This window comes from Glycine max, chromosome 4 (assembly GCF_000004515.6).
Source record: "Glycine max cultivar Williams 82 chromosome 4, Glycine_max_v4.0, whole genome shotgun sequence".
Classification (NCBI taxonomy): Eukaryota; Viridiplantae; Streptophyta; class Magnoliopsida; order Fabales; family Fabaceae; genus Glycine; species Glycine max.
This window is the reverse complement of record NC_016091.4, coordinates 2,934,885-2,985,589: the sequence shown is the minus strand read 5'-3', so window position 1 is coordinate 2,985,589 and position 50,705 is coordinate 2,934,885. Positions and strand designations below refer to the sequence as shown.

Below are 50,705 nucleotides of genomic sequence, written 5' to 3'. Positions count from 1 at the left end.
TTTAAAAAAGAATCAAAATCAAAATTTGATAGAAATAGAAATCAAATTTGTAATTTTACTTAATTATTAATTAGTTCTCCTCAACATGATTGGTTACCACAATGAGACTGATAATCAGGCCTTCCATGATGATGATGCAATCAGCAAATTAAAATAGGTAAATGAAGATTTAACAACTCATTCAAAAACTTGCTTATAAAAAAATTAGATTTGAAATATAGTTTATGATTTGAGTAATCTTCAATAAAAAAAAATATTTGAGTAATCTAATTTTCATCCGATGATTTTATTCTCTTATTTATACCGAAAATAAATCCGTTTTGAAGAGCTTTATTTAATTATATTGTAAAATAATGTTCATTTTAATTATTTTTTTTACTATAAAGTTTGCCAACTCATCGTCACCGTTGTTTGAGTATTTCCTTCTAATTCCTTTTTCTCGGTTTAAAAAACTTAAATTTAAGATTAGACTTAAAGAATTTCAACTTAGTTTCAATCAAATTAATGTATTATTAATTAATTTATTATAATGGAAAGGATAATAGAAAATAAATTAACATAAATATTTTTTATTGAATTGAAAACTAGCTTGAAATATTCAATTCATATATATTGAAAATTTATATAGTTGAAAAAATATTCAATTTATAAAATTGAAATTCAAATATTGAAAAAAAAAAGTTACAGAATAAAATATTCAATCCACAGAATTTCAAAAACTACAAATTTTTTTCATTCTCACATATATTCTTTTAAATGTGTTGTGTATGCGGATAAAAAAATGTGTTGTTTATAATTGATCAAGATGTATTAGTATTTTTAAATGATAAACAATGTTTCAGACTCACATCACATTGTTTTATGAATATTTAATAAATTTTAGTCGATAATATAAAAATGTGTTTAAAAAATGTATCAAAACATACGTTCGTAATACTCTCAACCTTGATTCTTTTTCACAACTTTTTTTTAAAAAAATATATATATTATATTTCCTCTCGCTTTCTTTTTCTAAGCATTACGCACATGAGATGAGGACGCTTGAAGATTGATACGAGTTTGATAATCGTTGTCCGGCCTTATCCTCCCCCATTCCTAGTCCATTCGATTGGCAGCTTTCCATATGGAAGATTTTAAGCTTTAATAATTTATTGACTTAAAAGCCAAGATTATCAAACTCGGCCAAGTCTGGACCATTAAGCATAATAAGACTATGATAATTAATATATTGTGCAATAATAAAAAATAAGTTTTTAATATTGGTTATTAATAGAAGTTTAAACCAACAATGTTAAAAAGTATTAACGTTAATGTATAATGTAAATTTGCAGATATTAGTATAGTATAATGTATTTAAATTACAAACAAATTTAAAATAAAACAAAGTTAGATGTTGCATATGAGAAAATTAAGTTCTAGCTTCCAAATTTTATGATTGTATAAAAGTTCTCTATCCATAACCAATTTTTGTAAACTTTGTGATTATAAACAATCCTGCATTCCGTAATCCACTTCAAATTTAAATGAGTGAATTTTGCATCTTTCATAAATGAGTACATAGTACTCGACATATCCTGAAATTAACATTAAGTTTCTCTTAGATATGTATAGTACCATGTACTCTTTTGTATTGATTATATGTAAAAACAACAATAACTTGATGGTTTTAAAATTTGACAAACAAATGTGCTTTTGTACTTATTATATAGAGTGTTGAGTTATTCACCAAACTGTTGCAAGTCAATTTATACTCATTCGGCATACTTTAAAAGTGACTAAGTTATGAATTTTGTGATACAAGGAGTGTCATTTAAGATAAGCTTTTGGTTGAGAGCTATTTTTAAAGATAGTCAAGAAGAAAACACTTTATCCAAACTGGATCATAGTCACTTAATGATTTTCTGTGAGTCTGTAGAAATCTATAAGTTTTGTCTATCCAACTAGTATAGTTAGTTTCACCATATCTTGATTGTATGTAACAAAGTGCATGTTGTCCTTATAGTCTGATAGATGTCAAGTATGTTCTAGTTGATCCTTTCATCTTACAGCAAAGGTCCTACCCAATTCACCATAAGCCTACATTTAAAGTAAACTAATATAAGTAATATTAATGTGTTATATTATGTCATGTTTATTTGATAATAGTCTTGAAATTTTTAACTTGATCCTTAATATTAGTTGTTTTGAACATTTATTCTGATTTTTTGTTAATCTTCATCATTGTCTTAGTCATTTCATTTCAATTCTTTTGATTTTCATTCATCATTTCTAAACTCCATTTGCAATATAAAAGTTACTATTATTAAATTGTGAAGTATAAATAAACATATAAAAACTAACATCTCAATAAGCTTAGCATAAAATTGTCTGAAAAATTTGTTTGTACACTAATACTAGAACACTAATCTTTTCATTTTCTTTGGACCATTCATAAAGCTTCATGCCAATTAAAAGTAAATGACTAGTATAACTATTTGTAGCAAAAAGTAAAATACTATAATACTTATTTTATGGATTAATTCAAAGATGATGATAAAAGAAAATGAGTGTGTGAATTAGTAAAAAAATGCTCATTTTTTCTATTTTAAGAACCATAAATTTGCTTATAGCAGGGGTATCTTTTAAGTGCTATACCACATATGGAAGAAAATGAACAACCATAGAACATGATTAATTATCATCTAATTTATACATCTTAATTGATTGATACATGCTAATGCAACTAAATTGTAACCATTGGTACAACTAACTACCATAGCTACCAGAGCTTCATATGACCTCTTATGTATTAGATGCATTGCCACTTATGCAAATTTTATAAAACCACCATATATGCAGCATTACAAAAACAAAATTGTTCCGCTAAAGTTTTACTAAGAATTGTCATTAACCTCGTATCATGTACATGAAGTTGCTACCATATACATAACCCATAAGGTCACAACTATACACAAAAGAATGCACTACCGTAGCTTAAAAACACAAAGTATAATTTAACTTCCACATGCATAACTGCAAACCAAGCAAAAAAAAAACAAACAAACACTATCATAGCTTACGAACACAAGCTTCATTGGAGAATCACAAATTCATCTCATAAGGGTTTAATAGCATTTATCACCATTATCAATTTCAAATAGGATGATCAACCATTATGAATAATGAAATATGTAAATACACTTAATTAGAAGGTTCTTATATATAAAAGACTAAGGTAAACCAAAGTTGAATATTATAATATTGAAACAATGTTCATGACTGAAGCAATACCATCAAGGTCAACTAGCACATCTTCAGACACAAAGCAAAGGTGTTGCTCAGATAGTACGTTTTCAGGTACTAACCTGGGGAGGAAGTTGCGAGGGAACATGCCAAGAAACCAAATAGGGCTTCAAGTCATGAGGTATTGAGAAGACAAAATGATGACAACGTCGTAGGCTCGCAGCAGAACACGAGGGAACACCTTCGCAAGTGATGGCGGTGAGTCAGAGTCGTGAGGGAGAGGACCGTCGCAAGGGTGAGAGTAAGAGTGAAGTGCCACAGAGAGAGAGAGTGAGAGCGAGAAACACGAAAAAATATTACAAATAAGATAACATAACATTGAATTTTCTCAAAAATCGATGTTAACAAAATTACTTTATTTACGATTATGCCATCGCATTTTTGTTTACATCCATTTTCTATAAAATTGATGTTATTCTAACAATATTAAACGTATATTTTCTAGTAGTGGTGGTTGTATAATAATGGGTGATATTTTTTATTTATAAGTTTATATACTAGGGTTTTTTTTTGTTATATTAACTTACACTAGTTATTAGTATCAAGAAACTTACGCTATTTTTTTTTCAAACATCAATTCAATTGTGCAATTCCAATAAATTATTTCGGGGTTATTATCCATTTTACGTTAATGCTAGTGTCTTTTTTTAACTAAGTTTTTAGTTACTATTTTTTAAAATTCAATTTTTAATTCTCAAACAAAATTTTGATCCGTGTTTAACTTTTTCGAAATTCAATTTTTAACCTCTAAACAAAAATTTGATTGATCAAAATTTCACAATTTTTTTCATTAAAGTTTTAAGTATGTAAACTTTTTAAAAAAATTGATTTTTAGTCAATGAAATCTTAATTAATAAATAAAAATAATGAGTTCAAACTTTTGTTTAGGGACTAAAAATTAATATTTTAAAAAATTTAGGAATCTTGACCGACCAAACAAAATTTTAGAAACTACAAATTTTTGAAAAAAATTGAGAAATCTTTACTGGTCAAATTTTTTTTGGGACTAAAAGTTAAATTTTAAAAAAGTTTAACATTAAAAACTTAGTTAACTCTTTTTTTTTTATGTTAGCCTTTTCAATATAAATGAGCTTTAGGAAATGCATGCACTTCGGGTATTTATGCAAATTATTTTTATTAGTTTTTCGTGGGAGGATCTGGGCTATTTGATTGGTTAGCCTGGAAATAATAAAGAAAAAGGGTAGGGAAAAATGTAAAACGGTATTAACCAATTGTTATACATGTGCTTGTACTGTAATAACATGATATTTGTGTATTGAAGTCATTTTTGGCATTGCTCATCAATATGTGATTTGGAATGCATTTAGCTGTGTTCTTAGTCGAGAGATTCATTTCGCATAATTTGGCAAATTGTTTTAGCGTAATTTTTCACATTTTGAATACCGTTGTCCAGATTATAGATGCCTTATTAACACACTCTGATTGTGGATTTGTGGTGTTAGGAATGGATGACATATATCCCCGGCACTACTACAAAAGCAAATTTCTACGACAGCTATTCTAAGACGGTTCTGTAGAACCGCCTTAGAAAACAACGCGGTGGTATTTTTGTAATTAATGTCATTAAAATTGTTATTTACGTCGCGGGTTCTAAGACGGTCATAAGGAAACGTCTTAGAAACTCACATGATGGCAATTTTGTAAATAGGTTGAATGAATACAAGGACGGTCCTGGTCTATGACCGTCTTTGTTCATTGTGTAAAAATTTAAAAGGGACTAGGTCACGCGCACGCTGTCCACTTCCCTGAAAAGCTTGCTTCTCTTGCCCTCCCGTCGTGCCTCTGCATCCTTGTCGCCATCCGCCGTGCCGCTCGCCGTCTGCCATACCTCTATTGTCCCTCGTTGTCACCGTGGTCGGCTGCCTGGATTTTTTGGTGGTTCGAGTTCGCTTGGTTCATCTATCGTACATCTGGGTTTTTTGGTTAGTTTCGAAACGAACACGTTGCAAAGTCAAAGCATATTTTCGACTTCAGTCGAGTCTTGGCGGAATCACTTTTAGGTCCGATTCCTCATCCCAAACAATACAATAACCCAACCCAAGCGATTCGATTCAATAACACAACACGCACATTGGATTCCTCGTCCCAAACCCTAATCCCCAATTTCGATTCCAATTCCAACGAGATCCCAAGTAACACAGCAGAGCCCTAAATCCATGTTCAACTCCCCTGGCCTTTCTCTTGCACTTGTGAGATTCATTCATACCCTTTTTACCTTTTCCTTCTTATAAGTACTTTTTTTGGTTGGTTCTATTTACCTACTTTTCTTTTTCTTGTTTTGTTTTGGGAAAACGCAGCAAAGTGATATAGATGGAAAAAGGGATGTGAACAGATTAATGCCCGAGAATTTCGAGCAGAATGGTTTGAGAAGGAACCGGGAAGAGGTGCATGAAAGCAGATCTGGAAGTGACAACATGGATGGTGGTTCTGGTGATGATTTTGATGCTGCCGACAACCCACCAAGGAAAAAATGCTATCACCGACACACTCATAAGCTGATTCAAGAGCTTGAATTGTAGGATGATGTTTTCATTTAAGAAAAAAATCATCTTTTTAAAGCTTTACTTTTTTTTTTTTGCGTGTGGAATTTTATTTTATGACTTTCTTTTGGAGGGGTTTTTTGATTCTGTGTTTTTGTGTTTTCTGGTGTTTTTTTAGGCTCTCCAATATGCACAAACTGCAATTGTGATTGTAGCATCAAGGGTTTTAGGGTCTCACAACTGAAATTGTTGTTGCATTGGCTGCAATTGTTCACAGGGAGGGGTTGTGCACTTAGCTTGAACTAGTTGGGATTTTTTCAAAACAGAATTAGGCTAGTAATGTCATTGCATCATTTCCTTGTCAGTTATCCCCTGATTCATTAAGTAATTTGAGGTATTTTCTGGATTTTAAGTTTACTTATGGAGACTGTGTTTGGATAATGGCTCTGAATGAACATCCATCAGTGTTTGCTGGAAATATTATGCACTCAAGAGTATCACTTGCGAAATATTGCATCTGACTCTGAACTGTGAAAAATATAGGTTCCGGAAATGGAAGGCAAGACTAAAAGTCATATGACATCAGCAGCAACCTTTGTGGAAGGGGGTTCAAGAAGCTTGTGATGATGCTTGCAGCATATGCCTTGAAGATTTTTGCAAAAGTGATCCTGCCACTGTAATATGCAGCTTTTTCGCTTTCCTCTTTCCTTTTGACAGAATTATAGGCAGGGATGGCTTCATTTGAAAAACATTTGTTTACTCCTTTTCCTTGTATTTGTTTTCAGGTCACTAATTGCAAGCATGAGTTCCACCTGCAGTGCATTCTTGAATGGTAAGTTTTAATATTTTTTCATGTGTGTCTTTCACAAAACAAAGATATTTAGTGTTATTTTTACCTCTATGTTGTCATAGGGTAATATATTTTTGGTTCAATTGGTTCCTGTGTATTAAAATGGCTTCTAGCTTTCGGCATTCTCATGAAAAGTTAGAACTTGAAGTCTAATAAATGCATTGTTTTGGACAAGGTGATATACTAACCACCTACAAAATTGGTAGCAGCTCTAAATGAAAGCAAAATAGAAATAAGAACTTTTGAAATAGTTTGATGGATATGGTTCTATCCCTATTCATCTGTGTATGTGTTGTCTGGATTTTGTATATGGCTAGGGGCCATGTTCACTGTTGAAAATGTTGTTATTTCCATATATATTAATATATTGGAAGTTTCTGATCATGGCCGTTCACACTTCTTAGTATACTCAACTCAGCCTAGTGCACCACCATCAGCTGCAGGAGGGGGAAGTGAACCAGCTGCAATTGCTTTAGGAAGTCCATCTACCCCACTTACATTGGATGGAAATGAGCAATCATCACTACAGCAGATCCCCTATGTTCAAATTCGGAGTTCTTTTTTAACTTCTGCCTCTACCGTCGCAACAACAAATCTTCAAGGAATTCACTCTAATGATAGGTAGTTAGACTCTAATATTTTTTTTCTTGTTATCATTATTAGTGTGCATGTGAAGTTATATGTTGTATATTTACTTCCTTGTAGAAGTTTTGCCTCTCATTCTTTTCCTGCAAGCCAAGACAGAGCACATCCATCAGAACAATCACTTTCTGATTCTCTGCGCTCCACATTTAATGCAGTATCCATGAGGTATGATTTCTTGGAAACCTTGTGTATGTAAACTCTATGTTTTTGTTAAGTCAACTTATCTAATATTAAATTGTGTTGTGACAAAGATACAAAGAATCAATTTCGAAGGGCACAAGGGGATGGAAGGAGAGGCTAATAGACTCTTATCTCACAGTATTTTAATAATTTACATTTTTAAAAATATAAATATTAAATTATCATATTTTTCAAAGTAAATATTTATTATCATATAAGAAATAATTGATTTTTTTCTAAATAATTTGATATAAATTACGATTATGATTGTAACTACGTAAATGGCATGTGTACTGATTAGATTTCTCCCCTAATACAGTTACGGGTCAGATTTAATGTACTAATTAGGCAGCTATAATATTTTCAAGAGACATCCTTTCTAAAGCAGCCCACCACAAAAAAAAAACATGAATAATTAAGCATGTAACTTTTTGTGTGGTTCCTTTTAGTATTTAATTTTATGCATTCTGAACATGCATACACGTATGTTTAATTAATTAGTTTCTTTGTGCATATACATTGTATGCCACTATATTAAATAAGTTACAAAACTCACAATATTTTTGACAAATAAAAAAATAGATGCTAAATAACTGATATGATTATGTGATTTTCTTCTATTATTCACATTACGGCCTCTAATCTCCTTCGTATGTTACATCAGACTTGGTTGTGTTCTTCTTTCCAATTAACAAATTAAATTGAATTGATGTTTTTGATTGCTATGTTATCATTTAGTACTTGTGGTTTACGAAAATTAATATAAATTAGACCAACACGGTCTGATAATGTATTTTTTTTGAAGTAGTCAAGCATAACGTTTTATTATATGTTTAATTTTTTATTATTTATTACTTTTATTTTAAATACTTTATTTAAAATACAAGTTGAGTCTATAATGAATCAATGTTTGAATTCTTTTGAGAAAAATATCTATATTTAGTGTCTAACTGTGTCTCAAATAAAATTGCTTCTGAATAAGAATACTTGTAGAAAATTAAGAAAATAAATTAAAGATGTTATTTAATTATTTAACAGTGTAAACAAAATTTAAACAAATAATATATCAACGAATATTACAAAAGCTATTTTTTCATATCAGTATTTTAACTAATGCATTCAATAAGATAAGATTTGAATAAGACTTTACTTAAAAAATCAAGTTAATGACTTGTTGGTGCAGGAATTGGTATTTATTTTTATAAATTAAATTCATATCAGATAAATTTTTATAAATTCATTATAAATTAAATTGAAAATAATTAAATATTTTTAAATTTGAAAATTATATTTAAAATTTATGATAATTAAAATAGTTTAAATTTATAATAACTTATGATATTTAAAAATAGTCTTATATTGTAATTTAAATTTTAATATAATTTTATTTGCATATAATTTAATTAATAACACTTTTCCCTCTTGATTAGGTTAAACAAAAAAGAAAGTTCTTAACAAGTATCTAAGTCTCGTTTAATTAGCAAATCTTAAAGATTAAGTTTTTCATCCTAACGCGTTTTAATATAAAAATTATTGTTAGAATTAATTAAAATATGTATATTCTGCAAGTTCAAAATTATTTTTAATTTTCATCAAGTTTAAGAAAATGTTGTCAACATTTGTTTCTAACTTCAATGTTAATAGAGTCTCTTGCATTTTTTTAATTTTAAATTTTAGCATGATGAATATAACTTTTTTGCAATTAAAGAACAATAATTTATATTTGAACTACTATTGAAGCATCCATGCTTCCTTGGCTAAACAAGAAGCCCGTCTTTTCATTTTTTTGCTGCTCCTCCTATCTTTAACTGATCAGTATTATCATTTACTTGAGATTTGTGCCACTGGATGAACCCTCCGCTACTACACTAGTACTGTAAAAACTTTCAGGACCTTGATTATAGAGAAATCCCTTGAAAACACGTCCTCCCATGTTGACAGAGGTTTGATACGCACATTGTTCATCTTAAGCGTCCATTGCGCTCACTCTCACACACCGAAACACGACCGAAGTGCTCACTTTAGTTGTTAATTATTTTAGTTATGTTATCCTTAGAGAATCCATTTTCCTTGAAAGAAATGACTGACAAACAAAAAGAAAATTACTTATCAATTGTCAGCCTATGTTATAAATTATAAATATATTCTCAAATATCTTTGCTTCTACTCTGTTCATATAAAAAGGTTTAGATTTCTATACATTGGTCTAGAGTTATTTAATGGTGATAAGGTTACAAATATAGTTACATCTAAGGCTAAACGTATGTCATGGTACATTTCTTGGTCTCATTGTGCACTTCTATTTTCATATTTATTTTAATGATTCATGACAATGTATATGCCTTTAAAATATTAACCCGGATAGGTTGTAATTATCATAGGAATTTTTACTATTGGCCTATTTTTTATAATTTATTCTGTTGTAGAGCTTTGCAAAGCCCCCTTGTCCCCTTATATCCCCCTTCTATTGTTTGATTTAACTACTGTTAATTTCCTGTTCCAAATATTTTTTTACTGTCATATAGATGACTATGATATGTTTAAGTTAAGGATTTTGTTGTTGTTTTTGTGTAGATGGCTATGACATGTATACAATTCCATGCCAAGATGGCTCTTCAAACTTCCCGAGCATTGGAGTCAGTAAGAAGTTCACTCAAGCCAAGTCATGTTTTTCCTTCTGATGCATCCAAAGTGACCATTAAAATTGCCTACTTAAATGGGGATTAGTGATGCTTCTAGTTGTGATTATGTCTTTGAATTTGTTTGCATCATATTTATCTCTAACAATTTAACTAAATTTGTTCCTGGGTTAGATTGTAATGGATATATATACATATATATATTGATTTTTTTCACACTTGTAGTTAATTATTTTATTTATGTTGAAAATGATTTTGATAGTTTTGGTTCTCATCAATGTTGAAAATGATTAAAGGTACAATAGAGTAAAAAAAAAACCAAAAAAAATTACAAAACAAAAAAAAATAAACACCGCATACTACGACGGTTATCCAACAACCGTCGTAGAAAGTCATTTAATATAGACAAATACAAAGACGGTTACTTATTGTCCGGCGTAATAGGCTGAACTTTTTAAGACGGTTATACCAAAACCGTCGTAAAAAGGCATGTCACATTACACGCATATTAAGACGGCTAAGTCGATAACCATCGTAGATTGCAACGACATATTACAACGGTTATATGACAACCGTCGTGGAAAGTGACGTATATAACGACGGTTCTATAGACTGTCTTTATAACTTTTTTGCCTTTTATGACGCCTCATTTTACGACGGTTCAAAACCGTCATAAAATATACAATTTAACCGACTTAAAAAGTGAATTTTTCAGTAGTGGGGAAATACTCAAATTTAATGGTGGAGCTCTTTCATTGATTCTGAAAAATAAAATGCATTGCACAAATTCAAAACAATCACTTTTTTAAAATATTTAGATTGAATTAACGTTAAAAACAAGAAGCTTGAACCCATTTACCTTTCAAAATATACCCATTTAACTTCAAGCACACAAACTAGAACTCATCCACCCATTCTACTGTCTTTCTTTGGATTTGGATTGATGTTTTAAACTCTCCTAATCAAGTGTAAAATGAAGTTTAAAACAATCTCTTCATTTTTATTCTTCATTTTGTTGTACTATAATAATTCTAACAAATAACTTACCTTTATAGTAAATAACTTACCTTTATAATGAGAATCATGGTAGTGGTCAGTAACAAATCTAAGAAAATTTTTTAGTGGGGACAAAAAATAAATAATATTTTTACTGACAAAAAATGTTCAAGCTTTTACAAAATATACAATTTCATCATAAAAAAACTAAAATATCTTAATTTTTATAAATTTAAAAGGATAAAATGAGTAAAATTAGTATTAATTTATTCTTTTTTTATTTTTTACATTATTTTATTTAAAAAATCATCTTATAAGGACAATATCTATTTTTTTATGGTGACAAAATCAATATTCCCTCTAGACTGAATATGAGTAAAAAAATAATTCAAGATGTGTTGGATTAAAATATAAGGAAATTTTAACTAATTCTCTCGTATTTAATGATAGTATCTCCAAACTATTTTTCATTTAATTGGAATTTTATTTTCAACAATCATCTCTTTTTATGTCCTACTAATTAATGTTGAGAATACTTTAGGAAGAGAATTAACTTTTTATTGAGATTATTAAAATTAAATGATATTAACTAATTTTCTTTGATTTAACTTTTTTATATATATTTCATTCCAAATGAAGTACTTATTTAAAATATTCAAGTAAAAAAAATTATTTTGCGGAAACAATTGTCCTCGTAATGGATAACATGCATCCATCCTTGTTTGTGATAGTGACGACCATATCCATAAAAATTATGATAGTATTAATTACAACGATGACAATAACAATTATGATGGTGATAATGGTTGTAATGATATTGACGGTAATCATCATATTGGTAGTTACAATAGTCATAAAATTTATAGTGGGAATTATGATTGGTTAATGACAATCTTAAAGAAAAGTGGTGGGATAATTGAAATGTTTTAAAGATATATTATTTTTATTTGTTAAATCTTGTAGAAATATGTCACTCATGTGAGAATTTAATTATTTCTTAAATGAGTATTTTAATCTAAATCATTTATTTTGACAATAATTATTGAATAAGATTTTCTCTTAAAATAAAATATTTTCTTAATGTAGAGAATTTATGTTAATAACAGCATTGCTTTTCTTTTTCCTATTTTTATTGTTCTAAGCACGCTAATAAAAATGAAAGTGCATTAGTTTGAAATATTTTATAATTGTGTTCCTGCTTGTATTGCTAACCTTGTGGTTCAAGAAATAATGAGTCCGTTTCTCAAAATAAAAATAAAAAAGCAAAGAGATAGAAAGAAATAATAAATATTATTTGAGTCAAGTGTAAGATATAGAGTAGGGGTGTTGAAAACTAAATCAAATTGTTTGTAAACAGTTAAATTGACAGTAAAAACAAAAAGAAAACTTAAATGAAAGCCATTAAAACAAAAAATTATAATTTTTTTTTGAGGTTTAGTTCGATTTTCAAATATTGTTATAAAAAATTGAATCAAACCAAACAAATCATATATTGTAATTATATTATTTTTAATTACGGTAATTAATAATAAATATTATATGATTTATTATTTTTTCTTTGTTTTATAATTAAGATGTATACTTTACTTATTGTATAAAAAAATGTGTTAATAGTGTTAAAAAATAATATTAAATATCAAATGAAGCACAGATTAATATTATGCTATAAAAAATTGGTAATATCATTTTATATTAATGATAAATAAAAGTAAAAATAATAATTTTTAAAGTAAAATATGTTAAACAAAATTTATTAAAAAATCATTTTTAAAATACTATAACATAATAATTATGTTAGATTGTTTGATAGATTTTAAATTATGATAATATATTACAAATATAAAAAACCACCAAATAAAATTAAATTAAATGGTAAGAAATTGATTTAGTTCAATTTGAATTTAATGTTACACTAAAATCGAACAAAATCGAATTGTATTTTTATTTTATATTATATTAATTTGAATGATATTTTGTCTAAAAATCAAAGTTAAAGCACATCCCTAAAATTATAGAGAGGTGTTTATATATTATCACTTATTAAAAAAATTACCTGACTTTGATTTAGTTAATATTTACTTTCCTACCATGTAAAAAAAATGAAAATTAAGGCGCACGTTAGTGAAAATGTGGTGCGCAGTATAGCTTGACCATCATCAATAAATCACCTAAATGATTTGGTGTTTCCTCAGACAAAAAGCGTACGATAGAACCAACCTGGTTCGATGTCTCCACCTTAGGCTGAAAACTACACAACCCTCAAAAGCTGATTAATAAAATCGTGGTGGAATAACAAAAGCAAATCACATATTGTGACTTGAGGTTTGCTTCGATTCTTGGATCTCAGATTAAAGTACTAAAGAAGAGGCTTTTCTAAACAAAAGAAGAAGCGTGCAATGGTGGGATGAAGAAGAGAGCGAGAGAGGGAACATGGCGAGAGGGAAGTGGGTTTGTTCCTACAAGAAAACCACTCTCTTAGTTTGCTTCTTCAACATTGCCGTTGCTCTCTACGCTCTTCACTCTCTCTATTCTTCTCTTTATATCTACTCCGGTAACGTTTCCCGCAACGGTAAGTTACTAACTAACATCAATCAATTTCCTCTTTATGCTTCATTGTAATTGTAATAATAACGGTTGCTGCATGAGGGTTTCCTTTTCAGTTGCGTTGTATAGCCCAGATCAGATTCGGAAAATGGAACTGTCAATCCAAATCCGCGGGGAATTTAAACCTGTGGAGTTAATTAAGTGGGTAAGAACTAAGAGGCGTGAACCGTTTGTACTGTACCTTCTCTTGCTGAAGTTTAATGTTTTGAAACCGTTGCTCATGTAGGTGAAGGCTTTAGAAGGGGAATTTTCGAGTGAAACTGTGGCAGTTGAGTTGCCCCGGCATTTGAAACAGAACATAATTGATGAGATCTTGCAGAGACTAAGGAGCTTGAATTTCAGTAGAACAGATATTGCTAAGGAACGAGGTGAATGCATGTTTGTGAATTTTGCTGATAAGAATCTCTGTGAAGCATCTTGTATATTGATAACACTAGTTATTAAATATTGTGTTTACAGTCAAGCTAAGCTGGCATAGGATATGTATATTTGCATTGTTACTCTGGCATTTGGCTTTTCAGTAATAAAAATGCATTTTCCACCACCTTACCATAATTTTTAGTTTTGCAACCAATTGCGATTGTCAGTGGTCGGGTGCTCACCTCATTACTATCAGAAAGTGCACCAACTGCTGGTTTTATAGCTGTGTCTCACCTTTTATTCCTGATTAAGAGTTAGATGATAAGGAATTTCGTTTAAGTTCTTGCTGTTTTCTCATATTAATCTAGGTCGGTCCATATAATGTGTTAGGATCCAATTGTAAGGTATGAGGCTTGAGTCTCACATTGGAAGAATGGGATTCTAGTGAGGGGTTTATAAGGTTTTGGGCTCTCCAACTACAACAACTAACTTTTGTGGTGTGGCTCTCCAAGATTTTGATCAATTGGAATTAGAGCCTTTTGCCATGTCTCTCAGCTGCAAACTAGCAGCACGGTGGTGACGCTAGCATTGTAGTGTTCTTCTGGGAATAGTAAAAGGGTTAGTGCACATCCAGCCCACAAGGGGTAGGGGCTGCAGAGCATGCTGGGATGTTAGGATCCAATTGCAAGGTATGGGACTTGAATTGCACATTGGAAGTATGGGAATTCTGGTGAGGAGTTTATATAAGGCTTTGGGCTCTCCAACTACAACAACTAGCTTATGTGGTGTGGCTCTCCTAAGGTTCTTGTCATGATACATCTCTCTTTTGTGACAGGAATAAGTCCTTTGCTAAATTATAGTTGTTTTGTTTGTTATGTTAATCAATGAGAATGGCAGATTGTATTATAATTTTAGAGATAATAAGGCAGGAACATGAAAATGTTGCAGTTAATTTAAGCTGAGAGATCAGTTTACACCAATGTAAGACAAAAGCCACCAACTGCTGGTTTTATAGCTGTGTCTCACAAAGTGCACTCCTACATCCTTCAATAACTTATTAACATATGTAGAATATGATTTTTGCCTATCCAACTGATAAATCATAACTGAATTAGAATGTATTAATTTAATAACCTCAGTTGTTTGTGTCAATGTTTTAAAAATTAAGCAACAATAAGAATATAAATATAATTATATGGTTCTTATTTTTATATATTTTAAAAGTAAATGTTTTAATTTTGATGCATGCTAATGAGGTATCAACTATCAAATAACTTTGAATTAATTTAAGATTTGTTGATATGTTCTATATGATAGAAACCTTCAATCCAAGGGTAGGCTTTGGGATAAATTTATCCAGTATAGAGTTATTGAAGGGGATCAAAGTGACTTAATTGATCCCCCCCCCCTCTGAGTGTGTGTGTGTGTGTATTGAGTAAGAAGTGCAGACATTGACCTGAGTTTTCAGTCACTCAAATTGAGAGTATGAAATGAACTATCACAATATCACATAACTTAATAGTATTTCAAATATGTCATTTGTCATCCTGAATCATGGAGAGATAGAGACCACCAGTTTGTCTGATGTGATGTTAAATGTAAAGGGGGCTTGAATTGTTTGGTTGTTTGGGATGCAAATCAACAGCTGAAAATGTCTTGGTTGCTTTGGGTGTATAATGTTGGATCTAAGGTCCTGTGCCCACCTTCCGATTTAATTGTCATTTTAAGGCTCAGCTTAGATAAAGGTGACTCATAACATAGCATGACCATTGTTCTGCATAATGAGTCATTTCTAAATGTGGCTGGGGGGGGGGGGGGGGGGGTGAGGAAAAGGTTCATCCCAAGAATGATGAGTCTAGTCCCCTTGTTTAATGAGTTACTGTAAGCTACACTATTTTAGACATTAAATTTGGTGGTGTCATTTAAATGAAAAATTTAAAGAATTTGGAAGTATTCCTAACTTATCTGTAACATAAGTCATTCTGCTCATTTCGGTGATATTACATTTTCAATAATACAGAAGTAGTTGAGAGTTGGCGCAAAGAAAAACTGGAAGAGGTCAAGTCGGCTCTTGTGAAGGGGACTTCCAATTCAACCATTCCCCATGAAGAAGCTGGTATGATCATTGATTATCTGTTGTGTCTGTGACAGATTGTGTGATGCTTTTAGATAATGCTCTGTGCAAACTGGTAATGGATGCTTTACAAATCTTTGACACCTTGTACATAATATTATTTCAACTTCCTAGGTATGCTAGTAAGAGCTTTGGAGTCTAATTGGGCTGTGCTCTGTGAAGAGATTGGACTCTGGATACCTGCTCAAGTTTCAAATGAAGAACATGACGACAAACCTGAGGGTGCAGAGGAGTTTGGTAATATCAATTTCTTCAGTCATAATATCCATTTTTTTCTGTTGTAGTTTTCCCCTTATGCACTACCTGCAATATTGGTTTGTAGAAAATTCATCACTTGAATGGTTTCCAGGAATCATTGAACAATGCATTATGCATGATAAAATCTGGAAGTAGTGTGCATGTATATTATTTCTTGCAGAAATTTATTCTTTGGACTTACCAAGTATACATTCTCTCCAGAGGACGAGATCCTTCCTGGCAGACCTGTTTCACCCGAGTGCCATGCTGAACTGCACACAGATTATGATGGTGCTGCAGTAAGATGGGGTCTTACCTTCCACAAAGATAGTGCGGCTGATTGCTGTCAGGCTTGTTTGGATCATGCGAAACATGCCAAAGAAGGGGAAAAGAAATGCAATATATGGGTTTATTGCCCATCTGAGTTTGGGTGTCATTCTCCAGATATCTACCAGCACAAACATCAGGAATGTTGGCTGAAATATGTAAGCTCTTCTCATGTACTTGCATAATGGCTTTTGATACTTCTATTCTCTCTGTGGTCTGAGAAAAGACTATCGAGTTTTACATTTTGTCTGGTGTGAAAATTTTCATCTTGTGATCATTTATTTTTGGATTAATTAAGTTTTTAGTCCCTTAACTTTTTCATATTATAATTTTTGACCCCTCAAAATATTTTTGGCAACTTTTAGTGCTTCATTAATTTTTTGTCCCTCTAAAACTTTTTGCTCATTTTTAGTTCCTCAATTATTTTTATTGCTCTAAAGTAGTCCCAAATATAAAATAAACAAGGGGCTGAAAATTGGGAAAGTAAGAACTAATTTTGAGCAATAAAAATAAATAAGAAACTAAAAATAGACAAACATTTTTAGAAGGACTAAAATTGCTGACGGAAAATTAACGAAAAACTAAGTTTATAAAAAATTTTGAGGGACTAAAAATTAGAATTTAGAAAAGTTGAGGGACTAAAAAATTAATTAACCCTTTATTTTTCCTCTCGCTGGCTAATATACTCTAATTGATATTTTGAATCCAGGCTGAGAAACCTCGATTAAATTTTAAGGATAAGTATCCTGAATCATATCGAAATTCACATCCTTCTGCACCAGTGATCGTTCCGTGGGTCTCTGGAGTTATTAGTTCATGAGTCAAATAACCAAACACCAAATGTAACGAGATCAACCAGAGCTACCTTGTAGACTACACAACGGCACAAAGCTAGCTCATCAAAGCCTTTGCATGCTCGAGGATTATATACCATTGTTCTTCAACATGTTTTTTTTGTAAGAGAAATGAACTGGGGAGCAGAGAATTTTCCCAATGGTCATTTAGGACTTGGTTTTGGTCAAAATGAGGTTTTTGACAGACTCACCTCAGACCTCCGTGCCAAGGATTTTCCACCAAGGTCGGGTCTAACACCGAGGAAATGTGACTTTTAACTGATGAAGATGTTGCAAGCTATCTGATAACATAATTCATTGTATCTGTGGGACTTAGAATCCTACTCATAGTATCATTCTTGTTCGTGATGTTGATGATGATCATCAATCTTCTCTGTCCGCTTCCCTTCCTTTTATACATTATAATCATACGTACATTTATACGTGTATAATATAATGTTTATCTATGTCTCACGTAGTAGTTATGTTACCCAGTTTATTTTGTCAACTCGATCCTCTAGATTTTCCACTCAAGATTGAAATACTACCAAGCATAATAGGTAATTAATAACTGATTACATTTTCCATTCTTAGTTTTTCTCTAAAAGAAAAACGTTTTAGCTATAGCACTGTGGCTAGAGCCATCAAAATGGGCTAGGATTGGACTAAAAAATTGTCATGTTCAAACTTTTCTTTTTTTCAGCTGGAGTTAAATAAGGTTCTTAAGCCTATCCATTGGTTATTTCTATTTAGGTTTGGTTTGCAACTTACGCTGCTTAGGCTTTACTGTTCAACAGCCATTATTGCTATTCTAGTGTCCAACATGAGTTTTGGCCGATCTCACCTTTTTACTTTGCTTTTAATATTTGCCACAACTATAACGCATAAAAGAAAGGTATTTTAAATGGTGAGAGACCCCCAATTACGCAATGCACCCTGCGCTTAATTATCGGGAAGGTCTGTATACTTCAATAAGAGTGGATTAAGAAAAAAGAGAGAAGTGATTTATAAAAGATAAGGTTTGACTAAGTGAAGCTGGTATCCGAAGTCTTAAACTTATACCACGATTTTCAGATAAAATGATTTTTCTGATTTTAAAATCAAATTATTTTTTATTTCATCTTATTTATTCAATGTGAAACTTATATTTAAAACTTTTAGAATACTCACAAAATGTCCAATACTTGACCGGTTTAACTTCTAGTGGCAAACACTAATGGAAGAAAACAGCAACTAAACGAGGGAAAGTGTATCATCCTCTCTGGCCCATATTCACGCTTTGTAGCTCATAAATTGAGTTTCAAACTGCCCCCAAATCATCTAGGCAGACTATGTTGAAATGTTGAATCAAATTTTTGAAATAATTTTACTTTCTCTTTTCTTTTACTCGAAATCCTTTTCTTTACTAGCATCTTTTTTCATGAGTCATTTTTACAACATCTTTGTACCATGTGAATGTAAGCCAGTTTCAAGACATACCACAAGGGGTCATTTAGCTTAACATGTCCCTTTCTGCGTTTTTTCCCCGATATAACTTCATTTGGAGGATAACCCATCCAATTCGATTTATCAAATAGCAGTGTTTATTCGGTGGCACGTCTCGTTAACGATGACTTTAACTTAAAGTGTAACACTCATTAAGCACTATCTCTACACTCAGAAAAATAAACAAATCGTTGAAGGTTACCTGGTGGAGACATTTCTTATGTGTACCACAGGCATACATAACACGCCCAAAAACAAAGACGTGTCACATAAAAATTTCCCAGCCAAATTACTTAACCGTCGTCAAATAAACATTTGAATCCTAAATTGAATATTGTAGCCATTAGTTAAAATGTCTTTAAGCCATTTTAACTTTGTCTTTACCTTAAAGAACAGAAAACTTTTTTAGTGCTACCAGTACGCTGCTGGGCCACTATCAACTAAGCAGGTAAATTCGAACATCAAATCTAGCGAATTGATGGTTCCATATATATATATATATATAAATGTGCTCCCATCTGACAAATTGATGAATTAATTTCCACATGGGTGTGTTCTACCATGAAGAGCCACCAAACCATCCCAAGAGATGCAAATACCTTGTGGCAACTCTTAAGGAAGTATTTTCCCGTTGCCAAACGTTTGCAGCACGGCTTTCAACTTCAAGTTTTGAGGATGAGTGCCCAGTGAGCGATTTTGACGAGAAACAAGAAGTAAGTATCTCTATTTTTTTAAAAAAATTATGAAATTTTGACTTTTGACTGTATCAAAGAATGTCTTGTGGTTCATGTAATGTAATGAATCTCACCTAAGGAGATAAAATTTTATTGTTGTCATTATTTTAATTATAGTTGATTTTTAGAGTAAAGTGATTTATATTTAAAAGTTTTTATTCATATTAGTATTAAATTTTGGATTCAAAGGAAAAGTTATATTAAATTATTTTAATTCAAAACAATTCTCAATATGAGATAAAACATACGAACATTTATCTAAACTCAACATTAATTAATGTTTTAATGTGATTTTGAAATACCAGTTAACCTGAACCAAAATAATGTTTAACTGGTATTTCGATGTGATTTTGGATGACTCTACATGAAACTAAATTCACTTAACTAGTCAATAATCAAATTGTTTTAGACTCTTAATTTTTCACAAATTGAAGGTCAATATGAATGTTCTTTTGTTTTCATCTGCTTTCCCAGTTGTTTATCTCAGCAGTGATAAGCCGAAACATGGAGAAACAAAAGCACAAGCCAAGTGTCTTGAGACACAGCTTTTCCTGGGTATATTCTCCTGCAACGAAAGAACTTTATTTCACTCAGGCAGTGGCACCAGAAGAAAAGGTGGTGAAGGGTGATGAAGAAAGTGGTGAAGGAGAAGAGTTTTTGTCAGTTAAAAGTTGTTTCTCACGCTGTTCAAGTTCGCCAAGTGGGGAAGCATTCTATTCTGTGAAGACAAACCTTTCACGGTGTTCAAGCTTGAACGAACTTGACTTGTCTAAATATTGGAGGCGCTCAGTGATTCAGGAGTTTTGTCATTGCCAGGGATGGCCTTTTGGTCTCTGCCGCAGAGCTGTGTTGCTTCCACCACTGCCCATGTCACCTTCTGAGTCATGGTTGTCGCGTAAAATGCAACCAACTATTAAGAAACCATGAATCTATTTGTTCACCTTATGTTACTTTATAGGATTGTTTAACTTATCTCAAGTAAAGATAGGTTAAACAACTTTATAAAGATATGATTTGTGTAACTAAAAAATTGTATCAACCATCTTGAAGCATATGATTAATTACACTATATAATTATGTTTTATGAGGTTTTTTAACCATTTTTTACCTGAGATAAGTTAGTACTTTTATTTTATCTTTCTTTTCAGGAACTGTAACAGCCACATAGAGTAATCAGTATTGAAAGGTATAATGCACTTTTATAATAAAGAACTCTTATATTATTATTCCATAACACACGACAGCAGGTATCAGTTTTCAGAGCTTTGCTATAACATGAAATTTTCAACAAAAACACGAGGAACATTGTGTTGCAGTTCTGACATAGAAGGTGAGACCGACCGACAAACTTTGACACGAACTATTTTTTTAATTAATCATTCTATTAACTGAATCAAGCAAATAGTACCTTCAACTAATTTCTTGGTATGTAAATAAATGAGAGCGTCATCAGTACAATCATTAAAAGTTGCCATTTATCTCAGAGCTAACAAAGCGGAAGGGGAAGTTGATTTCATAATGATGCTGAATTGCCGATAAACTAGCATGGTATATACTTCAGTTAATCACCTGTTAAACATTGGATATACTTTCTCCTATTAATAAATGCACATACATGCTACAACATGGTCATTTGCTTAGAATGAAATATAAAATATTAATAATATAATTCTCATATGCTTGACAACAAAGTACTTAATAAGCTTGGTTGCATCCATCTACAAAATTAGCCTACACAAGGCTCGGTTGAATTCAGACCCGAAAGGTTAAAAACATTAATTCTCATATGCTAGATAAGGAATTGAACTTTTCCATCCAAAATTTGAAAACTCAACAAATATATTGTGTAGTATATAAATGTTTTTTTTTTAATTTTAGTAAAATTAAAAAATATATAACCCTTTTTAAATTGTGAATATATATATATATATATAATTTAATTAAATAAGCGAAATGTATGTAATTTAAATATAAGGAAAAAATAATAACCTCTTCAAAATTATAAAAAATAAGAGCATAAATAAATAGCTTTTTAGATGAAAAATAAAATTAATATAAAAAATAAAATTTGAGATTTAAAGAAACAAAACATAATTTTAAGGTAAAAGAAATATTAAAAAATAATTAATAACTTTTAAAATTAAAAAATATATAAAAGAAGCATTAAATAATAATAAAAAGTGTTTTGAGAAGAAAAAAAGAATATTATTGCATTAAAAATCAGAATTTAAATTTATAACCTAAGAGTTTATTTGGAGTATTGCCAACATTGTTTTGCAGAATTTACTTAAAATAATGCTCATTTATTCTTCCTATTTCGGTTATTTTTTCCCCGCAATTTATTCGTTTCCGCTCTTTAATATGCTGTCGTTGTTAGGTGAGCCGTGAGCGTATGAAATTATGAATCAGTATAACCATTAACAAGATTCATGAATCACGAGTCTATAGAAAAATAAAATGCATCAAATTTCTTTGTGGCTTATTTCATCACGCTCAGACAGCTCCAAATTAAAAGTCAAAACTCAAAAGCCACAAAGTAAAAGGTTCACATTTTTGTATGAGCCCATGGATCAACGATGGCCCTACCTTCCGGCGAATAAGAAGAGTACAGAAGAGGGACTACGATTCCATAATAAACAAATTAAGCATGCCAAATCAATCATTCTAATAACTTTTAGGATACATGCATTTTATTATTAATATTGTCTCCTGATCTTAAATAAAATTTATGTATTTGATATTTCTTTATCTTATACATTTTTTTAAATAATTTATAGAATAGTAGAATATTGTATATTCTTCTCATTAATTTAAATTTCCCCTAATCTATTTCGTAGTTAATTATATAGATTAAAGAAAGTCAAAGTAATGTGAAAAAATAATGAGATGCCAAGTGATATTTTTTAAGAGGTATGTCTCAACTTTTATAGCTTCAATAATGCCTATGTATAATCAATCATGCAATACACTGTTATTTGTTTCTAATTAATTATTTTTTAATATGTTATATTTTATTTTTAATTTTTAAGAAATTCGTGAATTTTATCTTGAATATTCTTTATCAATGATAATAAAAATGATTTTTTATATGTCTTTCACACATTTAAATTTATATCAAGGTTTGTATAAAATTTGTGTAGGCTTTCAAGATAAATATCGTATAAGTTTTTTGTCATAAAAAGTTTAAGGAAGAATTAAGGTTTAATTACTCATTTATTTATTATAATTTTATAATTTATATTTTTTAGTTCCTATATTTTAAAAGTCATCTTATATTTTAATTTTTTTGTATTTCCTATTATTTGAAATTGATGTTTTAAATTTCTGTAATTTATATTTTAATTATTTTTTAATTCTTACTAAAAAATTAATTATAAATTATTAACTATTTTTTATTATAAATTATTTTGTGATAAATTAATTATAAATAACTTTCTTAATTGTAATTGATAATTAAAGTGTTTATGCTTAAAAATTGAGGGCGGCGGAAGATAACGTGCACTGTATATATTAAACAAAAAAAAGATTGGTTGTTGTCTATGCGAGTGGACACTGCACTGCATAGAGAGCGAAAGTCCTTTTCCTTATTATATGGAGGCTCCAAGCAACTTGGAAATCTCGGTGGATGTTCCTCCTTACCTTCGAGTGCACAAAGACGGCACCCAAGTTGTTCCCGCGGGCCTCGATTCCGACACCGATGTTGTTTCCAAAGACATCCTTATCGTCCCCGAAACCGGCGTCACAGCCAGGCTCTACCGTCCAAATTCCACCCCCAAAACCGCCAAGCTCCCTTTACTTCTTTACTTCCACGGCGGCGCCTTCTGCATCTCCTCCGCCTCCGACCCTCTTTACCACACCTCCCTCAACAACCTCGTCGCCGAGGCCAACGTTGTCGCTCTCTCCGTCAATTACAGGCTCGCACCAGAGCACCCTCTTCCCACCGCGTACCAAGATTCCTGGTCCGCGATACAATGGGCCGCTTCTAATGCTAAACACCATCAAGAAGATTGGATCAGGGACAACGTTGATTTTGACAGAGTCTTCCTAGCAGGGGACAGCGCAGGTGCCAACATGGGACACTACACGGCCTTGAAGTTGAATAATAATGTTCCAACAAATGATGATTTCGATTTCAAGGTTGCGGGTCTCATCATGGTGAACCCTTATTTCTGGGGAAAGGAAGCAATTGGAGTGGAGATTACGGATCCGGAGAGGAAGAAGATGGTGGATAAGTGGTGGAGTTTTGTTTGTCCTTCGGATAAAGGGAACGATGACCCTTTGATTAACCCTTTTGTGGAGGAGGCTCCGGGTATTGAAGGGGTTGCTGGCGATAGGGTTCTTGTTACTGTTGCGGAGAAAGACATACTGAGGGAAAGGGGGGAGCTTTATCACAAAAGGTTGAGCAACTGCGGCTGGAAAGGAATTGCTGAGTTCTACGAGACTCCAGGGGAGGATCATGTGTTTCACATCTTCAACCCTGATTGCGACAAAGCCAAGAGTTTGATTAAACGCATCGCTGATTTCATTAATGAACACTGAATGCATGTTTACTGTCATCATTGTGTTGTGTGTGGATGCATTAATAAAATTGAACAATGGTTAGGAAGCCTCTTCTTTTATTTCACTGTTGGAAATCCGTAAAACTTGTTTTGCTTCCCTGTTTATAATTACTGTCGTGAGCTTTATTAATATACCTGGCTGTGTTGTATTTTCTATAAAATGAATTTATTTGTAGGCTTTGTTAATTTATGTTATTATCCGTGCTTAAACTTAAATTTTAATATGGAAAGAATCATAGTGGCTGGTCGGATAACTGTAGCATGCAGCTTGGTCATCAATTTTTAGTTTACACATTATGAAGCAAAAATTCGTGGTGAAGGCACGCAATTTCTGTTAACATGTCAAAAGTGCCAAGGAAATTAGGAATCATTTCCAGTCAAAAGAACATAAGGCGTGCGTGACCTAAGTCTGCGATATCCCTGTTTGAAACAGAGAGACAGACAAGCCAGAAAGTAACCAGAGCAGAGAGCCAATTGGCAGAGTATATTTCTACATTTTACTAAATCCATGTGAGGATAATGTCATATTGAGCACAAGCATCTTATTAGTGTGCGTTTGGATATATATATTAATATATTTGTAAAATTAATTTTGAATCAACGTGAATTTACGGAAACGGGAGTTTTGTAGTAACATAACTTTTGTTTGGATAACAAATAATATTAAAAAAAATAATTTTATCACACAATACTGTTTGAAGTTTGAACCAAGAGTTGCCATTTATCTGTACACTGTAATGCCATAATTTGATGACTGAGGCCACATTAGGATATCCAGTGACCTGCCAAATAGAATGCCATGCAATAGATAAAATTATAATTATTATTAGAATATTCTTTGATAAAAGTGGAGAAAAATTTTAAGTTTTTATTCCATTATTTGAGAAAATAAAATAGGAAGCAAATTACTAAACAATTAGTCAGGTTATTTCATTTCACAAAATTTTAAACAATTTCAAGAAAATATAAAAACTAATAAGTGAGATGATGAGGAAAAAAGAAAAAAAAATAGAAAGGAAACAAGATGGAATCGATTTTTTTGATATAAAAAGTAAGTAAATCTTTACAATTATCCTTTCATGAATACAACTATAAAAAACAATGCATAATAGCAATGAAGAACAAACTTAAATTCCTATGCATCTATTTCAACCCTTCACTACTAGACTTATCTTAGCGGATTAAAAAAAAATGATTTGAGACAACATTTCCATGAGCAAGGAAAATAAAAAAAAGAATAAGAAATAAAATAAGAAGGCATTGGAACTATTTGAGCATATCTTTTTGAGCATCTTAGCTCTGAAAAACGTGAAGAACGACTTGTATGTGCTAGTATTGCAGTTACGTTAATACAGTCCATTAAGAGCCCGTATACCACAAGTTCAATCCTCGGTCTTCAGAATAATAGCCCAAAATATGCTGTTACAACTTACAACTCAAATAATTTTTCACTTTTACTATTCACTTCTCAACTTACTAAGTATGCCCCCCTTTTTTATATTTTTTATTGTAAAAAATATCATTTTGTATAAAAATAATAAAATTCCTGTCTATTTCTGTACCTGCCTTCTCTATTTTTTTTACCATCCATATTCATTATTCTTTTAATCCTAATTTTGCTCCACATCTTTATTATTCTTTAACTCTAATTTTACACAGCATCTTCATTATTCGTTAAAACCATTACGTATATTTTCTGTCCTATTTTTCCTCTCTATAAAAATATTAAAATTTCAACATATTTTCATTTCCTACATTGAGTACAATGTTTTCATCAAAATTCGATATTGATATTGTGCGTTTTTTCTCTATCAATGTGGTGGTATGCATATTTCACCAATTATATACATAATATTGTACGTTGGAACATACTATATATGTTGCATTTTCATCAATAAATCATTGTGACAATTACTTTATCCAAAGGTATGTCATTGTGTTGCGTTTGTTCATCGATACCGTGTTTGACTTCTTTTAATGCTACTAGAAATTACTTTCCGTAAACATACCTATTTTGGGAAGTAACTTTTAGAAGATTTTATTATTACTATCATAAACTACTTAGTAAATAGGAGGTATAAATAGCAAAAACATAATTCTTTGGATCAAATTTATTGCTATCCTATCAACTAGGGTTCATAAGTCTTATCTGAACCTATCTGAACCAATAAAGCTCAGAGTAAATCACTAATTATCTCTAAAGTTTTGTAAAATTATACATTTTTTTTCTTCTGTTTTTTAATATTTATAATAACATTTGTTGTAACTAATCTTAACTAACTCTACGTACTATAGCATCTTTTGATTTTTGAAGTCTCTTAATACATATTTTTATTTGTCCAAAGCCTCTCCATAGTAAATAAATATAGAATAAATTACACTGATTGCTTCTAAGATTTTGTTAAATTACTCAAACTTTTCCTTTTTTTATTTACTCACACTAACCTCCTTAATTTTTGAAGATATACCTAACATCTCCTTATACATTATATATACTAACTCTATTAATTGTTTGAAAAATATTATACATGATCCCTCATAAGTTATAAGGGAGATTATTACAAATGTAAAAAAATAAGAAAAATTTATCTAATTTCATTAAAGATGATCAGTGTAATTTATTCCAAATATAAATTGAGAGATTAAGTATGTTGCAATACACGAATGATAATAGTTGCCCTAAAGGAGTTGTTACTGCGATTTACATAATAATTTCTTAATAAAGTTTTCAGTTGACTCATTTAGGTTAGCGGGTCAAACACTTGAACTAAGTGAGAAAATGTAGCACTTTTTTTAAAATCGTGTTTAAATTTACTTAATGGTTCAAATGTTTTGAATATGAAAGGTCAGATTTTTTAATACTGATTATAGCAGTGATAATAACTATTAAATATATTTTTAATGATAAAATGCTTATTTATATTAATTGTTGGTCCTTGAGCTCCACATTCAAGATTTCTATACACCATTATAGTGAGTGTAAGAGCTTGAAAAACCAAAAAAATAGAGAGATTCACAACTTTTACTATTGCAACACTTGGATGCAATTTTCATTCAGATTATTATGCATTTTTTTTGCCACCAATACATGATATATTCATTTGATATCATAAACATAAAAGAATTTATAATTTTGTTTGTAAAAAAAAGAATTTGTTTTTTTCTTACAAAAAATACACAAACTTGACAATTAATTTTTATTGAATAGAAGGACTCTCAAACGTAGCTTGAGAAAGGAAACTCAGACTTCATGAGCAAAGTGGCTTGGGACCTTCTTAGTGTGAGGGGATTTCAATTCTCGGAGCCTCCTCTCTTTCAAAAGTATTTTTGCAAACCTACAAAGATTAACAACAACAATATTAATTTTACTTATGCATAATATAAGTCTGGCAAAGAATATGAATGCGGTAGCTTTCTCCGAAGATTGCTTTGCTGTCATATATTTGTTGGGATTATTTCTGTGGGTAATGCTAAGTTTTCATTTTGGACAGGATTTTCATCATGTATGCTTTTTTTTTGTCTTGGGTTGAAGTGTTAGGAATTAAAACTCAGTATCTCTAGCCTATGTGATACATGCATCATGCACTTTTCCTCATGTATTTTGTTTTTTTGTCTTGGGTTGAAGTGTTAGGAAATAAAAAAAAGATTTTCTGATTTGAAAAAAATAAATAATAATACAATATTAGGCATAGTCACTGAATGAGCCATTAATTAACAATTATAACCTTACCTTTTGAGAGCATCTTCATTGGTCTCCCCATTTCCTACCGGCTCAAACAGACCATCCTCCAAATTGATCTGAGATACTGGTTTCTTTAACAACCTCTCACCAATTTGGCTAAGTTTTTCCAAATTCTCTTTCGTCACCGTCAATAAGGTTGAATTGGTGCATGTTCCCTTCTGAATCTTTGTTGTTGAAGTGGTAGGCTGGAAGATAAGTAGGTGCGGCAGAAGTGCTGATGCATATGTCGGAGAGTCGAGCATCCAAGCAAGGAGACCTCTTTATTTGGTAAGAGGAGAAAATGATTGGTTGCAATGTCTTGATGTCAAAGGTGGGAATCACTATATTGGTCAGCGTTTCATGCAAACGTGTCTCCCCTACTTTCTCTCTCACCACTTCTTGAAGGTATTTTCCATTGTATTTCGGTCCTCCCAATGATCTCAACAACTTTCCTACCGATCCCCACAAGCCACTGTGTTCAATGAGTACAAGTTAAACTATTGTGTGTCAATGAAACGTGATATACAAAAGTTAAAAATTGTCATTAATTTACTGTTAATTAAAGGGATGAGGATATATATACATATATATATGTCTCTCTATTGTCTGGTTTTTAATAAAATTTCTTTTGTTCTATATAAAAAGAATATACAATTTAAATATACCTGTGTTGTGGGAAAATCTTTGGGCAATGTTCCAAGTAAAAGGGCTTGATATCCTTGGCAGCAAATAGAGGACGCTGATTATCATTTGGAGCAGTTAACATAGCTGTTACAATACCTCCTGTGCTTGTTCCTGCAATCACATCAAAATAGTCTGCAAGCCTTGCATCCTCACCGTCCAACTCCTGCATGTATAGATCGTTAATTATTAATTAACAGACCACATTAAGTTATAATTAACTTATAAGATAATGTGCTTTATCCATGATTCTTGACGTTTTCTTTCCACGAATATAGACAGGAAAATGCTAATTATCAGTGTTTTGTTTTTAATTATATATTTTTAAGAAACTGATGGTGTAGAAAAGAATTGGTGTCTGTATATTTGGTTTTAAATATCCATTTTTACTTCAAACAACTTATAATTTGGTTTAATGCCTCTTTTTAATACGCAAAAAAAACTGTACGTATGCCTATATGGTAAATCAAAGCCCATTGATGTAAATAGATGCATATACCTACCTGAAGTTGCGCTTCAAGGAAAGCAAGAATAGTTGCGGGGATAATGCCCCTGATACCACCTCCGTCGATGCTGAGAATAGTGACTAAGTTTCCATAGGTTGGAGGCTGAATCTGTAGAAGGGATGACAATGTTCTCTCCATATATATAAATCACAAAGTTACTCACTGAATATTTGGAAAGTTGAAAGTTAGTGATCTGTACACGTTTGATTCTGTTTTTGTTTTCTTTTTTCCAAGGGAAGCCAAAGAAAAGTTGAAAGCTTAAGAATTGTTGGCACAGTGGAAACTTGCGATTACAAAGGAAGTGTTAAAGAAAGCTAGATAGTAGATTCAAGTTTTTCGTTGTTGTTTGATGGCTTTCTCTAAGGTCCTATTTATAGGGGAATTTTGATGTTATATATGCGTGCAAGGGTATAGTTCAAATGCGACAGCGTGATGTTCAGTATCTGGCTTGGTAAAAGTGTTGAATGTCTCCAATATCCGAACCATGTCATGTCAATTAAGGGCCCGAGTTGAATATTCTATGGTCCAAACTTCGTCTTAATTAGAGTTAGACTTACATCCCACGAACAATTTCCGCGAATGTGGTTCACAAATGAGTGGATCGTGACATTCGGCTTCTCCTCACGTAAAATCTAACAATTGAATGATCATTTGTGCATCAATTTTAATTTCTAAGAAAAAACTTTAGTGACATCCCTATCGAACTTTGGTTTTTAATTTTGTAATCTTTTTCCGGTCTAGAGTTCCTTTAAGGTTTAATTAGAGCTGTCTAGCTAGAACATGCATTAGTGTGTCATCTGCCTGATTCTAAGATCTAACCTGTATAGAGGTTTCTTTTGATTGGATTTTATCATATCTTATTCCTAAGATTAGGGAATGAGATATGATAAACACATCCAAGATATCTGTATATATGACCAAAATGTTTTTTACACGTGATTCTGGTTATGCATGCAGGCAATTGAGGGGGATTGTTATATTGGAAGGACAGGTATTATTATGGTGTTGGTGAAGTGGTATTAAGTTGTCGACGTTGGCATTTTGCTGGCATCGAATAAATGCTATCCCATGTGTGTGTTGGCTAAGGGATCCTTTTCTACTTAATATGGAGGGTGCTTTCATATGTTAAGGACTACTTAGTACATGGTATTGGTGGTTGTCATTATGATCTATTTTTGATAAAGCTTTTATTCATGTATCTCTAATCATAGGCTAGTCTCTGTAAGGCTGGTTTTGTTAATACTTAATAGTAGTCATTTTGACTACATACCACATGTAAACTTTCGGTACCACGTACCAGTTAATATAAATCATTTGGTTTATAAAAAAAAATATGATTGAAAACCATATTTTCGGTACCACATGAGATTTTAATAAGATATTATCGAATAAAATAGGACTAAAAGACTAATTGAAAATCTTGTTTGGGTCAAATACAAGTTAGTCATATATTAAATCAATGAGTCGGATTGCCTTATAGATAGACGAGAGGATACACAACCTCTCATGCTAGACTTGAGTGTGCAAATATGAAAAACGTTGGAATTGATGGATCAACACACACCCTTATCAACCTTAGGATCGAGGGGTATACATATATCCCCTCAAACTCAAGTGTATGTGCAAACATGAAGAGCCTTGAAGTTGATGGATCAATACACACCCTGGTCAACCTTATGACTGAGGGGTACACATGCATCCCCTAAAACTCAAGTGTATGTGTAAACATGAAGTTGAAGTTGATGGATCAATACACACCCTGACCAATCTTATGACTGAGGTGTACACATGCATCCCTTCAAACTCAAGTGTACATGCAAACATGAAGAGCCTTGAAGCTAATGGATCAACATGCATCAGGTCAGTCTTAGGATGATCAAGAAGTACACAATCTTTCAGGTGCGAGGAAAACATATATTTCACTGTATGTATGTGACGTATGTTATACTAATAACTATTATGTCTAAGTATATTTTGGAATTAAATTATATAGGAATTGTTAATTTTTCTTTCTTATTTTTTTGTTATTGTGTGAATAATTGAAATTTTAACATCAATTAAGTTTTTGTGTAAAAAGTATCAAAAGTTTGTAAATTTATAGTGTTTGGTGAATAATTGGCAGGAAAACAAAGTAAAAAGTTTAAGGAAACAAATTGAAGATTTGAAGTTTAGTGTGTCTTAGACGCTGAACTACATCTATAAAAGAAGAGAAAAGAAGAAAAATACACACAAAAATTCTAAGAGAATAAAATTCTTTATAGAAGAAAGACTAGAAGAAAGAGAAACAAACATTAGGAATCATTCCTTCTCTCTATTTCATTTCTTATTTATTCCATTCCCTATTCATTACCCTCTTATAATAGTAAAGTCTCCTATGACAATGAGAGGCTAACCCCCCCTTTTTGGAAGCTTAGTAATCCACTGTTCTTCATGTAATTTCTCTTTTCTATTTATTATGAATATTATTTTTGCATTATCTTTTTCTGTGCTATAATTTTATTGCTTGTGACTTGATCATTCATTTGCATGGTAAGTTCTAGAGATGACATTGGAAAATATTATTTTTTAATAGAACTAGAAAAGAGTATCTAAACAATTCATCACTAGGGATATGTTGATTTTGTTTAGTATGTTATACATATCTATTTTTAATGTAATTTAATTATTTTATCTCTTTAAGAAATTTGGAAGAGAAAATAGATAAGTTAAACTCTTTCAATGAAGGGATCTTGGTTAAAGTATATAAATAGATGCAGATGTAAATTAAAATAATTATTTATATAGAAAAATCATTAATATTACATAAAGAGTACATCTCGTAGGCTGAAACATTCTCATATTTTAAATTTAACTTTTATAATAAAATTGAATTTTTTCATCTTTTCTGTTTTAATTAATTAATTTACTTTTATATTTATTTTTATTCTCTTATTTATTTTATGCCAATTTAATTTACTATTTTCTTTACAGCCTTTTAAATTAATTTATTTATTACTTGAAAAATTATATATTTACCTACTTAATTATTTATTACTTGACACTCAAATTTTCGTTTTAATCTTACTATTTATAATAGTTTGATGTACTTCTGAATAACACATGCTTATGTGGTGAACATAGATGGCTTCGGGAGCCAGATATTTAGACAACCGAAGATTATGAAGGCCAAACGATCAACATAATTTTAATACACTCAGAAACTTAATTTGTCCAGCGTTATTAAAAAGCAATAAATATGATTGTTGATCTTCCATTTTTTGGACCTCTTCATGGTTGGAACTGATCTTCGTAAAAGATGGTGGCTGTTTTTGGGTCAATGAACTGTAATGCATTAATCCTGACATTACGAAGAACTCTAATCTAAAATAGGAGGTTTTTTTTGGGTAGAATAAAGTTAATTTTAATAGAAGTAATTTAAAATAATTAAATAAAATTAAAGTTTGCATCTAAATTAATTTTAGTCATAAATTTTACATTAAATATAATGGATCATGGATGTGTATTGTAAAATCGTTTTTAGGTAACAAAACAATTGGGTTCTTTAAGATGATAATGGACAGGATGTTATAATATCCGTTTTTATATTTATGTTTAAAAGTAATATTTATGTCCGATCACATATATGTATAAATAATAATTTTAGTTTTCATTTTCCTATCCAATGAATACATTTATACTCTCATACTTCAACTTATAACTCACATTTTACTGTATATATAGTTAATAATAACAAATCAATAAAAAATTAATTAAAACAATTATAATAAAAATGTATTCTTATATAATCCAAACATAAACATATTATATTAAAAACAAACAAACATAATATTGATTCATTCAAACTTAAATCATAAATAAATAAAATTATAAAAATAATCATCTAATATAATAATCGTTTAACAAAAAATTTAATTAAAGATTTAAGATTTTTCAATCTCTAATAATAATATTGTTAGAGATGAGAGACTTAAAGTATTAGTGATAAAAAATATAATTATTTTTAACAGAAAATTATATATAAATAATAATATATTAATTATATTACTATTTTGTAATATATATATATATATATTACTCGATCTTAATATTATAAATAATTATTTATCTTACTTGTGGATATTTTTGCGAGCATGCATAGGATTGAATTACACTTTATCATTCCTATTTGTGAGATTGCTTTATTAATTTGCATTCAATGGGTTAGAGCTAGCACATGTATGTCAGGTTGTCCGATGTCAGAATTTTTCTTTTAAGTTAAAACCGGCAACGATATAGCCATATAGAGTGTTATATATATAAAAAAAAATAGGGTGCACAGCACGGACAAAAACTAATAATTATACTAATTGATAGAAACACTCTATTAGTTTAGTTTATCAATGGAATAATCATTGCAATTTGATGTTTAAACTTTAAAGATCACACCTTCCATTCTTAGACAATACTACATTTTAAAAGTGTCCTAATTGTATATTGTCGTGGGAGCTATGGAAAAATGTTCTGAGCTTTGCAAAATCCGATCCATACGGATTAACTATCGTCTGATTGCGCTATTTTGGATTGGAACTTTATAGTTTTGAAACATTAGATTAGGAAGTGACTTGCACACACGTAATAATTTAATGTATGCGCTAACATAATTTTGATATATATACACGCAACTTAGGATTTGTCGACACCATTATGACTTTTCTTGGAGTAACAAACAGTATATGCTATAGAACTACGTACAATCCGTTGCTTTTAGTTCGTCCAGATGCAAATATGTTGCCAAGCAACTTGCTTAATTAGCTGACGACACAGTCTTGTCTTCCCACTCAACTAATTCAAATCATTTCACGCACACCTAAATTATTTTATGAAGAGGTTTCCAAGTTTCTTGAGGAGAAATTAATTAATTACTTGCTATATTATTCAATTTTAAATGTACTAATTAAAAATGTCAATGAATCGTTGTGTCGACCAATTTGAAGAATTCCTGCCTGCCCGCGTTCAGAAATTAAAATGAAGTTGACTTTTGATCACTTAGAATGATACTCAATGTCTCAACAACCTCTTTGGATATGTTTGAATTTCCTGTGAGATTGTTTCAAAATATGTTTAAGAATAAAATCGGTCAAAAATCATGTTCTGTCCCACTCAAAAGTATGTTTGAGATGGTTAAAAATTCAGTTTTGGAGAAACTCAGTTGTAAACTTAAGTTGAACTCAAACTTAAGTTTATACACTTTAATCCAAAGATGCATTTAATTATTGTAAGTAATAATTTCAAAAGTCAATTTGCAAATTCGTAATATCGTTAACGCAATTCTAATAGGAACCACAAAGGACAATTTGGAATTGATTTAATTAATCGAAAAATCAAGATTCTATTAGGAGAGAAGATCTGGTATTTTATTCCATAGATGAAAACCATACCTGCAAAAGATATCCACAACACATTTTCATACCACGTTATTTTTAATATCATTTTCTTATTTTGGAAATCGAAAGCGAGAAATGAACCACTGAATGTTACGGTGACAGACTGACGTTGCATTTTGAATTTGGTCAAATGTGAAAACATGTTTAACTTTTACATTAAATATAAAATGGGTGTATTTTTTTTTTTTTTTTACAGAAAGCCGGATGTGATTTTTGAAACAAAATAATGTATATCTAAACATGCTATACATAAATTTTGTGAAAATGAAAAGATTTAAATTTATTTTTTATTCCTATGATTGTGTAATTTTTATTCACAAAAGATGTTATTGCATATTTGATTTTTCAAATGATTAAAATTTAATAATTTTGATTCATGATTAAGTCGCCGTCAATTTATTAACAAAAATTAACACGTGAATCATGACACTCAAATGCTGATGCGATAACCCGACACATATATTATCATGACACTAATAATGTGTTAACATGACATTAACCATCTATTGATGTGATAATTAGTATATGAGTCGGATTGGGTGTCATCTACCGTATTTATATTTATGACAAATATTTTGGTAAAATAAAATGCTAAAATATTCTAGCTTAACTCACGTCATGTTGAGGAATAAATATTATTTCTTCAACCAACCAAAAACGTGTGCATTTTATTTACCGTGTATATTTCTTTTACCCTTACGTTACTTTCATTTTTTACTAACTTCACAAATACAATTTGATGCGCAGTTGCTTAGGAGGCTAATCTGATTTTTTCAATCGAAATTAGTCAGCTAAACCCTCTGACCCCTTCTCTCGCCATGCATCTCTCAAGCTTTCAAACAAAATATATGAAACCGAATGCCATTCAATATCCTCTTCTTTGCTTTGGTTCTTTTCTATTTTCTTTACGGAGATCTTAGATGGAAACCAAAGTAAGTTCTGTTTATATCTTTTTGGCATTGTTTTTTGTCAAAGTTTACCCGTGCATGGTTTACATTACACCCTCGTAACTAAATTTTCTTCCTTGGAGAATGACATTTGGTAACTTTTCTTTTTACAGGAATCTCCGGATATAAAATCTTTCAAGAAATTCCCATTAACATTGAGGTTGGTGGTTTTAGTTGTGGTCGTGCTTTGTGGAATATACATTTGCACAATTTGTTTAGAACAAAAAGGGGTACACACAAGTGCCAAGTTGTTTGACATCACTGTCTTCAAGCAGCCATGTTTTAATCATTCTGGTGTGGAAGAATGGGAACTGTCTTACTTGCATTATCCAGAACCCAAAATCTATAGTAGGTAACATATACGTATATGCTGAGGAGAATCGATTTGTGTCCAATTGTTCAATTAATACTAAAATCAATGAATTAGTAAATTTAGTGACGGAAAATTGTTTTTTCTTTAGTAATTCTGGGGTTACTTTATTTTAATGACTATTTTTTTAAATATACATATATATATATATATATATATATATATATGTTCGGTCTTTAATTTTAATATTTCTAGTTATATGGGTTGGTTTGGTAATGTATATAGAGTGATTGACGATTGTGCATTGTGCAGAGAAGAGTGTGCTTGCAATCCTGTTCTGTTTTTCTGCATTGTGTCAATGCAAAGATCTGGGAGCGGTTGGTTTGAGACATTTTTGAACAGTCATATTAATGTAAGCTCTAATGGAGAAATATTTTCAGTTGGGAAAAGAAGGGCCAACGTTTCTTCGATTTTAGAGACAATGGATAGAGTGTATAATCTTGATTGGTTTTCTAGTGCTTCCAAGAATGAGTGCACTGCAGCTGTTGGCTTCAAGTGGATGCTTAATCAGGTAGACACCAATTTACTAAAGGACAAAACTTAAATGTATTTCTTTAGGTACTTTAGTGTTATTTTTAATTAAAATTGTAATTTTACCATGGTAACCTATGTTTATATGTAATGCAAACATTTATTTTGTAGAATTGTAGATTATTGGAATGAAACTTTAATTCAGATTAACAATATCCATAACATTAAAGAAGTATATCTATGCTTTGTTATAAAGTTAACCATATGTTATTAGAGCATATCTATTGTGTAAACATTTTTTTCAATTTCTTAATTTCTTATTGTTGGAATTTAAGAGTGAAAGTGAAGTCTCACCATTAGATAAGAATGAACAAGTTAGACAATATATAAGTTGAGGAAAGATCATCAACCCCTTTGATTTTCCAACACCAACACTCATCACTTTTTCTTTTTAGGCAAAAGAAGGTGAAATTAGGCAAGACCAATAAGGATAGACATTTCAACTATGTTGGCACCTCATCCTTGCTACACTTAAAACTAACCCTGAAATAGATTCATCCAAATAAAAAGAACCAGCACTCATCACTTCACTTGTCTCAATACAGGGTTTGGTGGAGCATCATGAGGAAATTGTAGAATACTTTGAACGAAGACGAGTTTCTGTGATATTCCTATTCAGAAGAAACTTGCTCCGTAGAATGATTTCAGTGCTAGCGAATTCCTATGACAAAGATGCCAAGCCACTGAATGGAACTCATAAGTCTCACGTGCACTCTGCAGTGGAGGTCTATCTCTACCCTTTAATTTTCTTCCTTCCTTCATATAATTTGTGTTGATTGCAAAACTGATGATAATATAGTTCTTCTTGTGCAGGCTAACATTCTTGCCAAGTATAGACCACGACTCAACATCACATTATTGATACCAGAGCTAAATCAAACGAAGGAGACAGCTGCAAAAGCCATTGCATACTTTAAGAACACTCGCCACATTGTTCTCTATTACGAGGATCTTGTCAACAATCGCACTGTAAGACAGATTATTTTTTTTTGTTATTATATTATTTGCATGAAATATTAACCAATTTTGCGGACGACTGATGAGGGAGTGTTTGTGTATGTGTCGTTGCTGATGACTTTTCTATGCATATTTGAATGTTTTAATTATCTTGCAGAAACTAAAGGATGTTCAAGAATTTCTTAGGGTGCCATACAGAGATCTAGAGAGCCGTCAAGTAAAGATACATACTGCCGCATTATCGAAGCAGATTGAAAACTGGAATGAGGTCCAGGAAGCGCTCACAGGGACGCCATACCAAAGGTTTCTCTTCAAAGACTAATCATTTGTAGTAGTCTAGCACATTTTGTCACCAGATTAGACCTATATAGTAGCTTGTACCATATATATGAACGATTTTCTTACTAGGCGCAGTAGGCATAAGATTATTGCAAGGATTTGAATTACCAGATAAATATGGTTTGATTTTGAATGGCCAAATATTGAAGATCTAGCACTCGCTTTAAAATTTAAAGATAAGTTTAGAATAAGTATACTTGCACTTTAGAAAGTAAAATATAAGCATCAAAACTGTCGTAAGAATATATTTAAATATTATATTTTCAATAAAAATTCTAATTATAATTCTTTAGTTTTTATTCTGAGAATAACGATGCATGGTTAGCAAAATCGTGGACATAATTAATTAAAAGAGATAAGTGCATTTTCACATTGCCCACAGGCAACTCGGCACATATCGATATTTATTATAGAATATCATCCCTACTACATACACAACAACTTTTAATAGTTTTTCTTTAAACATGGAATAAACTATGACATGACTGAGATAAATTAATAATGCTCTTTCGCTATTTAGTGGTCGCTGGTCACCAACTTCCCCGGCCTGAGGAGCCAACACAAATTTTCAAGAACCTCTCAAAATCTTCCCTAATGCAGATGCAAGTTGAGGACTAAAAGTCATGAGATTCATTTGACTAACGTTTTTCATTCTTGGGAAATTGTTTTGAACGGTGGCAACAAAAGGTTATAGACCTTTCTTTTACTAGTTAGTGTTTTCCAGTTTTAGTGCGTAGTTTAATTCGGTCAAGATCCCCTTCACTTTTAATAACATATCCAAACACGATGCCCGAGGACGGGGTGGGGATGTGGCGTGTGTCAGACTCTCCTCAACATGTTAGTGCGGTTGTCTTTTCCATTTTTTCTAAAATATTTACGAGTGAAAATTAGCTCAAGTGAGTTAAGTATTTTAAATCTAAGGTTGGGTTGTAAGAATAAGATGCATTTTTAAATCTTGAACTTAACTTGATTAAGAATAATGACTGGACTCATATAATTAACTTTTGTTTATGACTTGGCTATTTTTCTTTTCTTCATCAAATTACTCTTTAAATAAATTTGATTATTATTAATTTAACATTTAACAAATGATTTCATTTAACAAATTGATATTAATATATATATATATATATATATTTTTTTTTTCTATGCAAAATAAATTATGTCAAACAACCGGAAGATGGGAAAGTTAATTTTCCTTTAAAGTTGTTTGATTAATGCAGTTGTTTTGTGATTAATTATTTTTTCATATGTTCTCTAATCGCTAGTGATGGGATAATTAAGTGGAAGAAGAGATTATGAGGAAGAACCGAATTATTGATATTAATCTTGTTAACCAGTTATAATTATTGATATTTAAAATGGTTTACATTTATAAATACATAAAGTATTCAACACTTTTTTAGAAAATAAAATCATTTAAAAATAATTATTAAATATTTTTAAATTGTTTTAAATTTATAAATTTTAGGTTTTATTAACCAGTTTTTATAGAACATTGATTAAAAAATTTAACGAGAAAATATTTATCTTAAAAATTATAAGAGAACATAAAAAAAATAATAAATACTATAATTTTATACATTCTAATAAAAATTATTTTTTTAATTCTTTAAGGAGACACTAATTATATTTTTCATAAATTTTTACCTATTATCAAATATTTAAGAGAAGTTAGAAAAAAATTCAGTAAGAGCTTCCTGTCATGTAATAGTGGCACTGGCACAGATACTTCCATTAACTTCATGAGAGTTTGGAATCTAGCCAGGCCTAGGCCCCCCAAGCACGTAGAAATTAAAAGTCAGTTGGGCTTTCCAACCAGAAACGTCCAATCAGGATAGGCATAGTGGGTATAGTAGTACTAGTACTTGTTTGGCACCATTGTTGATTTTGAAAAATAATAATGATATTATTGGCACACACTTTTTTAAATATTTTTATTTTTGGATAAATTCTATATTAATTTTATTAAAAAATCAATCTTTTAAATTTAATTAAATCAACATAAAAATTTCATTGAATAAAACAAAAACAACAACAAAAAATTTCCCCACTAAATAAAATTGATTACATGAATTATTCAATTCAATTAAAAACTAAATCTTTAAATATATTATTTTTCATAAGATTCCTTTTAATATCTCTTTCTTGATTTCCCTTCCTCCCTTTTTTATTTAGCTAAAAATATATAATCTATTTAGATAAGTGGTGTTTTTAGTGGCCTCCCCTTTTTATGTAACTTAATAACACCAAAAATATATTTTTTAAAAAATACTACCAGCATTTGCATCTGAATAAATCGATTCCCAACTGTACCAAGAAACATTCAAGAGCACGCCGAAAAAATAGTTGCATGCAACATGCAAAACACAGTATAGTAGTAAAATTCAAAGGAACACTAGGCTAAAAGATACTCTCACATAGGTACTCAAAAGAGAATCTTGGTGGAGCATAATCATGAACAAGTTTACATTCACCATTAATATTTCCCCACATTCCAACTAAAATTAGATATTTGAGTTGAGCCCCCACCCTTCCCTCGTGGCCTATAAATACTCACCTTAACATACCACATTTCTCAAGCACCAATATTTCATAATCTCAGTTCTCCCAATCCAAACATTAAAATAGTTTCAGCTCCAAGGCCTCGCACTCTCTAAACATAATGGCCAATTCGAAGCTTGGGTTCATGGTCAGTGCTATTTTTCTTTCCTTAATGATTTTTCATGGAACCTTTTCAGCTCAGGGAAGGCCACTGAAATTGGACATAAAGGAGCAAGAGTCACAACCCACAAAAACATTATCGAAGAAATAGCTAAAGTGGCAGAATATACTGCCACGTGGCATCGTCACACCTTAGAATTCGAAGCTTCGACAGCACCTGAAACCAGGAATCCACAATATGACATGGTTACAAACGATTTCCAACCAACGGATCCAGGGCACAGTCCCGGTGCCGGCCATTCCTCCCCACACGCTAACATAGTTTCAATTTCAAAGCCATAAACCTATATTATTCTTATATGTCCATACTCAATAACCAGTAATATGCATTTTTTACTTAAAAAATGTTACTCGATCATATAACTAATTCCTAACACCTTTCTAGCTATATACTCGTCACTTTTGGAGAGTGGGAAAAGGGTAAGAAGCCAGGCTGCTTTGAAAATTAATTTCCAGCAGTGATAAGCGTATAAGAGAAAGGTAGAATATTTTAAGTGTACAAAATAATAAGGTTGCCTTTCAAAAAAAAAATAATAATAAGGTTGTTAATTTATGTTTCTAGTTGAGGGATTAATTGTGTGTGTGTATAGCTATCCCATGCATATATAGAAACGTTCTCATAGTTACATTCTTGGCCTGTAGCCATAAATATGTGCATCTGTAACTGTAAAATCGTACGTACCTCTATAGCTAGCTAGCTGCATCTCATCATTTCCCCCCTTCCTTCAATCCTGTTGGCGTGTAAATATTTTTTATTATAAAATAACAATGATGATGGTGATTTGGTGTATATATTAATTAATATTATAAAATAACAATTAATCTTATTCTTTAATAAATATCATTTATTTTTGTGTGGCACACAGGACAAAAAGTATTTTTTTTTTCGAAAAAAAACACTAGTTACCCACATTTCCCAGGAATAAAGTATACCCGGTCCAGTGCGTCTTGATATTTCTAGGAATGATAGGAAATACTAAGTTGAAACAGAAGTCCCTTTAAATTAGAATGATGCAATGTGAACAAAAAATAATAGGGAGGTTGTTTTAATCTGTATAATGGCTTACTCAACTTGTAAACCATACATGGTTAATTAGAAAACATGGAAACTGAGACGCAATTTCATGAACACTTCTTGCAACTCATCGTGAAGGAATACGTTGTGCACGTCCATTTAATGAACATCTCACCTTTTCATAACACCACCCATCCTCAAAAAAAAAAAAGACAAATTGTACTAAGAAACTTTTTAATTTACACAAGAGCAAATGTCTCCATTTATGACAAATAAATAAAAGTTGAAGATAAACAAAAGAGTAAATAATCTATATAATTTTTATTTATATATAGGAATTAAACAAAGGTAACAAGAGTTTGAAATAATGTTTAGTTTAATCAATTGAGTTAGACGTTGATATTGCTAAAAAGTGAACTATTCTAGTATTATAACGTTTTAAAACTCTTAAAAAAATATGACACCATAATTTCAAAATAAAAAAAACAAGAAAATATAAGTTTTAAAATAAAATAATACTATAATTTGAAAACAATTAAAATATTAGGCAAATAATATAAAAACATAATGAAATAAAAATTAATTTTGCAATAATTTTTAAAAATAAATATGTAAGTAAAAATAAATATTAAAATGACAATTATTTGTTGAGACTAAATAATGCATCCATTAACAGTATAAAGAAATATTATATTATCATTTAATTAGAAATGGTCATGTTTGTTAAGTTTTTTTTAATAATTATTTTAAAAGTTATACGAATCATATTTTTATTAATTAACAATATAAAAATTTTACACTTATCATACATAAAAATTATTATTTTTTTACTTTTGATGATTATTGTTAAATTTAAATATATTTTTTATTACTCTAATATATCACATTTTTTGGTTTTGGTTCTCGTATTTTTTTAAAAATGGTCTTTATAATATTTTTTTATTTTATTTAGGTCCTCACTATTTTATTTTAGTCTTTATAATATATTTATTTTCCATTTTAATCTCTATAATATGTCATTATGAGTTAGTGCTTTTTTTAAAAAAATATCGGGAACAAAAGCAATTTTTTTTACATATTACAAGAACAAAAGTGAAAAAGATGAGTATATTAAGGATTATATATTTAAGCTTTATTTTAAAAATAATTTATAAAAAAATAATATATTTCCTATGATAAAAAAATGTGTTTAATTTTTTTTATATAAAAATGAAATGAATGTGTGATAAGCCTGAGGAAAAGTATGAAATATAAAAATAAGAGTGCTTACGAGTTGATTTGATTTGAATTTGATTGAAAATAAAATTTGAATCAATTGATTTGAATTAATGATTTTTTTGTTTGAATTTGAATTTTTTTTTCTAATCTAAATCAAACCTATCCAATGATACATGTTAGTTTGGTTCAGATAACCACAAGATATCTAACAAAAAAATCATTTTTTGGAAAAATAAAAAATAACATGGATTTATCTCAAATTTGACATATAATATTATGATAAAATAACATAAGCATCATTTAAATGTAATTGATTTATACCAACTAAATGATAACATAAATTATAAAAATAAATATGATCGATCCATTAAATCGTAAAACTTCATTTATATATAATAATAAAAAAAGAAATAAACCAATTGGTCTAACCCCAATCTTAATTCTAAAGACAAACCAAAATGAAACGTAATAAAAAAATTCAAAAGACACAATAGTAAATAAGTTAAATATTAAAAAAATAATATATATATATATATATTAATTTGATTCAAATTTAAAAAATATAAATTTATATTCAAATCAATCAACGTTAAACATCAATTGATTTGGTTTGGATTAATCCGAACACACACGCATTTATAAACTTATTATCTCCATAATTTTTTGATTTCTAAATAGATCGATCAGTAGTGTTATAGTATTTTATAGTATGCTTTATTAAATTTTAATATTTTCTAAAGAATATGTCTTAATAAAAATATATGATACTTTTCAATTCAATAAAATAGAAAGTAATAAAAAAAATTGTGAAGAGAAATTGGCATTTTTTTTTTCTGCAAATAATATAATCATATAGCAACAAAATTGTGCAGAATGATAAAGAATTTCTTAGTACGCTGAGGCAGATAGCATCATAGGCAGGCAGCATAGATCTAAATCATCTAATTCCAAGGCAATCTACCATGCTGCCATTCACTCTACCACCGTAAAAATTAAGTACGCCAGGTTAAACTTAAACTTCCAAGTGTCAGCACTCAGTAGCTTACACAAACACACGACCGAATAAAGTATAAAAAAGAAAGAGATAAAAAAATCCAGTGAAGAGTGTGAGCAAGAGAGAGAGAGAGAGCCAAGCATGCTACTACTATACTAGTGTTATGCATATCCCTCGGTAATAGATCAACGGTTGAGATCGAATTCCACCCCTTGATCCAACGGTGGAAAGGTAACCGCGTTCACGAAGCCAACCCATGAATCCATCATCATCTTCTTAGACCCTTACACAACCCTGACCTCTCTCAAAATCCAGATTCAACCCTTCTCTCTCTCTCACTTACAAGCGTAATCAACGAACTTGCCTCTTTCTGTTTTTTATTTTTTATTTTTTCGTATTTTCGGTATTAGAAAAGGAAATAATAACGAGAGAGCTCTAGAGGCGCTTGCGTAACGGTAATTGCGAAAGAAGATGCAACCAACATCGAACGGCTCTGACTCGAAAGCGACGGAGCAGCGGACGCCGCCGCCTCAGCCAGTGGCCGTGCCGCCGCAGTGGATGCCGATGCAATACCCGGCGGCGGCGATGGTAATGCAGCACCACATGATGCCGCCTCAGCATTACGCGCCGCCGCAGCCCTACATGGCCTACCACCAGTACCAGCAGCAGGTGCCGCAAGCGCACCACCTGGGATCCAGCGCCGAGAACAAGACCGTTTGGGTCGGCGATTTGCATCACTGGATGGACGAAAATTATCTCCACCGCTGTTTTGCTTCCACCGGCGAGGTCCTTTTCTCATTCTCTTCACGCAGAACTCGTTAGCGCACACTTAATATTGCTAGTTTTTCTTTTTCTTTTTTTTTTTTACTGATTACTCTCTGTAGTTGTTTTGTTTTAACGTAAATTAAAACTGTTCCGTTCGGTTACTTTATTTGTATGACATGGATTGGCGTTTCGGTGTTATAATATGGTGTTTGAGGTTTTACATAGTTCGTTTTGGTTTTGTGTCAACCTCAGCAATGTAAGAAGAAAGGGATAACGTTTTTTTTTCTTTCTTTTTTCCTTTGGTAATTCTGTAATTAAAAGATGATCTTCTTTGAGTGCGTTAAATACACACTAACACTACGGTACAGTACAAGAAGAAGACCAATGTGTTTACTTAAAATTGTGTTTGAAACCTTATACATAAGGATAAGGAAAAAATGTTGTGTTAGAAAAGAAGTATCGGTTGGTTACTAGTGAACAGTTTAACTAGTTTGCATGAGATTATAAACTCAGACATGAGTGTGTTGCATTTAATTATTAAAAAAATGCAAGAGAATTAAGTCTCATTAATTAATCTGACGTTATGCCGAAATGGCAAAGATAGATAAATCCCTTTTCAGTCTTGTCTTCTGCATCTTGCCTATTCAATTAGCTCTACTCTAATTTTCTTTTCTTACATTTCAAGCTATGCATCAATTTAGGTGGTGCGCCATTTGATTCGATCAATTTAATTAAACTAGAATAGATTGGAACTCTGAGGGATGAGAAGTGTCCGTGTGCACAAATCTGAACTCTTTGGTATGATCAAATTTTGATTTTGTAACATTTGATGTATGAATACTTTAGGATTTAAGACAAGTTGACGGACTTCGTCTTTGTTTCTTGGCCGGCCTTAAGCGATTATGGTTTTAGGTACAGTTGTTGCAGGTAGCTAGTTTTAACTAAAAAAGGTGGTTTCATTGTTCTTCCTCTGCTAGTGTAGTTTGATGAAAAGATAATCTGATTATTCAGAGATTTTGCCTGTTATGATGGAAAATGGTTCCCTGAGTTTTTCATATTGTTTACTATTGTACAATTTTGCAGATTTCCTCCATTAAGGTTATTCGCAATAAGCAGACTGGTCTATCAGAGGGTTATGGATTTGTGGAATTCTATTCACATGGCACAGCTGATAAAGTTTTGCAGAATTATGCTGGGATATTGATGCCTAACACCGAGCAACCGTTCCGCCTGAACTGGGCAACATTTAGCACAGGAGACAAGCGTTCAGATAATGTTCCTGATCTTTCTATTTTTGTAGGAGATTTAGCTGCAGATGTTACAGATAGCATGTTGCATGAAACTTTTACTAATAGATACCCATCTGTTAAAGCTGCAAAAGTTGTTTTTGATGCCAATACTGGCCGTTCAAAGGGTTATGGTTTCGTCAGGTTTGGAGACGATAATGAGAGGTCTCAGGCTATGACTGAAATGAATGGTGTTTACTGTTCTAGCAGACCTATGCGTATTGGTGCTGCAACTCCTAGGAAAACGTCTGGCTATCAACAAGGTACGCCAAATCACGGAACTTGCTTGCTTCTGAATTTCTGATATCTTAAATTATGTTCTTTAAAAGGAAGACAACAAAAGGATATTAATATTACACATTCAATTCAAAGAAAATATTTCTGAAATCTCTTAATATAGATATTTTCCCTTCTCAGTTCTCACTTTTTTGTTTTAAGAACTGTTTTCTAAAACAATTCTACATTATTCAACAATCAATTACTCATCCAAAATCTATTATGTTTTAAAAATTGTTTCCAAAATACAGAAACAGTTGAGTAATGTTTTCTCATTCTCTTCTTCTGTTCTCTTTAGTGCTATACTAAAATGTTCGGGAGATAAACTTTTAAATGTGAACAGGAAACAAACACTTTGAAATGTACTAACCTAATTTTAGAAAACAGAACACTGTTTTTTAAAAAACATTAAACAAACAAGGCCTGTGTCTCTCAAATTTAACTTTTACATTTGTTTGTCCTGTGCTTGCTGCTACAAAAGTCTGAAGCATCTGTACTAGTTGGGTATTGATTTCGTCTCTTTATTTCGATAGGAAGTCAGTCAAATGGCACATCCAGCCAATCTGAAGCTGATTCTACAAACACAACTGTAAGCTTTTCAGCTTTTTTATTAATAGGTTCTTTTTTCAGCCAAAAACAAAATTGGTTTGTCACTATTTTTCTGTGGATTGATTCAATTATAGATATTTGTTGGAGGACTTGACCCTAATGTTACAGCTGAAGATCTTAAGCAACCATTCTCCCAGTATGGTGAGATAGTCTCTGTCAAAATACCTGTTGGAAAAGGATGTGGTTTTGTACAATTTGCAAACAGGTAGGAGTCCTGGCCCAGTCAAATCTTTGCATATTCACAGATAACATGGTTTTTAATTAGGAATGTGCCCACTACATCAACCTTTTCAGAAATAATGCTGAAGAGGCATTGCAGAAGCTAAATGGGACAACGATTGGCAAGCAAATGGTTCGTCTTTCATGGGGCCGCAGTCCAGCAAATAAGCAGGTAATCTCGTTCTCCCAAACATGCAGAGACAAACACTCTCCTTGCCATTTTATCAGGTGTACTCCCTCCACTCTTAATACAAGCAAAAATAAAACTAATACTACAATTAAAAAAAAAGTATTTTAAAGATTGTTTGATTATAAAAAAGTTAATTAAGGTCATTTAATTTTATTAATATCATTTAAAAATAGAAAAAAATATTTTTTCCAAAATTTTCCTTCATTAAAACATTATATCAAGTATTTTAAAGATTGTTTAATTAAATAGGATCAACTTAGTTACTGTATTTCTTTTTAATTACTGGATTTTTGTTTATATTTTTTTTATCATTTTTAAAGTTTAATATAACATTAATTATTCTTTTGTCTATTATATCCTTATTTTTTTACTTAATTTTTAATTAACTTATACGTATGCATTTTATTGTGAAGTAGAAATGGAAAGAATAAAATTTAAAACCTCATAACCATTTTATTAGGATCAAGAAAGTTCATTGCATTTAAAAATCTAAAAAAACAGATAAAAAGAAACAAAGATATTAAAATTTGGTTATACTTTTTGGATCAACATACGTTTTTTTTTTAACTTTATTAGAGAGAAAAGAGTATTAACTACATAAACAAGTGTCATATTAATGGCATATTTGATTTAAAGTACGAGAATAGAAGAGACATTTTTTAAATTAGTAAAGCATAATAACTCCCACTAAAAAAATATAAAATTTATTTTTAATATTATTTTCATCTTTCTTTTTAAACACACTATAAATGACTAATGGCTTGCTTGCCTGGTAGTGTCATGTCCTGCCATCAGTGTGGAACTTGACTAACTTATTTAGAGAAAGTCTTAAATATGAATTTAGTCATGTATGTTCGTGTTTTTTTATATTAGTTTTGTTCTTGTAAATTTTTTATTTATTTTTCATTTTTGTAAGTTTGTGTTTTCTAAATTTTGATTCTTGTAAGTTTTTTTTTTTTTTTATAAGTTTGTATTTTTTTCCATTGAGAAAGTGTAGCTAAGTAGTTGGTTGCGTAAGATATATAAGTTGGTGTAAACTTTCTTATATATGTCTATAAATCTTTCAGATAAAAAAAAGTTTCTATTTTTTTTTAATTTTGATCCGCTAACTTATGAACCTGGAGGGATTAAAAAAAATTGAAATCTTAAATGGATTAAAATTGCAAAAGCATAAACTTACAATGATTAAAAATAAATAAAAAATTTATAGAAATCAAAATTAAAAAGTGCAAACTTAAATGAAATAAAAATGAAAAAAAAACCTTACAAGACCAAAACTAAAAAAGTGCAAATTTACATAGACTAATTTCACATTTAAGTCTTTGAGAAAAATATTTGACTTTTTTTTTTGTCTTAAGAGAGCTTTAATAGAAAAAAACTATTTTATATAATTTAATATTTTCCAAACACTATTTTAATTAGTATAAAGAGAATGCTTTGCTGTTAAAATCAATTGCTTGATAATCACTATATATAGGGAAAGGGAAATATATCAACAAATCCTACGTGTGAATATATTCACTTGTTTCTTAGAAACAAAAATATTATCAAGTTATAATAGATAAAAGGTAAAACTCAAATAAAGTTCATTGTTATTAACAAATGTTGACACGTGAATTTTTCTTAAAATTCCTCTATATATTAACCAATATTAGATTCTAGTTTTGCTGTTCTTGTTTTTATGCTTTCTGATGTATAAAAAAACGACTATTATTTAATGTTAGAACTCTCATATGTTATCGTTTGGATTGAAAACTTGATAACAATAATATGATTGTAAAGTTTATCCTTTATTAAAATACTTTTAAGGGTATAATTTGTTGACATATTTGTAATAAATAGATATAGTGACCATAGATATTTCCCAATAGAGAAGCGTTATCTATAATCTATCACTAAAATATAAACGATATAGTGATATACCCATTTGGTTTATACAGTTTTTTTTAGGACTCTTCTACTCCAACTCAAACCACTTCTCTAGTATCATAAATGTTAGTTACTTTTCTCTCGATAAATAAACAAATTTTTGTTTACATGGTTAAGAAAACAACTTAATATATTAGAGTTATTTTTAATACTTTATGTATACATAAATAAATTAACATCTTACTCAAAAAATAAAAAATACGGATACACACAGACTCGAAAGTATCTTAGTTTCCACAAGCATTGGATAAAGCTTCTGCTTTTCATTGCTTGATTCCTCTCAAAATTAAAATACAAACTTTGTAGTAACTGATAGAGCTTCGGATTCGTTTTCGTGATGTCTGACATTATAAATTGCAATTATTGTATCTGGTTATATGTTTGGGTAGCAGTTTAGAGCAGATTTTGGCAATGCTTGGAGTGGGGCGTATTATGGAGGGCCTGTTTATGATGGTTATGGATATGCTTTGCCACCACCTTATGACCCAAGCATATATGCTGCTGCTGCTTATGGGGCTTACCCTATTTATGGAGGATACCAACAGCAAGTAAGCTGAGTGCAGGAGTAGCACTCACAAGTCAAAACAACAGATCGTGCTTGAACTAGCAAATTAACTTGTAACTTGCTTGGTCTGTTGAATTCTGAAGAATCCCTCCTAATTGTGGAGTGGAGTTGAATTTTGATAACCTGAGGTAGCACTGTAGGAATTCAATTAATCATTCGTTTAGACTCCTAGGAGTAATCAGAATTTAAACTTGTTTGTTGGAATAATTTAAATATGCTTAAGTTTGCCCTCTTGCTTGCATTTTAATTGTTTTTGGCGCTTCACATTGTAACCTTCATTTTTACGGCTTGTTTGGTTGGAGGAGAGGGAGGAGAAACAGAAGAAGATGGAACTAATTAAATGTATTTGGTATATAGAATTAGGAAGGAGAGAATTAAAAAGTTAGTGAATCCCACATATATTTCTTTACTTTATTTCTGACATATTTGTATCCATTTCTCTATTTCTCTCTCTCTTTCTCATTTCTTTTCTATTTTTATTTTTCAGTCAAACACTCTTCATTTTTATTTTATTTTATTTTTATCTATTTTCACTCTTTCATTTTATTTTCATTCGTCCTATTTATCTCTTCTTTGCCAAACAGACCATTAAGGGTCCTTGCCTCATTTCATTTCATGTGTGTGGTTGATACATTAATTGCATGGGTTTCAAAGGTTTTTTCCCCCCTTCTTATAGGCATGAAATTGAAATCTGATTAATTTTGATGAAATTCATGATTTCAAGTTTCAATTTTGTGTTCATTTTCTTATGTATATTGTACGTATTGTATCAAAATTGAGAAATGAGACCTATTAAATGAGTTATTTTTAATAAATTTCAGTTAATAAAAAGAAATCTTAGAGAAAGAGTGTCACTAATATTTCATGATAATCTAATTTGATTTTTACTCTGGTTAAATAATTTTTTTCTTGAGCAATTGTGGGAAAATAAATAAATAAAATGCATTCAATTTCTCAATAACTTAAAATTAACTAATAATAAGGAGATTCATGCAAAAAAAAAGATTGTAACTATAAAACAATATTAATTTTCTAAAATTTGTAACTCACTAAACCTTAGTATAACTTAAGATG

The 50,705-nt window shown here is 30.7% G+C and overlaps 8 protein-coding genes and 1 long non-coding RNA gene across 10 annotated transcripts; 8 read left to right on the top strand and 1 right to left on the bottom strand.

The window, feature by feature from the left end:
- Positions 1-5,310: 5,310 nt before the first annotated feature.
- On the top strand, positions 5,311-6,190 carry LOC121174762 (homeobox-leucine zipper protein ANTHOCYANINLESS 2-like). Its single transcript, XM_041014779.1, has 2 exons — positions 5,311-5,492; positions 5,601-6,190. The coding sequence occupies exons 1-2, from the start codon at positions 5,460-5,462 to the stop codon at positions 5,820-5,822; spliced, it is 255 nt and encodes an 84-aa protein (XP_040870713.1). The 5' UTR covers positions 5,311-5,459; the 3' UTR covers positions 5,823-6,190.
- Positions 6,191-6,392: 202 nt separating this feature from the next.
- LOC100809694 (uncharacterized) lies at positions 6,393-7,151 on the top strand. The gene is made up of 3 exons (XR_005891078.1): positions 6,393-6,459; positions 6,569-6,615; positions 7,038-7,151. It is a non-coding gene; the product is annotated as an uncharacterized lncRNA (long non-coding RNA).
- Positions 7,152-13,283: 6,132 nt separating this feature from the next.
- LOC100793928 (uncharacterized) lies at positions 13,284-18,055 on the top strand. Its single transcript, XM_003523867.4, has 7 exons — positions 13,284-13,662; positions 13,754-13,842; positions 13,924-14,065; positions 16,078-16,173; positions 16,306-16,428; positions 16,651-16,913; positions 17,465-18,055. The coding sequence occupies exons 1-7, from the start codon at positions 13,524-13,526 to the stop codon at positions 17,573-17,575; spliced, it is 963 nt and encodes a 320-aa protein (XP_003523915.1). The 5' UTR covers positions 13,284-13,523; the 3' UTR covers positions 17,576-18,055.
- Positions 18,056-19,609: 1,554 nt separating this feature from the next.
- Positions 19,610-20,891, top strand: LOC100527504 (uncharacterized). The gene is given in 2 exon segments (NM_001250051.2): positions 19,610-19,786; positions 20,282-20,891. Coding segments are annotated over 2 exon segments (621 nt in total). The 5' UTR covers positions 19,610-19,618; the 3' UTR covers positions 20,735-20,891.
- Positions 20,892-23,333: 2,442 nt separating this feature from the next.
- Positions 23,334-24,522, top strand: LOC100790245 (probable carboxylesterase 2). Its single transcript, XM_003523864.5, has one exon. It carries the CDS (start codon positions 23,399-23,401, stop codon positions 24,344-24,346), a length of 948 nt encoding a protein of 315 aa, XP_003523912.1. The 5' UTR covers positions 23,334-23,398; the 3' UTR covers positions 24,347-24,522.
- A 2,897-nt stretch (positions 24,523-27,419) lies between these two features.
- Positions 27,420-29,615, bottom strand: LOC100809159 (patatin-like protein 2). The gene is made up of 4 exons (XM_014775225.3): positions 29,272-29,615; positions 28,753-28,934; positions 28,097-28,559; positions 27,420-27,701 (listed from the first exon to the last, which is right to left on the bottom strand). The coding sequence occupies exons 1-3, from the start codon at positions 29,410-29,412 to the stop codon at positions 28,205-28,207; spliced, it is 678 nt and encodes a 225-aa protein (XP_014630711.1). The 5' UTR covers positions 29,413-29,615; the 3' UTR covers positions 27,420-27,701; positions 28,097-28,204.
- A 6,002-nt stretch (positions 29,616-35,617) lies between these two features.
- LOC100808615 (uncharacterized) lies at positions 35,618-38,057 on the top strand. Its single transcript, XM_003523546.4, has 6 exons — positions 35,618-35,629; positions 35,758-35,996; positions 36,267-36,525; positions 37,091-37,270; positions 37,359-37,514; positions 37,660-38,057. The coding sequence occupies exons 1-6, from the start codon at positions 35,618-35,620 to the stop codon at positions 37,822-37,824; spliced, it is 1,011 nt and encodes a 336-aa protein (XP_003523594.1). The 3' UTR covers positions 37,825-38,057.
- A 2,449-nt stretch (positions 38,058-40,506) lies between these two features.
- On the top strand, positions 40,507-41,293 carry LOC113001475 (precursor of CEP1). The gene is given in 2 exon segments (XM_026128331.2): positions 40,507-40,620; positions 40,623-41,293. Coding segments are annotated over 2 exon segments (339 nt in total). The 3' UTR covers positions 40,848-41,293.
- Positions 41,294-43,879: 2,586 nt separating this feature from the next.
- On the top strand, positions 43,880-49,872 carry LOC100785454 (polyadenylate-binding protein RBP47C). 2 transcript variants are annotated; one of them, XM_014774449.3, is made up of 6 exons: positions 43,880-44,578; positions 45,641-46,106; positions 46,653-46,708; positions 46,803-46,933; positions 47,023-47,119; positions 49,456-49,872. In XM_014774449.3, the coding sequence occupies exons 1-6, from the start codon at positions 44,264-44,266 to the stop codon at positions 49,621-49,623; spliced, it is 1,233 nt and encodes a 410-aa protein (XP_014629935.1). In that variant the 5' UTR covers positions 43,880-44,263; the 3' UTR covers positions 49,624-49,872. The 2 variants fall into 2 exon arrangements, with proteins under 2 accessions (XP_014629935.1, XP_003523906.1); XM_003523858.4 differs by having other exon boundaries at positions 43,885-44,578; positions 49,459-49,872.
- The last annotated feature ends 833 nt before the right edge of the window (positions 49,873-50,705 follow it).

Bases quoted from the DNA above. Each gene is read 5' to 3' on its own strand.
- LOC121174762 (XM_041014779.1), top strand. From the start codon at position 5,460: ATGTTCAACTCCCCTGGCCTTTCTCTTGCACTT. The intron at 5,493-5,600 runs GTGAGATTCATT...GGGAAAACGCAG, and splicing joins CTGGCCTTTCTCTTGCACTT to CAAAGTGATATAGATGGAAA.
- LOC100793928 (XM_003523867.4), top strand. From the start codon at position 13,524: ATGGCGAGAGGGAAGTGGGTTTGTTCCTACAAGAAAACCACTCTCTTA. The intron at 13,843-13,923 runs GTAAGAACTAAG...TTGCTCATGTAG, and splicing joins CTGTGGAGTTAATTAAGTGG to GTGAAGGCTTTAGAAGGGGA. The intron at 14,066-16,077 runs GTGAATGCATGT...TCAATAATACAG, and splicing joins AGATATTGCTAAGGAACGAG to AAGTAGTTGAGAGTTGGCGC.
- LOC100790245 (XM_003523864.5), top strand. From the start codon at position 23,399: ATGGAGGCTCCAAGCAACTTGGAAATCTCGGTGGATGTTCCTCCTTAC.
- LOC100809159 (XM_014775225.3), bottom strand. From the start codon at position 29,412: ATGGAGAGAACATTGTCATCCCTTCTACAGATTCAGCCTCCAACCTAT. The intron at 28,935-29,271 runs GTAGGTATATGC...CTATACATGCAG, and splicing joins TCCTTGAAGCGCAACTTCAG to GAGTTGGACGGTGAGGATGC. The intron at 28,560-28,752 runs GTATATTTAAAT...CATTGAACACAG, and splicing joins AAGATTTTCCCACAACACAG to TGGCTTGTGGGGATCGGTAG.
- LOC100808615 (XM_003523546.4), top strand. The intron at 35,997-36,266 runs GTAACATATACG...TGCATTGTGCAG, and splicing joins GAACCCAAAATCTATAGTAG to AGAAGAGTGTGCTTGCAATC. The intron at 37,271-37,358 runs GTCTATCTCTAC...CTTCTTGTGCAG, and splicing joins ACGTGCACTCTGCAGTGGAG to GCTAACATTCTTGCCAAGTA.
- LOC100785454 (XM_014774449.3), top strand. From the start codon at position 44,264: ATGCAACCAACATCGAACGGCTCTGACTCGAAAGCGACGGAGCAGCGG. The intron at 46,107-46,652 runs GTACGCCAAATC...TTATTTCGATAG, and splicing joins AACGTCTGGCTATCAACAAG to GAAGTCAGTCAAATGGCACA. The intron at 46,709-46,802 runs GTAAGCTTTTCA...ATTCAATTATAG, and splicing joins CTGATTCTACAAACACAACT to ATATTTGTTGGAGGACTTGA.